This window comes from Daucus carota, chromosome 5, assembly GCF_001625215.2.
Source record: "Daucus carota subsp. sativus chromosome 5, DH1 v3.0, whole genome shotgun sequence".
NCBI lineage: Eukaryota > Viridiplantae > Streptophyta > Magnoliopsida > Apiales > Apiaceae > Daucus > Daucus carota.
In genome coordinates, this window is record NC_030385.2 from 13,497,366 (window position 1) to 13,560,201 (window position 62,836).

Consider the following 62,836-nt stretch of genomic DNA (forward strand, 5'->3'; position numbering starts at 1 on the left):
TAAAATTCACTGACTAGGATTCTATTCTCTTCTCACTTTTCTTCTTTTCTTTATTTCAGGTACTTGAGTAGCGTTTATGCTAACACGTTCTAAAGCTCGTAAGGAAGCAATTGATTCATCTTCTTCTTCGTCTGATTCTGAAACAATGACAGAACCTGAAGCACAACCAGACAGTAAGGCATTGAAGGATTTCTCTATGCCAAAGATCGATGATATCCAGTCAAGCATTGTCAGGCCTGCAATCGCAGCCAATGCCTTTGAAATCAAACCAGGAACTATTCAAATGGTCCAGAACTCGGTACAGTTTGGGGGTTCTCCTACTAAAGACCCTAATATGCATATACGTAATTTTATAGAGATATGTGACACTTTCAAATTTAATGGAGTTTCTGATGATGCTGTGAAGCTAAGGCTTTTCCCATTTTCACTGAGAGATAAGGCTAAGGGATGGTTGCATTCTTTACCATCTGGCTCTATTACTACATGGGAAGATCTAGCTCAGAAATTTCTCACTAAATTCTTCCCCATGGCAAAGACTGCTGCACTACGAAATGCTCTATCTCAATTCTCTCAACAATCAGGAGAAACATTCTGTGAAGCCTGGGAGCGATATAAGGAGATGCTAAGGAAGTGTCCCCATCATGGCATGCCGGATTGGATGCAAATAAACTGTTTCTATAATGGTCTTGGACCTCAATCCAGACCTATGCTTGATGCTGCTTCTGGAGGTGCGCTATGGGCTAAAAGCTATGAAGAAGCTTATGATCTTATTGAAATGATGGCTGCTAATGAATATCAGAACCCTACTCAAAGACTTACTCAAGGGAAGGTAGCCGGAGTTCTTGATCTTGACACGTCTACAGCTATTGCTGCTCAACTTAAGGCTCTCACGATGAAAGTCGATTCTCTGGCTCACCAAGGAATTCAACAGCCAATCTCAATTTGCGAATTATGTGCTGGTACTCACTCTACTGATCAGTGTGCCATTTCTAGTGAATCAGCACAATTTGTGAGCAACTTTCAGAGAGGTCAACAGCCTGCTCCAGCTACTTACCATCCTAACAACCGAAATCATCCGAATTTCAGCTGGAGTAATAATCAGGGTTATAATCAGCCTCAACAAGGATTTCAACAGGGACCTAAACATTATAGTCAGGCTGGAACTTCACAACAGTATGCACCTAAACAGCCTTATCACCCGCCGGGATTTCAGAATCATGGGCAATCAGCTAACGAAAGGTCTGACATGGAAGAACTAAGACTCATGTACAAGAGTCCGGCAGTAACTTTGAAAGCCTTGGAGACACAAGTCGGTCAGTTAGCTAATGCTTTATTAAGCAGACCACAGGGGAATCTCCCTAGTGATACAGAGGTACCAGGTAAGAGGGACCCTAAAGAGCAAGTCCAATCCATTACGCTGAGATCTGGAAAAACTACAACAGGGCCAACCTCAACATTAGTACAAAATCAGGATGATGAACAGCAAGAAATTCCAGCAGAACTTCCTTCGAATACAATTGGCATAAAACCTACTGTTGAAATGGATAGGGCTATCCCTGCAGCTGCTCCGGTGTCAAAGCCATTATATCCACCACCTCCGTTTCCTAGGAGGTTAAAAAAACAGCAGCTGGATAAGCAATTTGGTAAATTCCTTGAAGTTTTCAAAAAGCTTCACATCAACATTCCGTTTGCAGAAGCACTCGAGCAAATGCCTAGCTATGCCAAATTCATGAAGGGTATTCTTTCAAAAAAGCTAAAGCTCGAGGAGTTAGAGACAGTAGCTTTAACGGAGGAATGTAGTGCTGTGCTTCAACAAAAATTACCACCTAAGCTTAAAGACCCGGGAAGCTTTACTATCCCTTGCACTATTGGGAAGTTCTCTTTTGATAAGTGTCTGTGCGACTTGGAAGCTGGCATCAATCTGATGCCTCTATCAATCTTCACACAACTTGGCTTGCCAGAGCTCAAACCGACAAACATGTCTTTACAGCTGGCTGATCGTTCGATCACATATCCGAGGGGTATAATTGAAGATGTGCTGGTCAAGGTTGATAAATTAATATTTCCAGCCGACTTCGTGATTCTTGATTTTGAAGAAGATAAAAGAATTCCTATCATCTTGGGTAGACCCTTTTTAGCCACCGGGCAAACATTGATCGATGTCCAAAAAGGGGAACTTACAATGAGAATACAAGATCAGACGGTCACGTTCAACGTATTCAATGCAATGAAATTACCAACTGATGAGGAATCTTGTTTCAGTATGGATGTACTTGATACTACGGCAGAAGCTAATAGCCAGCGGGTTTTACAGAATGATGCATTGGAAGCAATCCTTACCAATGATGAGGAATTGGACAGTGAAGAAGAATTGGAAGAAATCCATCATCTTAACTCATCATCTTGGAGAAGGAATTTTGAACCACCTGTCGAATCTCTTGGCTTGGAAGAACAAAAGGAAGATCATAAACCACTACAACCATCAGTAATCGAAGCACCTAAACTTGAACTTAAACCGCTACCGGATCACTTGAGGTATGCTTTTCTTGGTGAAGGTTCTACTCTTCCTGTTATTATTGCAGCTAACTTGTCAGGTGAGGAAGAGGAAAAACTTTTGAGGGTGCTAAGGGAATTCAAAACAGCAATTGGTTGGACTATAGCTGATATTAAGGGAATCAGTCCATCCTTTTGTCAACACAAAATTCTCATTGAAGAAGGAAGCAAACCTTCAGTGGAACAACAGAGAAGGTTAAATCCTATCATGAAGGATGTTGTAAAGAAAGAGATTCTTAAATGGCTCGATGCAGGTATCATATATCCAATTTCAGATAGCTCATGGGTGAGTCCAGTACAATGTGTGCCTAAAAAAGGAGGCATGACAGTAGTAGCCAACGAAAAAGGGGAACTCATCTCAACTAGAACTGTCACTGGTTGGAGGATTTGCATGGACTACAGAAAGCTGAATAAAGCTACAAGGAAGGATCACTTCCCTCTGCCTTTTATTGATCAGATGCTTGACAGGTTGGCTGGTCATGAATTCTATTGCCTGTTGGATGGGTATTCTGGCTATAATCAGATTGCTATTTCTCCGGAGGATCAAGAAAAGACAACCTTTACATGCCCTTATGGTACATTTGCATTCCGAAGAGTACCTTTTGGCTTATGCGGTGCACCAGCCACTTTTCAAAGGTGCATGATGGCAATATTCTCAGAGATGATCGGCATCAATGTGGAGGTATTCATGGATGATTTTTCTGTATTCGGAACATCTTATGACGAATGCCTCACGAATCTGAGAATGGTTCTTAAGCGATGTGTGGAAACTAATCTGATTCTCAATTGGGAAAAATGCCATTTCATGGTGCAAGAAGGAATCATATTGGGACATAAAGTATCTGCCAAGGGACTGGAAGTTGATAAAGCGAAGGTGGAAACAATTAAATATCTTCCTCCACCACTCTCGGTTAAGGGCATCCGAAGCTTCCTTGGTCATGCAGGTTTCTATCGGAGGTTCATCAAGGACTTCTCAAAAATTTCCAAACCTCTTTGCAATCTGTTAGAGAAAGACATTCCATTCAAATTTGATGAGGAGTGCTTGGAAGCATTTGAATTTTTGAAAAAGAAGTTGACATCAGCACCTATTATCACTGCACCTGATTGGAGTAAACCATTCGAATTGATGTGTGATGCCGGTGATTATGCTGTAGGAGCTGTACTGGGCCAGCGTACAAGTAACGTGTTTCATGTTATCTACTACGCCAGCAAAACTTTAAATGATGCACAGTTGAATTACACTACTACTGAAAAAGAACTTCTAGCTATTGTCTTTAGCTTTGAGAAGTTCAGGTCTTACCTTCTTGGAACAAAAGTAGTGGTATACACTGATCATGCAGCCATTCGGTATCTCATTTCAAAGAAGGATTCTAAACCAAGACTAATTCGTTGGGTTCTATTACTCCAAGAATTTGATGTGGAAATTAAAGATCGGAAAGGCACGGAAAATCAGGTAGCAGATCATTTATCCCGACTAGAAGATCATAGCAAACAAACTACCGACAGTATTCTAATTAATGAATTCTTCCCAGATGAACAGTTGTTTGGGGCTGAGGCCGAAGAGCCATGGTTTGCTGACATCGTAAATTATCTGGTGAGTAAGGTCATTCCTCCAGAATTCTCTTATGCTCAACGCAAGAAATTCCTTCACGATGTGAAATGGTATATTTGGGATGAACCCTTTTTGTTTAAACAAGGAGTCGATCAAATTCTTAGACGGTGTATCCCTAATAATGAAGTTGAGGGGGTTTTGCGCGAGTGCCATTCCACTGGTTATGGAGGCCATTATAGCGGAGAGAAGACAGCAAAGAGGGTACTTCAAGCAGGTTTTTACTGGCCAACTCTGTTTAAAGATGCTCATCAGTTTGTGTTGGGTTGCGATCGATGTCAACGTACAGGTAATATTTCTAGGAGGAATGAAATGCCTCTTAAAATGCTTTTGGAAGTCGAAATATTTGATGTTTGGGGTATTGACTTTATGGGACCGTTCGTTTCGTCTTGCAACAACCAGTATATTCTATTAGCAGTTGATTACGTGTCTAAATGGGTGGAGGTGAAAGCCTTACCTACAAATGATGCTAAGGTGGTCTTGCAATTTCTTCAAAAACAAATCTTTACCCGTTTCGGAGTCCCTAGAGTCATTATCAGTGATGAAGGCTCTCATTTCTGCAATCGGAAATTCACAACCTTGATGACGAGGTATAATATCAATCACCGGGTTGCTACTGCTTATCATCCTCAAACGAATGGTCAAGCTGAAGTGTCTAACAGAGAGATCAAACGCATATTAGAGAAGGTAGTTAACCCTTCTAGGAAAGACTGGTCCTTGCGATTAGACGAGGCTGCTTGGGCTTATCGAACAGCTTACAAAACACCATTGGGTACTTCTCCATTTCAGTTAGTGTTTGGGAAAGCTTGTCACTTACCAGTAGAATTGGAACATAAAGCTTATTGGGCACTAAAGAAGTTGAATTTCGACTTACAATTAGCTGGAGAGAAACGCATGATGCAACTCAATGAGTTGGAGGAGTTCCGCCTCCGTGCTTATGAAAATAACAAACTCTACAAAGAGAAGGTGAAAAGATTGCATGATCAGCGGTTGATACAAAAATCTTTTGTAGTAGGACAATTGGTTCTATTGTATAACTCTCGGTTGAAGCTGTTTCCAGGGAAACTCAAGTCACGCTGGTCGGGGCCGTTTACAGTCAAGACGGTATTCCCCCACGGTGCGGTAGAAATCTATGCCAAAGCACCGGATGAATCATTTAAGGTTAATGGTCAACGGAAGCCTTACTTTGGCAGAAATGTGAATCGTGAGGTACAAACCACGATTCTTCAATCGGAATCTGATTAATTCTGGACTTCACGTCGAGCTAACGACGTTAAACAAGCGCTTCGTGGGAGGCAACCCACGCATTGGAACCATGTTGTACCGTTGTAAACCCCAAAACGCAAAAAACGAGAAATTTCGGCCCTGGGTGACAGACACTAGCGCGCCCGCGCTAGTGTCTAGCGCGCCCGCGCTAAGTTGCTCAGCGCGCCCGCGCTGCACTTAGCGCGCCCGCGCTACTGTCTGCCCAGAAGTCATTTTTCTCACAAAAAAAATATTTTCTTTTCGTTTTTTAAAGCCCACAATCCTAATTTTGCATGCCTAGCCCGAAATATATCCTCCATAACCCTAACTCAGCTCTCAAAATCCTATATAAACACAAAACCCATCTCCAATTCCTATTCTAATTCTATAAACCCTACATATATATACACATCCATACACACAACCACCATCAAATCTCTCAAACCCACCACACATAAACCTCTTGCAACTCTAAATCTCTATCAATGGCACCCAAAAGAGCCCGAAGATCACAAGGACCAAGCACCCAAGCCCCTACATCTAGCGATTCTTCCTCGATGGGTGAGGTTGAATTCACCTCCGATGGTGCACGAAACGAGTTTCAACGGCTTATGAATAAGTCGATAGTCAAGGAGAGGGGATTCTTACCCACGGCGGAAGATGGTGATCTCTTGAAGATGATTCAAGAAAGGGGATGGGAGTCTTTTTGCGAGGCTCCGGAGGCGGTTCCCTTGGCCATTATTCGCGAGTTCTATGCTAATGCCAAGGAGAATCGCGATGGGTTCACGGTGGTGCGAGGAATCCGTGTGGATTATAGTGCGGAGGCGATCCGTAGAGTGATTGGGGGGCGTGCCAAGCGCCGTAATGAAGAAGATTGGGTTGTTGAGAGGATCAGGCGTGCCAAACGCCGGTTTGACGATGATCCGGTTGATCTTGAGCGGTTGGTGTATGATATGTGTGTGCCGGATACGAATTGGAAGATGACAGCACCTCCTTTGCCGGCACATGTTTCTTTTCCGGCAGCCGCTTTGAACCGGTATGCGAAGGCGTGGAACGCCTTCATCTGTGCTAACATCATGCCATCTTCACATGGGCATGAGGTGACGGTGGATAGAGCTATTCTGCTCTTTGGGATTGTATCGGACAAGTATATTGATCTGGGACATGTTATTCATCAGGGGATTCTGAGGTTCTTACAGGAAGGAACCACTGGTGCCATTCCGTACGGCACAATTGTTACGAAGCTATGTCGAGCAAGCGGTGTTCGTTGGCCAGCCAACGAGCAATTACAGTTGCCAGCAGCACCTATTGATCATTCGGCGATCAGTCGGATGACGGAGTGGGATGGAGGAGTTCCCCACCCTCGAGGCCTCGGGTACATATATGATGAGATGCCAGGGGGACGTCCAGGATTTATTAGGAGGGAGCGTACTAGAGCTTCTGGAGCTGGTACTTCACAGACGGAGAGGAGCTCCGAGCCTATGGGAGATGTTCATTATCGCCGACTAGCGAGACGGATGGACACTATGCATGACATCCACCAGAGGTTTGCATTTGACTTGACACAAGCTCTTGGTAATGCTTTCCAGGCACAGGGGGTCACAGTTCAGTGGCCAGTATTCGGAGCGGGGATGCAGTATCCTCCACCTGATTCACCTCCAGCAGAGGAGGGGGAGGACTCGGACTCCGAGTAGGTATGTGGGTGCTCTAGCCTTTTTACCGCTTTCAATGGGGACATTGAAAATTTTAAGTTTGGGGGTGGTAATCTAAGGAAGAGCATATTATTATAATGTAGTTTATTATTGCATGTGTTAGTTAGTTCATGTAGTTCACGTTTATTTTATTTTGCTTTGATTATTTCTCACGTTTTTTTTATTTTTCTCATGTTTTTTCTATTTTTCTCATTTTTTTATTTTACATGTTTAGTGGTAATTGTTGTAGTTAGTATCACGAGCATTTGCATGAATTATGAAGTTAAGCCAAGTTAATTGCCTATGATGAGTTATGTGCGTAGTTCTTGATTAGTAGTTTCAATTGCAATGCTAGGTTAGTACTTGGAAATTGCTTGTGTTGGAAATTGTAATTCACATATGTTCTTGAGATAGGATTTAGACGAAATTCCATGAATTCTAGGATTGAATTGAGCATCCTTCAGCTTAGGTCTGTAATTCTTAAGTTTGGGGGAACTGAGGAGTAGATATACCTTTCTAAAAAAAAAAAGAAAAAAAAAATAGTAGTAAATAAATTCACAAAAAAAATAAGTGGTAGAATTAACTAGGTTGAGATCATTAGTACTCGAGTAATTAAGTCTGAGGGGACTTTGTGCCTAACAACCTAAGGCCCTTCGTGGTTTGGGATTGTTGACCCAACGCTCGCTACATGGGTACTAGTGCATAAATCTTTAGGGATCTCAACCATTGCACAGTTAAATAAACCACTAGAATAGAGTGAATAATTGGTGTGTGAAGTCTTGTGGTGTTCGTAACGCATTTACACTGCGAAGCGCTCTAACCTTAGACCAAGCAATTAATCACCAATAAAAAGAAAAAAAATAGTGAATAAAATAGAAGGGTGTGGACATTCTTTGGGACCTTGGCTTTTAGTTGGACTTGAGTGACGGGGTGTTAGTTTTAAACTTTTACGATTCTTGATGGGGATTCTGTGGGAGTAGTAGTTTTTGTCTTGTCTCAATAAAAGAGCATGCTTGCACACACTGGCACTCCACACTTGTAAATAGAAGAGTAATTGACTTAGTAGCGAGAGAAGTGAAATTCGAGAACATTAGCACAATCTGAGGTATTATAATTGGCAAGGCAATTACTTCATAGTTTACTCATTCATCACGTAGTTGCATTCATGCATTGCATTGTATTATTGTAAAGTGTCGTTGACGCTTGAGGACAAGCATCAGTTTAAGTTTGGGGGTGTGATAAGTGGTATTTATACACACTTATAGGCCTTCATTTCCACTTAAATTGGTTGGTTGTACTTAAGTGTTTAGTGTCTTTTGATGTGTTTTTAGTGTTTTTCTGTGCAGGTCACGAGTTGAGGTGATGAAGTGATTTTCTATCATTTTAGGTTGTTTTTGGTGCATTATTTGCAAGAATAGAGAATTGTGGATTCATCACGACTTGGGATTTTGTGGGTACATCTTCTACAAACCCTCACGAGAACACACTCGTCCACTAGAGCTATCTAGGGGTTTAAAGGGCTTGTTGCATGTGCTAAATGCAACCGTGATTACCTACGGAAGTGGTACTAGAGCGAGGAAGGGCATGCACGCGAGAACGAGCTAAAAAAACGAAGAAACGGGCTGCCAGTGGCAGACAGTAGCGCGCCCGCGCTAGCTACTGTCCCCACTAGCGCGCCTGCGCTAGTTTAGCGCGGCCGCGCCCAGCAGAAGTGTCCCGGGCCGATTTTTGAAGCTTTTCTGATGGATTTTAGCAGCGGTCGAGGCCCGGTTGACTTGGTCAATGTATTTTATTTTCTCCTGTGTAAAACCCTAGCCTCAATTGTATCGTAGAATATCGGATTATAGTTTTATCAGTTTTCTCTCTTGTAATCAAGCACATTATCAGTTTTGTATTGGATCGTTCTTCGCGAGGAAGTGACAGTTTCGAGCGAGATCGTGAACATCAAATCTGTAACGTTGTGTTCTTTATTATTAATTCAAGTACTTTTATTCCGTTTAATTCTCGTAGTTTATTTATCATGTTTTCATTAGAACCCATGATGTCGATTAGTTCGATTATGAACTAACCGCCTTCATGGGATTCTAATGGACTTATCGATGTAGTCTAGTAAAGAATATTAATTGCTGATTTTGCGACGTACATTGATTTCTTTGCATGAGCCGTACTTATTCTTCTTAGGAGCGTAACTAACTTCTAAGTTGTTTGTTAATTCTTTCTGAAGCGAGAGTGGATGATTGAATTTAGAACTATGCCATGTAAACATAGGATTATGTGAATGAATCATAATTTGTGGTAGACTTGAACTATTTTTATCACCCTGTGTAATCACGATAGACGACTTGCTATTAAACCTCTCTGCTTACACTACCGCTATAGAGATATAGGGTCTGAGCTTTGTTGGTGTCCATGAGATCTCTGTCTTAATTGCGGATTTTGATTGGTATGATATGTGTGCAACGAGAGTTGGCATGTATTACTTTCGTGTTGTCTGATTAGGATCAACAGTCGCATGCTTATCAGTAATTTCAATTCTAGATGAATTCGATAATGAAGTTAGAATCCCATGTGTTTCCTATTCTGATTTTGATTAGTAAATTTAGTTATTAGTATAAAAGAACACATCCTTGTTAATTGTCTTAGCAGTGAAAATTACTCATACATTGTTGCATAGGTGCGTATTCTTAATTCACCAGTCTCTGTGGGAACGAACAAATATATTACTTATGATCACGTACGCTTGCGTGTAGATTTTTGCGAACAGATGCCTGTGAAGGCACTTGGTTCAATAAAGAACCAGCAATTCCAGTGTCTATCCCTGATATGGACGACAAAGTTATTGCAACCGTCAATTACTTCAATATTTACCAACCACAGAAATATTCACAATATTAGTATTCAGTACATAGATACCAATAAGAAATACTTTACAAGCATGCAACAAAATAAAAATAAAAATAAAAATAAAACTATTTACAAGAGCTCATGTCATGTTTAACATTCCAAGTCCACAAACCAATCTTGAGAAAGTGGATTCATCAAGTGGTTTAGTGAAGATGTCAGCAATCTGATTAGCTGATAGTACAAACAGTAGCACCACAGTTTCATTCATGACATGTTCTCTAATAAAATGATACCTGATATAGATGTGCTTGGTTCTAGAATGTTGTACATGATTGATGGAAATGGCTATTGCACTTGTATTATCACAAAATATAGGAATTTTGTTTAATACAAGTCCATAGTCATTAAGCTGATTCCTAATCCACAAGATTTGAGCACAACAGCTACCTCCCGCAATATATTCTGCTTCGACTGTCGAGGTAGATACTGAGTGTTGTTTCTTACTATACTAGGAAACCAACCGTCGTCCTAGAAACTGATAGCTTCCAGAAGTGCTTTTCCTGTCTATCCTGCATCCTGCATAATCAGAATCTGTACAGCCTGTTAGGTCAAAACCAGTATTCTTAGGGTACCAGATACCTAAAATAGGTGCACCCTTAAGATATCTAAAAATTCTTTTAAAAGCTATAAGATGTGACTCTTTAGGATCACTCTGGAACCTTGCACATAAATATGTTGCAAACATTATATTAGGTCTACTAGCAGTGAGATAGAGTAATGAGCCAATCATACCTCTATAGCTTGAAATATCAACTTTCTTACCAGACTTATTCTGATCAAGCTTAGTGGCAGTGGCCATGGGTATCTTTGCCAGTGAAGAGTCTTCTAGATTGTATTTCCTCGGAAGATCTCTGACATATTTGGATTGGCAAATAAAGATTCCATCATCTTTCTGACTTACTTGAAGACCAAGAAAGAATGACAGTTCACCCATCATACTCATCACGTAGTTACTCTGCATCAACTTAGCAAATCTCTTGCACAAGTTTTCATTAGTAGAACCAAATATAATATCATCAACATATACTTGAACAAATGTCATATTATTTTCATGCAATTTATAAAAGAGAGAGTTTTGTCTATGACACCTCTAGCGAAACCATTTTCAAGTAAAAATTCAGATAGAGTGTCATACCAGGTTCTTCGGGACTGCTTGAGGGCATAAAAAGCTTTAAACAAGAAGTATCCAAAATCAGCAAACTCTGGATTTTCAAAGCCAGGGGGCTGTTTAAGATAAACTTCCTCTTCAAGCTTCCATTCAGAAATGCAATTTTCACATCCATTTCATAAACTTTAAAATTAGAGTGTGCACCAAATGCAAGAAAAATTCTGATGGCCTCAAGACGTGCAACTGGAGCATAGGTTTCATCATAATAAATTTCCTCATCCCGGGAGTAACCTTTAGCAACCAGTATGGCTTTGTTTCGTACAACAATGCCATCACCATCAAGTTTATACTGGTAGACCCATCTAGTTCCAATTATAGATTTATTCTTTGGTGGAACTAGGGTCCAGACATCTTGTCTCTCGAATTGATTAAGTTCCTCTTGCACGGAAAGAACCCAATTTGGATTGGCAAGTGCATCTTCAATTTTCTTCGATTCTTCTTGAGATAGAATAACCGAATGTAGACATACGTTTTGATTTGCACTCCTAGTCCTAACACCAACATTTGGATCACCAATGTTTAGTTCAAAGGGATGATCTGTACTCCAGATCCTCTCCCTTGGAAGATTCAATCTTGATGTTGTGTTTGACCAGTTGATCCACCATCTCCCCCTGAGCTGCTGCCAGGTCGACTAGATGATCCACCACTAGTATTAATAGAGTCCACAGTGTTTCCATTGTTTTCTCCACCATTACCTGGATCATTATCAACATTGTTATTGTCATTACCTGTTGCAGCATCAGGTTATTCATCGTCATCCGAGTCTGAGTCCGGATAATTATCAAACTTTAGTGACTCAGATGGATCTTCAATTTGGATACTTGGGAGTTTAGTGTCGTCAAAAGTAATGTTGACACTTTCTTTGACTTGTACTTGATCAATGATAAACACCTTATATGCTCGATGAGAATAACCAACAAAAAATTGCTTAAAGTGCTTTGGGTTCAAACTTGCCACGATGTTCATTTCCATCCTTAAGCACAAAGCTTTTAGCTCAAATACATGAAAGTACTTGACCGTTGGTTTCTTTACGTTCATACGCTCATAAGGAGTTTTCATGTGTTCCTTGTTCATCAGAGTTCGATTCTGGGTGTAACAAGAAGTATTCACAGCTTCAGCTCAAAAGTAGATGGGCAACCTTGATTCTCTTAGCATAGTTCTTGCAGCTTCAATCAAGGTACGATTCTTCCTTTCTACTACTCCATCCTGTTGTGGAATTCTTGGCGCTGAGTATTGTCTTGTTATGCCATTGTCAGAGCAAAATCTGTTGAGAGTTTCATTCTTAAACTCGGTTCCATTATTTGACCTTATTTCTCTGACATAAAGTTTATCATTCGAATCCAACTCGATCTCAAGATCAATTACCAATTGCAGAGTTTCATCCTTAAAATCTAGGAATAAAACCCATGTGAACTTAGAGAAGTCATCAACAATCACCAAGGCATATCTCTTTCTTGATAAAGACATAACATTGACTAGACCAAATAAATCCATATGTAATAGTTGTAGTGGTTCAGTAATGTTACTAGTGTCTGTGCCTTTGTATGATGTTATCTTAGCCTTCCCTTTCTGACATGCCTCACAAAGTCCTTGTTGAGTGAATTCCAAAGGAGGCAGTCCTCTCACCAAATCCCTCTTGACCAAAGAGTTTATGATTTTAAAATTAAGGTGAGACAGCTTCTTATGCCATAGCCAACTATCTTCAAGTGAAGCCTTTGAATAGAAACAATTATCTTCATCATTGTATCCTGAATTGAGATCAGCTACGTATAAGTTAGCTTTTCTTACTCCACAGAGAGCAAGACGGTCATCTTTAGTGTGAGATATCAAACACTTCTCCTTGAAAAAGTTTACTTGGAATCCCTTGTCACAGAAGATTGTGCTTGAGTCCTTCAACGAAAGAAACTTTTTCAATGATAACATTTCCAGCATGTAAATTGCCCTATCCCGTAGTACAACCTTTGTTGTAATCTCCAAAGGTGACAATCGGGCCAGCTCTCTCAATCACATTTGATAGCAGGGCTCTATCACCGGTCATATATCTAGAAGATCCACTATCGAGGATCCATACAACCTTTTCAACCTTGTTTGGCTCCCTGCACATATCAAACGAATTAAACCTTTTTCGGAACCCAAACTTGGTTGGGCCCGGCATACTTAAAGAATTGACCTTTGTTAGCTTTGACAATAGATCCTATTCGAATAACATCAGCATCCACCTTGACTGTACTTACTTTCCTACAAACAGCCTTGAACACTTTAGGTTTAGGCTTAGGAACATAAGTATCCTTCTTGATAGGAGAAGGACCAGCAGTCTTGGTTTTTGCAAACTTACTATCCATGTGCTTTCTAGGTGTTGTGTTTTCTTTGTTAGCATGCATACTTTTGAAATAAGCAGACATTACATTAAACGCACACAACATGCAATTATCAACACCACAAGGTTTATGGCACATATCAACTAAAGGAATAGTAGGCATGTTATTCAGAACAACATGGGGTTTAACAGTTTCTACATTAACATTTTCAGAAATTCTAATGTTATTAGTAGAAGAGCATGTATTGTTATCATTCCTGCATTTAACAAACTTATTAGGCTTGTTAAAATTATTCTTTAAACCATTGGCACCTATGCCAGCTTTGGGCGAACTGAATGTGCCCTCAACTTGCATTGGCTCTACAGATGCCAAAATCTCCCTCTCATTCTCAATATCCTGTAAATTCATTTCATATTGAATAATCACGGGCATATCAAGTAATGGTTCTGCGACAGGGGTTTTGAATAAAGGCTTGGGAGCATCCTTTAAAACATGTGGGATACCCCTCTCTTCAGCACTCTTAACAAAAAGAGTTATATTACTAGCCTTACCTACCGACTTGTTGTAATCGAAACCTATACCAACTTTCCTTTTAATCACTTGTTGGTCCACTAGGTTCTTAACAATATTAGTCGACTCCTTATAAGCAAGGCACCTAACCTTCTCTTCAGCTAACAGCTCATTCAACGTTTTCTCCCTAAATTCTAACACTTCGACTTTATTAGTCTGAGTCAATAACTGACTAGTTAGTTGTTCAATTTTAGGGGTGAGCACTAGTTTTTCTTTTAACTTTAACTCATGAACCTCCTGCTTTAAAGCTTTGTGTTCTAGAGTTAAAGCTTTGAGCTTATTAAGAGCATCATCACGTTCAAGTCCTAATTGCATAAATAGTTTAGGGCAAGTAGGATCGACCGGAAATCCGCCAGTGCGATGTGGAGGTTTAGAAGGTTCCATGAAAGCCATTAGAGCAACATTCCCCCGCTCTTCCTCCTCATCACTGTCTGTGTCATCCCAACTTTTCCCTTTTACCACATAGGACTTCCCTTGGCTGCTTTGGCCTTGATGCTTCTTTAGCAGAGCCTCGTACTTCTGCTTTAGCTCGTCATAGGATTCTTTCTTCTTTGCCAGCTGATTGGGCTTCTTGCACTCGGATGCAAAGTGACCAGGTTCATCACAGTTGAAGCATTTAAACTTGCTTCGATCAACCATCCCAGTCTTGTAAGCCCCTTTTGAAGTTGTGGACAAAGACCCCCCTTTTTGGAATTTACTACCAGAAGATTTAAATTTGTATGAGGGACTCCTCCTGAATCTCATGTTGCCAAATTTCCTGGCAAACATAGCAAGAGATTCGTCCTCAAGCTGATCCAACTCTTCCATAGAGTAGAATTCTTCATCACCCGTATTTGTTGACGTATGTCCTATTTCAGGAACCACATACTCCTGGGTGCATTTAGAAGGTACAACAACCTTCTGCTCTTTCACAACAGTTGATTCTATTACGAGGGCAGTAGAATTGCTGATAGATGTAGACGTGTTGATCGTCTTTCCCCATCCGTATCTCTGTTTCATCTAGACCTGTTCCAACTCATAGGTTTTCAGAACGCCATAGAGTTTTTCTAGTGAAATCTCTGACAGATCTCTGCTCTCTCTGATGGCAGTTATCCTATGTTCCAGATGCTCAGGGAGCGTCAGCAAAAACTTCAGGTTCACCTCTTTGTTGTCATAGTATTTCCCGTTCAGATTCAGATTGTTTATCAAATTGTTGAATCTGATGAATACTTCATAAATCCCTTCTCCGGGATTAGAACCAAATTGCTCGTATTGAGCCACAAGAATTTCCTTTTTGTTTTCCCGGACTTCCTCAGATCCCTCATTGATTATTTGCAAAGTATCCCATATCTGCTTTGCACTTGTACAATTAACAACATTATTGTACATGACACGATCCAAAGAATCAATCAGAATGAGCTGTAGATTCATGTCCAGTTGAATCAACTCATTATCCTCATCAGAAAACTCAGCAGGAGTTTTTAGATAAGTTCTGTGAGGAATCGTAACTCCATCTTCAGTATGTTCCAAGATAATATTCATTGGCGGCGAAAAACCCTTCGTCAAAATATTTATGTATTTTTTATTCGCCGCCCGGAGGAACAAAAGCATGTGTCTCGTCCATAGACCAAAATTAGCCTTGTCAAAAGGTGGAATTTTAATGCTGCTAATTTTTGCGGTAGACATGGTAGAAGATTGGATGTTTGAGTGTTTGGGAAAAGATTTGGATTTTGAAAGAAAAATAATTTTCAATCAAAAATAATTTTTGGAATAAAATTATCTCGAATTAAAAATTATTTGAAAAAAAAAAGTTTTGGAAGAAAAATAATTTTTGATCAGAAATAATTTTTGGAATAAACTTATTTCGAATTAAACATTATTTGGAAAAAGATTTGAAGGATAAATAATTTTTGATCAAAAATAATTTTTGGAATAAAATTATTTTGAATTAAAAATTATTTGGAAAAATATTTGAAAGAAAAATAATTTTCGATCGGAAATAATTTTTGGAATAAAATTATTTTGAATTAAAAATTATTTAGAAAAATATTTGAAAGAAAAATAATTTTCAATCAGAAATAATTTTTGGAATAAAACTATTTAGAATAAAAAATTATTTGCGAAAGAATTTGAAATAAAAATAATTTTCGATCAGAAATAATTTTTGGAATAAAATTATTTCGAATAAAAAATTATTTGCGAAAAGATTTGAAATAAAAATAATTTTTGATCAGAAATAATTTTTGGAATAAAATTATTTCGAATAAAAAATTATTTGCGAAAATATTTGAAATAAAAATAATTTTCGATCAAAAATAATTTTTGGAATAAAATTATTTCGAATAAAAAATTATTTGAGAAAAGATTGGATTTTTGAAGAAAAAAATAATTTTCGGTTAGACATAATTTTCTAGAATAAAATTATTTCAAATAAAAAAATATTTGGAATTTTTAGAAAGATTCAGAGTGAGTATAGGATCTGATAAGGTAAATTATATCAACCGCTCTGATACCAATTGTTAGGTCCCGATACGATTGTAGAAGGGGAGGTTGAATACAATCGTCACAAAATTCGCGCGGAATAAATCTGATTTGGATATAAATGGATAATCAGATTTTAATTAATTAAATAAACAAGGTTCAAGTAAAAAGTTATTTAAACTTGAAAGTCGTTATTAAATTAATATGGTTCAGTTTTAAAGTCCACTAAATATTTTAGAATAAATTTGACATGAAGTATTCTAATTTAGGGATTAAAACAAACGAGTGATCAAAGCACAGAAAACTGTGGATTTAACGAATAGCAAGTTTAGCACAACTTGAAAGCTTTACAATACTTTGAACACTTTGAAATGAAGAAAGTGAAGGCCTATTTATAGGCAAGCACTTTGAACTAGTATGACATTGCTAGGAATGACATTCTTGCCAGATATGACATTCCAAAGCTTAGGTATGACTTATACAAAGAAGGGTATGACATTATAAGACAAAGCCATGCTGAAACAAGGGAAGGAATGACATTCTTTGATAATGTCATGCTGAGAGTAGAGGGTATGACATTATTGAGCTTGGCCTCCAAGTTAAGCATGGCATGACATTCCCTGGAAATGTCATGAAGAAACACATGGTATGACATAGGAAAAGTCATGCAGAGGCACATGGTATGACATTCACTAAGAATGTCATGCCCACGGTTAATTCGGCAGTACGCTTGCTGTTATCAGTAATACGAAAGTTTATAAACTTTCGTCCTTTAGCCAGCTCCTTAGAAATGCTTTTAGTCCCGCACAGCTTATAATCTTTAATTAATAAATATTTAATTTAATCCAGAAATTATAAAAATAAATATCTAATATTATTAGACATTTATAAATATAATTTTTTAATTAATTAAAATATTTATTAATATAAATAAATCCTTACGGTACAAGCTGCGGTCTCTAGAGGGTCGGGAACCGGACTCCTTTTGCCTTGCAAATAATAAATCAATTCCATCCGGGGTTCCAGCTTTAAGATTATATCACTTTCCATAGCGTTGGTGATAATTCTTTTCCCTCATAGTCAGACAGGACTAAGATTCGGTCTACTGTGGGTCTAGAACCGGATCCCTTTTGCTTTGAAAATTATAAATCAATTCCAACCGGGTTTCCAGCATTAAGAATATATCACACTCCATTGCGTTGGTGATAATTCTTTTTTCCATAGCTAGACAGGTCTGAGCGGCGGTCTCCTTGTCCTTCCTTTTAGCCTTCTTTCTTTTGCTCTCTTTTTGTAAATTAATTCTAAATCAATTAACTTATTAATAAACTTAATTATCAAATTAATTCTAATTGAATTAATTTAACAACTAAATAAATTAATAGAGATTAATTATTTAACAAAGAATTAATTAAAAAGTGTATATTCCAGAAAACAAATGTCTTGAGCCTTCGTCTTGATCATCACTCGGCTTGAACGACCACCTTCCTTTGATGTTAAATATTCAATATAAATAGCTGACACACAAATGTACTGTCTGGTTCATCTGTGCCTAACTAAATTGAATATTCTCCATCAATTAAACATTTGAGCTGTGGTCGGGTCTTCGAATATTCGTCTTCTAGTCCAACTTCATTTCAGTACACATATGGAATCTCTGATGAAATAAATACTTGAATCTTCGTACCTTCTGAACTCCTTGAACTGCTACACAATTTATTTAGCACCGAGGCTTGATCATATGAAATGAACTTCTTCCAGTGGCTTGTAGCGGATATCTTGGAATTCTTCTGACATTCTGATTCTTCTATCCATTTTACTTTCTTGATCTGATTCCAGCTAAACTATCTACTATCATAACTTATCAGAGACTAATCCAGGTTGAGTTACAAGTGGAGTTACAAGTTGTCAGGTCATCAAACACAAGTTGAGTTATCACCGGTTGTACAAATAGGCTTAGACATGTACCTTGCAATAAGGCCTTTCAAGAAGAGTAATAGATCTCCATATGTCGTAGACTTCTAGTTATATAAAGAGAGTACTAAACCAAAAAGAACATGACCAAACCAAAAATTTGTACGACTACAAATTATACCATGTTGGCTTATTACAGTATAGATAGATAGTATATAGAGATATATAATATATTTTTTTATATGAATGATGCATGTGTTATTTAAATCAGTCTTTTGGTTAGGATTCTGAAAAAGATAATGTGTTTTAGTTAAAAAGGGTAATTACAATGTTGTCCAAAATTATTTTAGAAAATTGAGTTTTTTTAGTTAGAAAATATAAAAAAGATAATAGATTTAGTTAAAAAGATAGTTCATTATATAAGTAGGCTCATAAATTGGTCCAAGTACTGACCGACCAAATTTTTAATGTTTCCGCTTTAATAGTATAGCATAGATTACATGCACAAAAATTTGTACAAAATACACAAAATTCTGTAAAAATATTCAGTAACCAGTTTTGCTCATGTGTTAGTGTATACATGCAAGTTATCCTCGGAGCATCTTTGATATATTTATAAATCATTTTGTTTAAAAATGAATATTAGATATATGTCTATTTATAATAAGTTAATATATCGATTAAGATGATAATTATTTATATTTTATACTTATTTTTGTTTATATTGAAATATTATTTTATGAAAAATTTGGAGAAAAAATAAAGTGATGTGAATAAAATTGGAGAGAAATAAATAGTATATCTAATAATGATAAGTTAAGAGTATTTAGATACTCTTTGAAAATGAGAGGAGACTCCTATATATTTTTAACGGATTAATAGGCTAAAACTTCGTTGAACTAACTCAAAACTTGCAATTGGGTTACTGAATCGAACTAATATAAACCTGCAATTAATTAACTTAACTTATACTTATAATTAACTTTCAATCGAATAAGTGAACTGATCCTCAACTTATAATTGAATAATTTTACTCAGTTTAAATTAACATATTTAGTTTTAAGTATAAAAATTAACAATTGAAATCAACTTTATACTTATCAAATTCATAAAAAAAGATAACTATAGTACAATTATATTATAGTATTCAGGATAAAATTGTTAGATCGCGAGATATTGAAATATGAGTGAGATCGAGAGAGGATGGTGATTGAGAGAGATTGGGAGATATATAACAGAGAGGAGAGATATTAAGAGATGAGAGAGATTGAGGTTATTTTTGACATTGTTGTTGTATACGGCAGATCCACATACTTTTGGAGAAAACTGACTTTCAGTTTTTTCACGAAGTTGTCATAATAATTTAATATTAAAACTCATCAAAAACATTATTTTTAATATTATAATTCAAAACATGTAAATATCAAAAAGATTGAAAGATAAGAGGGAGGGGAATGGTTGAGATTGAGAAAGGAGATAGATCGAGAGAGATGAGACTGATTGCAAATTTATTTTTGTTGAGTATCGCATATGGAAGTTTATTATTTTTTCAGTGTACCTAGTAACAAGTTTTTATAAAGGCTTAATGACTTTTAGCCCTCGAAGTATGGGTGGAAGTTCTGATGCGGACTCGAAAATCATTGGAAGGGCTTTCAATGGCATGAAACCTATGTTTCCCTCAGATACCTGTTAAGGCACTTGATCCTTAGAAGAATCCTCTACCATAGTAGATTGCCTTTCACCTTCAAGGGTGAAAGATCCCTTAGGGGATCCGGAAATGTTCCTTCCGGGAGGGTAGACAAGGACGTTTTAGATGGCAACGTGTCCAAGTTTCCCTCGGATGCTGATAAGTGGTATTTATACACACTTATAGGCCTTCATTTCCACTTAAATTGGTTGGTTGTACTTAAGTGTTTAGTGTCTTTTGATGTGTTTTTAGTGTTTTTCTGTGCAGGTCACGAGTTGAGGTGATGAAGTGATTTTCTATCATTTTAGGTTGTTTTTGGTGCATTATTTGCAAGAATAGAGAATTGTGGATTCATCACGACTTGGGATTTTGTGGGTACATCTTCTACAAACCCTCACGAGAACACACTCGTCCACTAGAGCTATCTAGGGGTTTAAAGGGCTTGTTGCATGTGCTAAATGCAACCGTGATCACCTACGGAAGTGGTACTAGAGCGAGGAAGGGCATGCACGCGAGAACGAGCTAAAAAAACGAAGAAACGGGCTGCCAGTGGCAGACAGTAGCCCGCCCGCGCTAAAGCTTAGCGCGCCCGCGCTAGCTACTGTCCCCACTAGCGCGCCTGCGCTAGTTTAGCGCGGCCGCGCCCAGCAGAAGTGTCCCGGGCCGATTTTTGAAGCTTTTCTGATGGATTTTAGCAGCGGTCGAGGCCCGGTTGACTTGGTCAATGTATTTTATTTTCTCCTGTGTAAAACCCTAGCCTCAATTGTATCGTAGAATATCGGATTATAGTTTTATCAGTTTTCTCTCTTGTAATATAGCACATTATCAGTTTTGTATTGGATCGTTCTTCGCGAGGAAGTGACAGTTCTGTTATTTATGTTAACGATCGTCACCTAAATATAAGTTTCATTTTCATAAATTATGTAAACCAAATTTTTTGAGTTCAATAACTCAATTACAAATTTAGGGTTGATTATGTTTTAGCCTATTAATATTATTGAGTTAAGTTCCATGTAGTCCACATATTTACTGTAGTACCGTAGACCACGTATGTTCTGCAACTATAGAATGGCATAAAAATATTGCAAAATGTATGAAACTTGTTATTTTGTGAAATACATTCTATAAATATCACTATTTCATGAAAAATATTGAAAATCATTTATGTTCGACAAGTAGAACACATATGTTCTGCAAACTTAACATGTTTTGCAGAATAATGTGTTTTTCACTATTTAACTTGTAGAATGTTTAGGATTATCAAAATTTTTAACAAAATAATGATGTTTATAGAACATGATTTGCAAAATAACACATTTTGCAATGTTTTTATGGCATTCTATAGTTGCAGAACATACGTGGTCTACGGTATTACAGTAAATATGTGGATTACATAGAACTTTGTTCTAATATTATATTTAAAGAGCCACTTGAAATATTTTGAAACATTAATTTTTCCCCTTTTTTAAAATTAAAATTAAAAAGAGCATACGAAAAAGTTAAAGTTCATTTAATTAGCTAAACTAGCTAACAAGATCATCGATGAGTTACATCTGCTGATCTACATGCATGATATATATTCAAACTAGTTAAGCCTAGCTGAAATCGATGCTCGATGTTGGTTCACAATCAACAACTGAGACAGAGTTGGAATTCCTGGTAGTGCTAGTACCTGTAATATTACTATCAGCAAACATAGCATTCCAAATCTCAGCAAATGCATCAACAATAACCTTGTGATGACGCGGGGAATTCAGAGACAAGAAGCACTGAAGAAGCTGCTCCAAATCTCCTTCCTCGAACATTTGTTTCTCCCATATCATATCCATCATAGATCGCTTGAAATCCTCGTACGGATCCTCCGATTTCTTCACCACCGCGAAACTGTCCCTCACCTTCCCTTCCACCACCGTGGGTATCAGTTTCTTGAACACCGACAGTCTGGCCGGCGACGATGATATTGATAATCTACACAAGCCAGTCGTGACGCAGCCCTTTTTCTTTTTCTTTTTCTTTCGAGGCTTCTCGCGAATTGGGTGGAACTCGGCGGAAGAATCGGAGGAGAAGCTTCTAGAACTCTCGCCTCTCTCCTTTTTGTTACGTCTTATAATTTTCTTCTTCTTTGTAGGAGGCGACTTGTGGTAGACGAGCTGCCATTCTTCTTCTTTATTCTGCCACTGAAAGAGCTGCGGCTCAACGTGGCTCTTGGAGGAGAGGTGATCGGGTTTGACGGCGGAGGGAGGTGGTTGCGGCGGCGGTACGGCGAGGTTGGGGGAGAATCGGAAGAAAGAAGGGATGGGATTGGAGACGGAAGGGTCTTTGGAACGGCAGGAGTGGAAGGAAGATGTGATGGCTCTGGAGATGTGAAGCTTGAGTCGTTTTGCCATTGCGCAAGCAGTGAAATGAAAAATGAGAGGGGTGTATATAACATGGAGAGATGGATTTTCAGTGATCAAGTACGTCGTATTTATGTGTGTATACAATGTATGTTATGGGCGCAGATAAATGTGTACAAATCGGAAAGGACTTTTGAGGTATTCCCTCCGTCCCAATCAATTCTATACCGTTTTCTTTTTAGGACGTCCCATCGTTTCTATACATTCTCAAAATAGCAATTTTTTACAATATAAAATACTATTACACCCACTATTTTCTTCCACTATCTCCATTTTATAATAATAAAAACACTATTACACTCACTACTTTACTCCACTATCTCAAATCTATTATTAAAAATAAATAGGTCCCACCACTTTACCCACTTTTCACCTAACTTTACTCATTTTTTACACTTTTTCTTAGTCTCCGTGTCCAATCTCAATGTATATTATTCATTGGGACGGAAGGAGTACTTATTTAGTGTACGTGAAAAAATATGTCAAGGCACACACCTAGTGAGTAGGCTATAATTGAGAATCATTGCTCCTCACCTAAATCAATTCTTTACAATATAACCTCCAGACCTGATTTTACTTCGTCCACTGTATAGGCAAAGCCTAACTGCCGCGCTTAAATCCCGAATTTTAAGTCATTTTTGAAAATATTTGTTTGTATAATAAGTTAGAAATCGGATTAAAGTTAGGAATAAATCAGAAACTGATTTAAAACTAAAAATTAGTTTGAGGTAATTTTTTGATACTAATATTTTTTTATAAAAATTACTCGTAAATCATAAATTACTTTTATTTTTATCATTATAATTTTAATAATTTGTCATTAATAAATCAAAACTATCCCAATGAACATTTTAAACTCTCAGCTTATCAAATAAATTAGGTTGAATCATAAGTCACAAGTACATGTCTTTGTGGTGAATTCAAATCACCTGCCATCCAGCAGTGCTGGACAATATATCTAACGAGATCGATCACTTCATGCATCCGTCATGTCTCGTTCGCTCGTAAAATTGACATTAATGTAATAAAATCAAAAATGCAATCGGATTATCATCTTTGATACAGGAAAGAATATAGTGTTCGTGAAGGCTTTTTCCTCCTAACTTCTTGTTTATAATTCATAATAAGTCTATTTATATTATATGAATGAAAAACAATATGTGATCTTCCGATTCATAGTCACAATATAATAAATAAAAATACTAATTTCTTTCCATGATTTTTTGTTTTAGAAATTAAATAATATATTATTATCCAAAAATGAAATAATCTATGTAATGATATTTTATAGAAGATTTAAAATACGTGTTAGAGCAGTATATGCACTACAATAAAAAATTTAGGAAGACGGAATGAGTATATAGTAGGCTACGGGTGCTAGGAGTAGGGCTTAATAGGATTATATTCTAACATTCCCTCATTCGAAAGCCCATTTATTGGTGGGTCGAGGATGGATCACGAACATATTCGTAGGGGTTTAAGAGCTCAACCAGGTAGATCATTCCGGAGCACTATCTAGTATCATTTGATCACTTGAAGGTTAATATGTGTTGGATTCCATGTTTAGCTCAGAAGGCTAAATGACAAAGTGAAAAGGAGAGTTGGAAAATTCTAAAGAAAAATGGTGGGGATTCAAGAGAACAAAATCATATATACAGATGCCCTATGCACCCCCTTCTTTTCCCCTCTTTTCTTGGCGGGACAAGACCCCAATAACACCAAGAAGTTGTTAAAAGCTTCAACACTCAATTGGCCACACCTGCTTTCCATCATTTAACTTGTATCTCTTTTCATTTTTCAACAGTGAGCTGGGAGTAATACTTAAGAATCATGTTATGTTTTGGTGGAATTTCAGATCAGCTGCAGCACAGAATTCGACCTATCCTATGAATATTAGTTATAAGAAATTAAAGCAAAACTCGTAAATTATTCTATGTATTCTTTTGAGTTACACTTATACATAAAGTGAATAGTATTCTACCGACTACCGAGCCAACAGTTTTGCAATTCTTGATACTAACGACTTTACGGACATTGATTCCATAATTCCATAAATTTTGCAGGAATTTTTTTCGTTTTACTCAAATACGATTTTGCTGAATATTCTTACATAACGCTAAGATTGAGGGGCGTATTCAATTGCGTTTTTGATAGATTTCATATAGTCCAAAAATCTTTGTGTACTGACTTTTAATCGAATTGTTTGGAATTCATCTAGAATGCAATACGAGATAATAGTGATTAAATACGAGTACATCTCATTTTCCTATAATGAAAACTAGGTGTATAACCCGCGCTTCGCGCGGGTTTTGAAAATATTACGAAGTAAAATGTAGAAGAATGCAAGTGTTCCGCATTGTTATAAAAGAATGATCAAGGGATATCCAAATTTCATAGTCCCACATGTTTCTATTTGTCGTTTCCAAAAGTTGTGACATAGGTATCTCAACTTCCAATCTTTAAACTCAACCTAATTGACATGAATCCGCTTCTGTATAAATCCAAGCTACATATAATTACATATAGAATTGAAATGTAATAAAAGGCAAAATAAATTACAGGCTCAAACTAATTCAAATGTTAACCTTTTTCTTCATAACAAATTGTTAAATGTTGTGCACACCCAAAATCTACACACCACTAATGCTCATATAAACATCTTCATATTTGAGTGCTTGTTCTGGGAGTGTATGCTGTTCGCAGGACAGCGAGTAGAATTGAAATGTACATCTGGCGACATGTGCCAGCAACAATATTACGCCACTCCCTATGCTCACACAGTCATCACGTGGAAATACAGCAGTAGTAAGACTTGTTGCAATTATACAACACTGCAACATTACATAAATGATAACAGGGCTAGGGCAAGTTGAGCCTGAAATCTCATATGATTTTAAGTAACCAATTCTGTCAAAATATTTGTAGAAAGGCTTACCACGATAATTTTATATTCTAACATGAACCATTACAAAATGAGTTAAAGCTTTAAAATATATGTATTCATTAAACTTAAAAATCACAGAAACAAAAATCCAATCATAGGAAGCATAGATTGTTGGTTTGTTCTTTCAGTATTATTTGTATTTTAAACATCTCAAATATGCAAAGCTGACTGAGAACACATGGATAGTGCATAATATATCTCTAAAAACATCGCTTCATGTGCCTGGCATTGCTAATAAATTAAAGCAGACATGATAATCAAGAAATCAAATGAAACCACAATTTCATTTTGGCAAAATACATCGTAAATTAACGATCACATATTTGAGTAAATAGGTAGCAGAAGCATGTTATAATGAAAAAAAAAATACACAAGAAAGGAAAAGGAGAAGAGTTGAAAACGAACCGGAAAAGGCTTTGTGGAGTTGTTCGACATCCTGAGCTGGAGAAGGGACAGATGCAGGGAGTTTCAGGGTAGCCGCATGTTATCTTTGCAAACATGTTTGATATAGCCTACAAGTGTGCCACGAATATGGATGTGTATCCACTATAACTGCATGTGGTACCCTAAGTCCAGCTTCCCAAACTCTAGCGTTTTTCATGTCTAAATTTCAAGGTAATTAAGCAATTTGAAAATTGATAGCATGTGCAGAGATAAAAGCAATAATTTCCAAATGAATTGCAAGCGATCATGTGTTTAATTACAAGCATATACACAAGCATAAAGTTGAATGTACCTGTGAAGAGCGAGGGCTGTAGCAAAGCCGCATATTCCAGGACATTCCTCTTCACACTTCACTTCACCTTCTGCACCCATCAGTATCTTCTGCTACTTGCTCAAACCAACAGCTGTTTGACCAATCAATCTTTATAACCTGGAAAAAGGTAGAGGTACACATGATCTTTATAACCTAGAAAAAGGTAGAGGTACACATGATAATAGATGTAAAAAATAAAGGCCTGCAGAGCGGCAAACGAAAATCTTTTCTAGTGAAACCACCGAGTTATCATCATTAACAACCTCATCAAACACCAAAGATTCGCCGCCTTCCTGTGCTCTAGAATCCTTATTATCTTGAGATTCATAGGATTTTAGTGGCCCTCCAAAGATAAGGAAGGAACTTCATCTCTTGTGTTCAGTATCTTACTTCATTTTTTTTTTCAAGTAAGAAAGTAATTGTTTTAAACTTACAAGAATATAATACCTCAACACTGAAAACATCACAGAGCATAGAGCTTTTAAAGCAGAGAAGCTGTTTCGTGATTTATTTGGTTCCTCCTGAAGATCTTTCAGGCCTGGGGAATTTGCTGCAACATACTGAGAAAAATCCATGTGGTCTCGAAGATGTTCTGCACAATATAATGAGTAAAATGTCAAGATTTATAATTTGTATGCAGTATGCACGATTCTCTTTCGTCCATTATTAGTAAAAAGTTTACTTAACTTTATAAACAAATTCACAGAATTCGAGCAAGCCTGGAAAGCCTTTCAAATCTTTTGTCACTTTGATACAGCAGAAAAGATATTTTGCTTTGGAGCTTTAGAAAGCTGAAATAGATCATCATAATAACACAGCGCCTGAAATTGAAGATGCGATGGAATCGGCAAATGGAATTACATTCTAGCTACCAAATAAGTGGTGATTTATGCCTAGTATCAATCTTCCTATGGTGTGCTAAGAGCCTTAGTTAAACTTTATTAGCTAATTTCTCTTTTCATTAACAAAATTGCTTTTCAAATTAAACAGGCCCTTTTCAAATTCTTCCTTCTTTAACCTAAAAAAATCAACACAAACAATAAAGGTGCAATCTTTAAGGTAAAACACAATCAAGAAAGCACCGAACAATATGAAGACCCAAATTTTATATAAAGATTTTTATAGCAAAATTAGCAAGTAAAAGAGTGGTGACAAGTGGGATTCAAGCTAGGGCCAAGGGCACGAAGATTAGTGAGGTGATCTGACACAGTCGTCAAAATCAGACAAGTAAAATGGAGAGAGGAGGGGAGAGGGAGCAAGGGAGGGAGAGAGAGAGAAGGAGAGAGATATAGAGAGAGAGAGCCATACATTGGATACCGGAGGTTTCCTCATCATGATCCATTCCATCCCCTTGTAAATTCTGCTGCGAGGACGACAAATAAATACCGGGTTTTCTTTATCTACCAAGAAACTTACACAGCCATCATCATAATCAGACAAGTGAAATTGAGAGAGGAGAGGAGGGAGGGAGTTGTAAAATCGTAGTAAAGCAGAGATGAAGAGATGTGAAACTCCTGAGATCCTCACAATACCCAACCGATAAAGTAAATCTCAATAATTAATAATGAGACTTTACAAATTCTGGAATTCCAAGATTTAGAGAAACCAAACAATAAAATGTGAACTTTAGAAATTGAGGAAAAATAGAAGGGGAGATCAGGAAAGCGCCACGTCAGCCTCCCGAGATTTTCCTTAATATAGATATATAGATGGTAAAAAAATACGATGATGATGGAGATGAACAATCCTTCCAAAATATATTAATTAAATTTCTAATTCACATAATTTAAATTATAATGATTGTAAATATATATATATATATATATATATATATATATATATATATATATATATATATATATATAAAAGAGCTGATGTCAAATTTATATTACACATTTAAATTCATTTTCCGGGAGAAATGAGCATCATCAGTCTCAAATGAATTAGGTTAGTTTACGAAGCCCAAATGCGAAATGATAGAAAAGAATCCATAGTCTCCCCCCACCCGACCCGGCCCAAAGGAAAAGGGGCTCTTACTATCTTTGAAAACCCCTAAACCCTAGCAAAACCTCAGAGCTCTGTGACCAACAATTAACAATGGCGGATGAGCAAAAGCAGCACAAGAAGAACAAGAAGAGAAAGAATAGAAGCTCCGGTGTCGAATTTGAACAAGAACAATCGAAAGCTCCTCGCTTCGACGAACAAGAAGAAGAGCTCAAATTGGAGGCTCCTTGGACTAATTTACAGCTCATTCTATCTATTGAGAACCAAAAAATCGATACTCTAAGGTATTTTATTTACGGTTAAACCTTGATAAGTCAATTCACGAGAATTTATTTATTTGCAAAGATTATTTATTTATCGGGGTTAAAAAGTATTCATTTGACGAAGTTATTTATTTATCTGTATTCAGTCATCGAGGTTCTACTGTATACTGTGTGTTAAATTTGAGTAGAATAGAGCTTCTATTGCTATATGTATCTTTTTGATAATTTTAATTAGCTGAAAAGGAGAGAGGTTAAAGCAGTGATTTTTACAATGCAGGAAGGTTGAACTTGCATATGCTTATGTGAAGTCGAGAGTTAGTGAAGCGGAAAGTAGTGGCACTGAAGAAAGAGAGACTGTGAGAATTTCCCGGGTAGTAGTTTCTGTTAGCAATTGGATTCAGTCGTTGTTAATTTCTTCAGGGAAGAGAATTATTGCCAAACGCAAATTTGAGTCTGAGTTGTGTTTGGATTATAGATGCTGGGAAATCTTCAGGTTTTGCTTGGACGAGTCTGTAAAGCAGAAGGTTTCACTGGGACTTTCAAAGGACTTATTACAGGTTATTCAGTGCATTGCAGGGGATGTATCCTTTCGGCTCGGTGATGCATCCTTGCGTATTCAAGTCAGGGATTTGGAAAGTGGTGTATTGGAATTCTACAATACTGTACTTGGTTGCATTTCTAGTATTTTCATGTCCCATGGTGGTATTTCAAATGAAAATTTAAATTTATGGGTTTCGACAGTTGGCGTGGTGCTCAATCTAGTCAAAACAATTCTACAGGACAAACTTGATGATTCTAAGATTGGTGTTTTTGTCTTGAACTTTTCATGTGTTGTAATCAAGCCATTTGCCAAATTTTTGAAGCTCCATCCAACCAAAGATAATTTTAAATGTTTCGTAAAAGATCTTCTTGAGCCTCTGTTGTACATGCTAGATGTCTTGCATCCATTCACAAATGATCATGGATGGGAGGGTAATCTTTGGAAGTTAATTAAAGAAGTGTTGTCCCAAGGGTTGTTCCACCCAAATCACATTGATGGACTGATGAGTGTACAAAGTTTGAACAAGTATATGACGTCTTCTGATTATCAAAGCATCAAGGATTCAAAGATGCTTAACAAAAAAAATAAAAAGTGTTCAAAGATGGTAGCTGAAAGTTATCACAGACAGTTCTTCGATAAGATGGAAGAGATGATGACCGGGACAAATGCCTTAGCAGTCGGTAATGTAGGGGAGCTTTTTTGTTCGTATGTTGACTGTATAAAAAAGCAAAAGGGATTAAGTTCAGTTGGAGGGGGAGCTTCTGGGCAGTTGCCAGATGAACCTAGTGCTCAGACGGCGAAAGTGTCTTCTAGAAATGGCAACGTAGATATGGAGAACGGTCATCATGAAAGTCGTTTAGATTCAGAAACTAGAAAATTACTTTTTGATTTCTTTGTACAGTTGATGGAACCTTTTCTTGGAGAGATTCATAGTTATCTTCAAAATGAACCGGAAGTTGGGCCCATTTTGTCAACTGCTCATTGCACCATTAAATCAATAAATAAATTACTTGTTAGTTTTGTGCATGAAAATGTATATGTACGCACAGAGGATACCTCTGATGGAGCTTGTCTTAATTTCCTAAAAGCGGTTTATGACATGATCAGGTCATTGTCTGCCAGAGTTCAACACATATTTCCATCAATGATTGATTCAAATGAGAGGATACATAATGAGGTCATAGTCCTAATCTTTAAAGAGCTTATTTCTACCTTAAAGTGTTTATTAGAAATTGAATACGAGGTTTTTGGAGATGACTTGGAAAGCTTGTGGCGCATGATGATCTCGCTTGGGGCCTCAGCGCTCGTGTTAACTGATAATAATCCAGAACAGTCCGTGTTAACTCTAGAGATAATTCAATTTGGAATCCAGCTTATTAGCATTTTTGGTCAACTTCGCCAGGTTAGTTAATTTTATGTATTTTACTTATTTGATAGTTTACTTTTTGATGACTGAATGGTTACATAAAAAAAAATAAAAATTGGGATGACTGTACTATTAGCATATAAGTCGAGTGTTGAAACCTAGCATATTTTAACTGAATCTAGTACAAAACTTCAGTGCTATGGAGAATTCATGTGGTTGTTGTATTGGCGACACATTGTTGTATTTATTCCAGCTAGTCTTCCAATATATTTATGTTTTGGGTGGATGTCAGGAACTCTAGGTTTTTGAGTTTGAGTTTTTGAATGTTTTTGTGATTTTTAGTGTTTATATGAGATAATAATAGCAATAAGCAAGCAGAGAGCCAGAGACATGAAGACAAAAGGCAGAAATAAAGATATATTTCGAGCAATACAGAGTCGAGCAATACAGAGAGATAGAAATATAGCTTAGAGAGACAGATTTGAGAATGGAGAGAGATAATTTCTAACGAGAGAAACTATAGAGATTAGAGTGACTGGTGGAACAAGTTCCTTTGTCATATTTTCATAATGCATAAACTGAAATTACAACCACAAGTCCACAAGTACTATTTTTATTTCTTCTGGTAATCACCAACTCACTTAGAAAAGACTAAAATACTCGGTGTTCCTAATTGATAATACTACACTGCAACAGAATTGCTAAGATGCAGAGATCCTGACAGTGGACCATCTTATGGTGTATAGAAGGGAGAAACAATAATATTTCCTTCTAAGATGATAAAGCATGTGTTGGGTTAGAAAATTTATTTCAAGTAAAATACATCTAAAAGAGTTTAAGCATCAATATGACATCAGTATAGAAGATAAGTATTCAAATATATATACTTGGAATTTACTGTAGGACCTAAAACTTGTACAAATTAGCCTATAGGTTTTGTGCGGAAGTTGACCCACCCCCAACTATCCCGCTTCTTGGTAGTACCAATCTTATAAAAAGCATTTACTAGATTGATAATTAAATGTTTTGATCTTATCCTTTGAATTTGTATAGGTCAATAATGCAGTATTTACACTGTGTAAAGCAGTCAGACGGTTGTTATTATCTGTCGGAGATGGACAAGTGTGCTTTTCACATATTTGGAAACCTTCATTATATTGTGAATCATGTGTCAAATTTTTGGGGATGGTATTATGCTCACCTGACTTTAGAATTTCAATTTGTGATGCTATTATGTCTATACCGGAAGGGCAAGTGAGTGGATTTGTACAACTGTTTACAACAGATGTTTCTGAATCTCTTGTCTGGATGAAAGGTAATTGTTCAACAAATGCTAGAACTAAACATGGAGAGCTAGATCCAGATAATTGTAGTTCACCATGCTTCAAGCTAAAAGCAGAAGTCCTCGGAAGGAGTTTATCCGAATTGTATTCACTAATTCTAGATTCAGTTACTGCTACCACAGGCAATAGTACACTAGTCGGAGTTGCTGTAAAAGATCTAATTGCAAAAATCCGCCCTAATATGAGGTGCCTGGTTGAAAAGGAGTTGGACCTGGTTGATATACAGCTGGACAGTGTTTATGTCTTCTTGTCAACATTGACAGGAAGAACAATCGCTATGGGAGATGAATGCAAGCATGTTTATGTGTCAACTCACTGGGTTGTTTTGTTCTTCTTTCGTCTTTATATGTCTTCCAAAAGCCTATATCGGCAGGCAGTCAGCCTTGTGCCCCCAGATATATCAAGAAAGATGTCAAAAGGTATGGGTGACTCATTGACAGCTTATTCTGGATGCGATTTGCTGAAGAGGACTAATGGAACAGATGAAGGCTATTACTCTTGGATTGTCCAGCCTTCGGCTTCTCTTCTTTCTACAATAAATGCGGTTCTACACATTTGCATTCAAAATTCTGTTGCAGATCACTCCTCCCTGATTTACGTATTCATTAATATGACTATCCAGAGGCTTGTTGAATTGAACAGGCTGATTAAATCTTTTAAATATTTGAGACAACGAGTTTCTGCTTTAAAGCATGAGGCAAAAGAGTTAACCAATTTTCTGATGGAATACATCCCAGTATTCGACAAAATTCTGCTTCCTATCTCCTCAGCAAATGATGTCAATGACAGTGAAATGTCTGTTCAAAGATCACTCGGTAAGGATGGATGGGATTTCAGTGTAGGGGCTGTAAATAAGAAGTCATTGCCTACCGCTACCTGGTGGATTATTTGCCAGAATATTGATGTTTGGTGTGCTTATCCTGCCAAGGAGAAGCTGAAGATGTTTCTTTCGCTCTTGATTCAAAGTTCTCTTCCTAGTTCAGAGAACAATTTTAAAGTATTTGGAAAGCACACTACTGATAAACATGGCCACATAAAGGCCATCACAGCACATCAAATTTCATCTGAACTTCTCCGAAATGCTGTTCTATATGAACAAAAGGTAAGACAATTCGTATATTTGAAGGCCATGCATATACTTTTGTGTAATTGCTTATTTATCTGCAAAATGCAATCAGAATGGAGGTAAAGAGGGCTTCTAGGGGCCATGGACATCTCTAAATTATGCAACCCCTCTTGTTTATGGCTTTGAAGGCAACAAGATGGTGGAATACATTGCTTTTTATTATAATAACTAACCCCTTGCTTGTAATTCCTCAACACATTTAAACTTCTTATTGACTGAAGCTTTAAGTCACATATATATTGAAGGTATTGATATTATATAACTAGGAGTCCTAATCTAATACTAAAACATTTTCATACTATGTCAATTCCTTGTGAATTGGACAACTTGCTGAAAATTACTCCGATATTGTCTTCTGAAAAAAGTCTAAGTGCTTTTTACTCATGTTCCTACTTATATGCAATAAAATGCCCATGGTAATTAATTAGTGTTTTCCTGACTAGAACTTTCATATATCTTGACATCAGACCAACCCCCCCCCCCCCCCCCCCCCCCCCCACCCCCCCTCCGATACTTTATTAAAACGTCTATTGCCTTACAATCCCTTTTGTCGTATTTAGTTTTCCAGTATATGTTTTTTAGCTTCCAATATATTTTGATGAATAGCAGGACTAGACGACTAGTACAGATTTATAAACTCCTAGCAACACGGAATATTCATATATGTATACTGTAGTTTGTTCGCAGGCATATGGCATCAGGATTATGCGAAATTATGGAGGAGTTGGTATCATCAATATCGATAGTGGAGCCAAATTCCTGTTCATCTAATATGTCGCACGTACTTAAAGTCAAGATTAAAGATTGCCAAAGTCTGCTGAAGTTTTTATGTTGGATACCAAAAGGATTTATAAAGTCGAAAAGTTTATCAGATTATACAAGTTGTATTATCAACCTTGAAAGGTACTCACTACATACGTAGAACACACATACGCCTTCAGCTATCAGAAGAAATGACTACACATTATGATGTTTATTTCAAATTGTACTTGGGTATACATGGACAAACTACTTTGGATGTGTAACTAACTTAACTGTTTTCCAGGAGGCTACAGGGCAGTTTTATTGAGATTTCTAGCGCATTACAACCCTATGAATGTCACGAGCTCTTCAGATTGTTTATGTTATGTCGGAAGGCCCTTAATAAGCTTACAATGGCATCTGAGAAGAGAATGGAACCTTGTCATTTCATATCTACTCCCATTTATCATGATACTTTATTTCAAACTTCAGGGCTATCAATGTCACTATCAGCAGTGATAGGGCTTCAAGACATGTTTCCAGATTGTGTTTCCGAATCAAATAGAACGATCATTTCCTTGATGGATCACACATCTTATATGGTTTTAACATTTAGCAAAGATCAATTTATACATGCAATCAAACCTTTGATGAACTCAGTGAAGCCTTGTAAAGATATGAATAACGAGGATAGTTGCTTGGATTCTGCTTCAAATCTGGATGCATGGAAGACTATAGTCAGCTACACTGAATCTATAAAGGAGCAGGCACGTACAGCACTTATTTCTCTAAAGGAATTCCTTTCTGGTAGAGATGCAACAGGTTTTACTGCACAGGAAGTAAAACTATTCTCTCCCACCATTTCTTGCATCCAGGGAGTTTTGTGGGGTCTAGCATCTGCTTTGGATGAAATAGACGGGGAACGATGTCATCTAAAATCAAAGTTATCAAGATGGAAATGTGAACCTTTCTTCAAAATCAGGACTTGCATTGACACATTTGCAGAATTTATTAGTTCCTTTTTAAACTATATGTTTCTTGAAGATGGTAAGTTACCCCAGAGATCATTCGAAACCATTGATCTTTCCATATCAAAGGGTCATGGTGATTTTTTGTGTTTGAAGGAGCCTTCTAGTAAAGTTTGCGATGATGATGCTGACTATCATGAGAAGCAACAAATTTCCCGAAATGCAGAGGGTCATTCAGCATCTACGATAAATCAGAAGTCAAATACAAGAGCAAGAGTCCGACTAAAAAATGAAGATGTGGCCACTTTTTGGACCAAGATTGAATTATTTGAGCGACAATATCTGAAGAAATCTCTGTTATTGGGGTTTTTAAGAGGTGAAAATCTTGAAGCAGCAACTTTTCTCCGACAGTTATTTATCACTTATTCAGCAATTCTGAGGATTAATCTTCATATCAAAAACATCTTTTTCTCAGCAAGCCTGGTTCCAAGTTTGGTTAGCATTGCTGAAGTTTTGTTGCTGGAGTTTTCCAATATGGCTGAGTCACCTGATGCATTTTGTTTTGTTTGGCTGGATGGTATAGCCAAATTTCTGGAAGAGCTCGGAAGGCAGTTATACTCAGCTGATGCCACCTTGACCCAAAATTTGTATGTTAAGCTGATTAATATTCACCTGAGGGCAATAGGAAAATGCATTGCTTTACAAGGAAAAGGAGCCACTCTAGCATCTCATGAGACTGAGTCAAGTATCAAGACTCTGGATGATCAAACAAAATTAAGCAAGTCTGCACATGGCCAGCACTCCCTAAATGAATTGAAAGCAAGGTTGCGAATGTCATTCAGAGTTTTTGTTGAGATATCTTCAGAGTTACATTTGTCATCTGCAATTCAGGCAATTGAGAGAGCCGTAGTTGGATTAGAGGAAGGGTCCAAGTCAAATTATGAAATATGCGCTGGAAATTCAAAGGAAGGCAAAATTTCCTCAACTGTAGCAGCTGGTGTTGATTGCTTCGATTTGTTCCTGGAATATGTTAAAGGTAATAGCGTGCTAGTTCATTTGTTGCATTCTTCGTCACTTAATGACTTCCCTTAGCTACCATCTTCGTAAAACTTGTGATGTGTTCTTCATGCATAGATATTGAAATCTTGTTCCTTATGAATCTGTTTTTTTTTTCCAGTTTCTTAGATCTTGTTTTTGTTCACTGTGAATGATTACTTGTACCAATTATCGGTATAAAATTGATAGGCATACCATGCGACAAGCAGATTCAACATTTCCAGAGGCGTCTTCCTTTTGGTTTCTTTTTTTCAAGTGGGACTGTGTTACAGTATATTTTACATCAAAATGCATATATATTTTAAGTAGCATATGGCCTATGTTTCATCATTCTTAATCTTCTTGAAGTGTATAAATAACTTGGGTCATGATTTTTGTGAATTGGAAAAATATATTTAATGAGTGGAAAGCCTTCATATTACACAATGTCCCTGTATAGATATATCGCCATGAGTATAGGCATACACGGAACTCATGTTTTTGGAAACTAACTTCAGGCACTTGATAAGTCACAGTTCATGCCTGATCGATAAGTAATGATGGGTTACTATATTTGGTACATATTTCATCAATTGGAAAGGTTTTAAGGCTGATTTACAGATCAAATCTGATACTTTGTGAACTGCAAGGAGATCTTATTTTGTGGAATTCTAAAGATAACAGAGTCACTAAGGGTGAGGGATCATGTATTTGCTTTAGGAATTGGCATACAAAGAAGTCCATATGTAGAAGAGATGTATTTGCATTTACTAGGTAACTGATAACTCCTAATTACCAGGAAATAACCAAGGATAGTGCTTATCATGGTTTGTACTTTTCTTGACATTAATTGAATCTGAGACTTTGAAAATCTAAGCCATTGCAGTGAAGAAAAGTCATATGCCTCATTACAGCTAACTCTGCTTCCTGTAATTAGATATCAGAGTATACTATATACTGTATGCTTGTATCAGCTGAATTGGTCATTAAATTGTTTAAATAAAAGGGTCCAACTTTCTTACTTACCTATCTGCTTTGTAGGAAGCAAGCGTCTGCTCGTGGTTAAAGGACACATCCAGAACATAGTTTCTGCTCTATTCAACATAATTCTGCATCTGCACGGGCCAATATTGTTCTTTGCTAATACTAATCCTTGTAGTGCTGATGCCACTCCTGATTCAGGATCTGTAATTCTCATGATTATTGAAGTCCTGACCCGAGTTTTTGGAAAACATTCCCTGCCTCAAGTGGATGGCTGCTATGTCTCACAGTCGCTGCGCATATCTGGAGGACTTTTTCAAAATATACTTGAGCTTAAAGTTTTTAAAGCTAACGCTCAGTCTAATCATCTGCTCATCCCAGCTTCTGTTGGCAGTGAGATCTCAGAAAGCATGAAAGCTTGTGCCATAGATCGACAGTTTGTGATAGAACTTTATGCTGCATGTTGCCGACTCCTTTGTACTGTGCTTAAGCATTATAAAAGGCATGATTTCTTTTTAATTACTGTGCCATAGGTCCTGATGGGTTATCTTTATCTATAGATTTTGGCCATATATTGAAATGTTTTGCTAATCAGAAATGTAGCCTATATACCTCCTGTTTCTTAAACATTATAGTTTTCATTTTATCCCAAGATTATAATTATTAATCTTTTTTCTGTGTTAATCTTCATTGTAGTGAGAGCCAGCGTTGCAGTGCTTTGCTTGAAGATGCAGTACGTGTTCTACTTTGTTGCTTGGAGATGGTAGAGGTTGATCCAGGTACGACAAAAGACTATTTTGCATGGGAAGTGCAAGAAGGAATTAGATGCGCTTATTTCCTCAGAAGAATTTATGAAGAGGTATGTGCCCACTATATAACATGTATTAGTTTTATTTTATGAAATTTGTTCACATCAACAAGCTTTTTCATAGTGAGTTTTAGACTTACAGTAAATTTGTAAGAAGTTGCACATAGTCTAAAGAACATATGCTCAATTTTGGTGACACTTAAATGCAGCATGGAATATGGGTGCACATGAATAAGATATACTTGCAATTTCTATCATATACCATTGACTTCATTTCAAAAGAAAAATGTGTGTTTTAAGACACACACAAACGTGGTACATTTATGTGCTGTACTGTTAGTATTATTTTGTTTCTGTTTGTCATTTCTTTTATACTTTACTATTGTGTCATTTTGTTTCTAATTGTATCAGTGTAATCATCATGACTTAGCTATCTAATTTACTGAATTTGTGCAGGGACTTTGTAAAGATCACATAAATAGATGAATCCCCCTCCCCGCTCGCATGTCTGTAAATTAATATTTAATACGTCTCTAAATCCATGTATGCTGATCAATATTACCCCAAACTCTCTTGTCTCAAATGTGGGATCAGGTGTCCTAGGTAATACTTACTGTAAGAAGGTAGCCAAACAAGAAGCTATTGGATACCCACCAGATTAATAAACTTGTGTTTCGTATGGCTAGATAATACTTTTTGTTCAGGTCTCAATTTAGTCTTTAGAATGGTTGTTCTCTTAAAGTATTATTTTATGGCCATATACATCTAAGCTAATTCAGTCTCCTTGTCTATCAAGGTAATGCATGCTTTTGAATCAATGTTCCTGTGATTGTAATTAGAAACTATAATCACTGCATGTAACAAAGTTAATGAAAGGCAAAACACTAAATTTGCTTTAAAGGTTTTACTCAATCATGTCATCGCTAATTGTTGCTTACTTTACAGGTGCGCCAACAGAAGGATGTTCTTGGCTGCTGTTGTTTTCAGCTTTTATCCGGTTACATAAGAATATATTCAGGATATGGTCCCTTTAAATTGGGCATTAGAAGGTACACGCCAACATCACGCCACTATCTTCTTATGTTGTTATTAAATGTTCATCGAACATTTCTTTTCCCCTATAATCTTAGTAAGAAAGTTAATTTTCAGGGATATAGACGAAGCCCTGAGACCAGGTATTTATGCTTTAATAGATGCTTGCTCTGCGGATGATCTTCAGCGCATGCATACAGTGTTCGGAGGCAAGAAACCTTAAATTTTAAATTGAAATTTTGGTTCAGTTTCGGTTTCATATGGCCATATGAGCTACTTGTTTTATCAAGTTTATTGTTTATTCATTCCTTTTAAATTTTGTTGATGCGCAGAAGGTCCCTGCAGAAGCACTCTGGCTACTCTGCAACATGATTACAAACTCAATTTCCAGTATGAAGGAAAAGTTTGATACAATACATCATTAAGTTTCCTGGCATGTTAATTACCAAGACTGCTAGACTGCGATGGGGAGCTTGAGGAAAAGAGTCCCTGCAAAAAAAATGCAAGCCTCTGATGACATTCCCCTTTTCTGCTCTCGGTGATTATTCAGCAAAATCAAAGTTCGATTTACCAAGTCATCAGAAGACACGAAGAGCCCAAACGACACAAAGCTATATCCCTCATCCAGATTTTTTGGACAATCAATATTATATTTTTCCTGCTCATCTTTACAGGTAACATATTGGGTGTTTATAAACTGGTCTGAAGTGCTAGTGCATACTTTATAGGTGAAAAGAGTTGCCTGCTGAGATGTACAATTCAGATTAACGGGTCAACAATGTCTGTCACTTGGGCATAGTTAGGTGTCTTGAATACCCAATTCACCAGTCCAGGTTGATGGTAGAGTAGATATGCTAATAATTATAAATTGACATCTTGCCATACATGTATTTCTCCATGTAGTAAAAATTCTAATATTTTTTAAGTAGCAAACACAAATTGTGATCTTTTTCGATGCAAATATTTGTTCGGTATTTTTTAACATATATAATTTGAACAAGAATTACCGTATGATAAATTTCACCAGTCTACAATAACAAAAATATAATATATTCAAGAACGTGCAGAACTACTTAAAGTAGTCTGATTCTAAAATTGGAGATGCATGATCCTGTGAATCCCATGTTCCAATCTCCTAGTCCTAACGTCATTATAATTTAGTTAAAGACATGGCAAAGGAAAATTATGGAAAAACTAAGCTGCAGGGAAAGCTGTATATCTGCTGCAGTTCAATTCATTCGGATATAATAATGCAACGGAAAATATGCTAGAGCATTCAAATTTATCCTCAAAAAATATTTTAATAACACGTGTCATGATCTGATTGATTATGATTTTAATAAAAATCTTGCATATACGTTAGTTACACCAATTCAAATATTTAAAATTGAATTTCGGGAATTTTGGGTACTTAATTTAAATTGCCCGTCATTACTCCTAATACATTACTCCTGATAACAGAGAATCAATTACCCCAAACCGGGTTCAGTTAATGTGTAATTTCAGGTAAGCTCCACTTGAGAACCGAATTGTCTCTAATTAATTGTGTGACCTTGCTAATCCTACTGGTTTCTGGTATTTAAGAGACAACAAATTTCAAGTAGGCATAGTTAGGCAATAATGCTATATTTCAGTGTTCAGCAGATAGGTTGGCTCTGATATATAATGAAAATTCAACACCATCATCATCTTTACACTTATAATTCACACCCGTCGGTAATTTGGTGGTGATTATGGAACCATGCTTTTATGTCTTTTTGTAATAAAAAGAAACGCAGTCTTTTTACTTAGCAAACAGAAAATATAACTGTTGCCGGAGGATTTCGTGACATTTAGGGGCGGAGGAGGCACGGACACGTGTCCCCCTAATTATTCTTTTTACATTTTTTTTCATCATTTTAAATTTTGCAAAATTATAAAAGTGGTATCAAAAAATTTAAAATTATATAGATGTTTTTCGAAAATTTGTTTCATGCCTCCTAACATTTGTGTGCTGGATCCGTCCCTGGTGACCTTTACGAAATTTGAAGTTTGTTGGAATTTAAATATATGATGGTGGGTGATAACACTGATAAACTAGTGGCAGGACGGATCCAGCAAGGAGTTTCCGGGCTTAAATAGTAAATTTAAAATTATACATATATAAGCACTATCGATATTTGAATTTTTCCTGATAATGTATGCTGTGCTGTTACTTATTACTCCCTCTGTTTCTTTAAACGTTTCCCGTTTCATATGTCGGGACTGTTCATGACATGAGACAAATTACTTATTTACGTCTAATCTATAAGACGAAATATAGTCATGAGTGATCTTGTTGGATTCGTATTTACGAGTACTTTAATATGGTGAAATTTTTATATTTAATACTAATACGAAATTAAAGATATTAATGATAGAAAATGTGTGTTGGCAAACGTGATAAAGACAAACGGGAAAAGTATTTAGGGACGGAGGGAGTACTACTTTTCAGATATGAAACCCGAATTCGGAAGAAATAAATCGTAAAAGTTACTATTTGGTAAGTATAGATGGGCAGGCACTCGCAAGTCGCAACTCATTTGAATCTTGTGGACAGCATACATTTGACAGCAACGCTTACCGTCTTTTGTCTAAATTTCAGGTCATGATATTAATGTGTAATTGTGTAGCTAGCACTACTATTTAGCAGCTGAGAATATTTCACTGTTCGTAGGATTTTGTTCAAGCTATCTGAAAATGACAAATTTATTTTCCTATAAAAAATTTGAAGGTTGATGGAATTACTTATTCATTTTCCTTTAAAAAAATTGAAATTATTTTTATATATTTTAATTTGAAAAGAAAATCCAAATCCAATATAGTTTAGGATTATAATTAATTCATATATATAGATATAGAGAGTGAATTATACATATTATTAAAACGGTTTTCCTAGTGTGTGCTCATGGGTACACACTAAGCACTATATTTCTTTATAATGGTGGACCCCTCTACAAATTCGCCAACCACACCAATTAAAATTCACCAAACTTATAGAATTTGGTGCTTAACATATGCCCATGACACACACTAGACAAATCCTTATTAAAATGAGATCCCGACATAGGAAATCTTTAAAGAGTATTGCATGTAAATTATTATTTTTTATTTTTTTAGAAAAATGAAATGCATTCTCCAGAAAAAAATAACTTTGTACACACATAAAAAAATTGTAAAATAAACTCTCACAAAATTATTATAATTAGACTCATTTTTATGATATATGTAATGAGTTGGAATGATGTTAACGCTAATGAATCAGAATTTTTTTTCTAATACATAAAATTTTTAAGTATAAGTTAGCCCTCATAATTATAAATACTAGACATGTCAACGAATAACCTTCATAAAATACATCTTTTATTATCCTAAAATATAGATCATACAAAACAATCGCCTTTTATTATCTTAATATATTAATCATACACAACACCATCATCTACACGTACATTACCACTTATTCACCATCATCAATCATCTCAATCATCACATCATCATCTATCATTACCCGTTAAAAATTACAGATGTCGAATATAAATAAACTGGCTTATTCATTCTCAGATTGGATATTAAAATATATTAAAACTAATGATAAATATGTCATTTTTTTCTTTTATTATATATATATATATACACACACATATATTACAAAATATTTCAAAATATATTATTGTACAAAATATTTACAAGATTATCCTTCATATAACTTTTCATATATATAAATTCTAGTCAAAATCAAATCAACTTAATCGGTCAATAATCATAAGTAATCACGTGTTACTGGATAGAAAGAACAATATTTATATAAATTGCCACAAAATAATTAATTTACAAATAAAGTAGCAAACGACACCGCAGTTTCCAAACATGAATCCATAACTTGCCCTTTACCGATAGCAAATCTTTCCTATTCAATTGTTACTAATAAATACAAATACATTAACTTGGTGAAGAAATATTAAAAACTAGGGTAAGTGCATGGACGCAGGTGAGTAGTCCATGTCAAACGGAAGCTGATCCGGATAATTATATTGTAATTAAGCAGTCATCGATCCCTGCTTATCCCCTATTATTACGACTCTATTTACATTGTCTACGTACCCAACTCTCTCATCTTCCACTTATTTCCCCATACCATATATATCTGCTTTCGATCTCTACTTACTATATAGCCACAGACATTTCTTCGTTTCTTCGATATTAATGGAAGGGGGTAAGGAGTCGAGCAGCAGCAGCGATCCTCCTAAGATCAACAAGTATGCGTGCGCTTGTGCTATTGTTGGTTCTATTATATCCATTATTTTTGGATATGGTAATTCTTATAATCCCAGATGATTAATGCATATACCATGGTACCCAATTTTTTACATGCATTCGAGATTCTAGAACGAGAGCACCTTTTATCTCTACTATACTCACGCACACACATCTTCACTGGTTATAGTTACCTCAAATCTGAATATTATTGATTGTTGGATATGTTATACTACTCGTTTTTATATGTACATTTTAACTTTTCATATTTTGATTAAAATTTAAATATATGTATCATATAATGCAGACACCGGTGTGATGAGTGGAGCCATGATATTCATTAAAGAAGACCTCAAAATCAGTGACACACAGGTGGAAGTCATAGCCGGGATTCTCAACTTATGCGCTTTGGTGGGGTCTCTCTGTGCCGGAAGAACCTCCGATTACATTGGCCGTCGTTATACAATTGTTCTGGCCTCCATGCTCTTCTTGGTTGGTTCGGTTCTGATGGGCTATGGTCCTAATTACGCAGTCTTGTTCACCGGAAGGTGTGTCGCGGGCCTTGGTGTAGGCTTCGCGCTCATGATTGCTCCCGTGTATTCGACGGAGATTTCGTCTCCGTCGACGAGAGGCTTCCTCAGCTCTCTACCTGAGCTCTGCATCAGTATCGGCATTTTGACAGGATATGTTTCTAACTATTTTCTGTCGAAATTGACGCTCAAAGTTGGTTGGAGAGTGATGCTTGGGATTCCAACAGTACCTTCTATTTGTTTAGCCTTCGGCATTCTTGCAATGCCCGAGTCCCCGAGATGGCTCGTAATGCAAGGCCGTCTCGGGGATTCACAGAAAGTCATGTTGAAAATAACTAATACGGAGCAAGAAGCCTTGCTCCGTATAAAAGACATGAAAAGAGCGGCCGGGATTGATGAGAATTGCAAAGATGACATTGTCAAGTTACCCGAAGACACGAATGGGGGTGGAAAAGGGGTGTGGAAAGACCTCATTTTAAGGCCATCCCCGCCTGTTCGGTGGATGTTATTAGCTGCGCTTGGCATCCATTTCTTTCAGCACGCAACAGGAATAGAAGCGGTGGTTCTATACGGTCCACGAATATTCAAGAAAGCCGGCGTGACGAGCAAGAACAAGCTCTTGCTCGTCACTGTCGGAGTGGGAGTCACCAAGACAATTTTCATATTCATAGCGACTCTCTTACTCGACAAATTCGGGAGGAGGAAGCTTTTGTTAACGAGCGTGGGGGGTATGATTGTGGCACATTCAGCATTAGGCGCAGGCCTAACCGTGGTGAGACAATCCGACGAGAAAGTGACCTGGGCCTTGGTATTGTGCATTGCGGCTACATACATGTACATGATGTTTTACTCCCTCGGCCTTGCGCCTATAACTTGGGTTTACAGCTCGGAGATATTCCCCCTGAAATTGAGGGCTCAGGGGGCGAGCATTGGAGTCGCGGTGAATAGGCTAACCAATGCAGCGGTTTCCATGAGCTTTATATCCATCTATAAGGCCATCACTATAGGAGGAACTTTCTTTTTGTTTGCTGGTATCTCTGTAGTGGCTTGGCTTTTCTTCTTCTTCTGTTTGCCCGAGACGAAAGGGAAATCTCTCGAAGAAATGGAGCAGGTTTTTAGCAAGCGCAGCAGCAGGAAATCTCAGAATTCAAGCGTCGAAGTGCAACCAGAGTAGTGGTTTTAAGGTCTCTGTGTAGCGTTCTTGAGCTTTTCCTACATAGCCTATGTACTGCATTATTTATTACTTGGTGATGGCAAATTTGCAATGTACATCCTAGCTTTTAGTTCTGTCTCCACTGCTTTGCAGAACAAACAAGTTATAAGAAGCCTGGTAAATAGATCAGTGTTTAGATTATGCTTTCTGCTTACTGTGAAGAGTCAAGATTTCATCCTACAAAAAACAGCTTGGCCATGTTTTTGCTTGAAGAGATTACTTATTTATCCTAATTTTGAAGGATTAAAAGCCCATAAATTCATGCACCAATCATTCATAATACCTTGTGAATGGAGATATTATAATCTCATGAAAAAGAATCAAAAAACTGATCACAATACGATCTTTATAATCTCTTAATTTTTCTTAAAAATGTAATCATCCCACGATGATTGCAATAGGATTGCATTGTATTACAATCCCTCAAATTTTAAAAAAGTGTAACTATCCTGAAATTATAAACCTTTCAAACAAATACAGTGCCGGTTTGGGCAAGACGACTTCCGGCTTTTTTCGATAAGAAGCCGACTTCTAATTTTTTTTAACCCGTTTGTGTAAAAAGTCAATAACACTTATAAGAAACTGAAAATGCTAGCTTCTGTTTTAGAAATTCTTACTTCTTTCCCAAACAGTTTGATCCCTTATAAATTTTAATTTACATCTTTTTAAGTTTACTCAGGCCCCATAGCCCTGGTGTTTTAGTTTGTTACTGTATATGGTTATTCAGCCTGTCCTTGTACTCGCTCATAGTCCCGCTCTGGACAATGGTAACCATTCCAGAATCTCAGGTCCGAAACAGGCACTTGGAACACAAAATTAGCAGTTTCAAGTGACCTGTTACCAGATGCTGATTAACATGAGAGAACCAAGGTTTACGGGTCATGAATATATAATGCATGTCCCAACATGAAACCTAACTTGGCCAAACATGTTCCTGTATTTGCTTTCCTATGCAAATTACACATAAGACAACACAATAAGCTACAAACTCACATTTATGTCTGTGTTCATGAGAATCAATAGCAGCTGATGATTTTTTCTCATTCATACAGAATTCGGACATATATATCCACAGAATGTCATTTACATTATCAAAAGGAAATAAATCTTCACCAGACTCGGTATTTCTAAGATGACTAACAATTCAACTAACTCTAACAATCGAATATACTTGCTACGCTACAAACTCTGCTCAAAAATGATGTTGCAGTAACAAAGATGCAACAGTAGGAACCTAAAAGGATATATTTATTGTAAGCTGCAACTGGCGCAACATGAGAAGTTGTGTAGCGTAATTCTCACCCTACCTTTAACTTGAACTCGGTAGAACACAACACAAGCAATTTAATAGAATTCAACGTGTATGAAAGAACAGCATTTCTGTAGTAGATCCATGATGTTCATCAAGTCATAGCTTCCTGCGTGAAGGATTTTCAGCTTTATCCCTTTCTGATTGCTTCAAATCTGGTCGTTTTACACTCTGATGTGACAGAAATCAACAATGCATTGTTACCATCTCGAAAATATGTTGTATAATACATATATATCTCGTAAAGAAACCCAACAGAATGATGATGAACATTGATAAAGGCAGAAGTTTATTGCCACACATATATTTGTTCATCCCATTGAAACCACAATAACATCAATATGACAGTCAGCGCTCAAGATAGAGACCTATTAGCTTATAGAGAGAGACCTACTATTACTCTATATGGGCTCAATTTGGTGGGTGCAGTTTGGTTATTGACCCACAAAACATCAGTATGACAGTCAGCGCTATATTGACATGTGCACAACAAAGCTATAAATACTTGAACTCTGTCTTAATAACAAAACCAGCATAAGGTTGGCTGTTAATGTAAAACACCCCTCCATCTCTCCATTTTTAATCTTTTTAATATAACTATATAAGTATTACTAATCCGTATGATAAGTCGACTGAAATCCTGGAAAGATAACGACTAATTTATCCACAGACTATGATAAAAAAGGAACAAGTTGGTAATTACAAACCAAAGTGGCTGTCTGTATGTATATATAATTTACTCATATTTATCCTCAATCCAGGTGTAGTTAGTACATGCTATCAACCTCAACTCTCATGCATCTACTGGCACACTGGTGCAGATTTAAGTAACCAGAGACATGTGCAAAGATCGCACCACGTATCATAGCTTTATAAGAACACTTTTTTAATAGTATATAATAAAAATTTATAAGAAAGGACAAGGAAGCTGGTAAGGAGCAAAAAATGAACAAGGGTCACTACAGCCTGGGTTGGTCATGTAATTGGGGTGGACATTACAACAATTAAGATGCTGACCTCTACAATATTCAGTCAGTATATCAAAGGCAGGTTCTTGTCTTATAAATGAACGCATAACGCCACTCCCCTCTGGATGAGGCCATCTGTTATATGTCCACAAATATAATCTCCTATCCTTGCCTTAGAATTCCAAATAAGGACATCAAACAATAAAAATGACTTGTTGTGCAAGACTATGCATGGCACACTCGGTGGATTTTATCTTCTAGTCAAAATTGTAAACTGAAACAGAAACAGCCAATTACTCTATTTTGTAAAACAGAAGTTTACTCTAGATGTTTAGAGAGTGACCTAAGAGGATTTCCAGACCTAAAAACAGCCCTGCTAAAAGGAATAAACTCCAATACATGCAGTTGCAATTTTAATTTCGTGATGTACATTATAAAACAGACAAAACACTTACAAAACAAAAATAAAAGCAAGATGCAAACTTACTCAGGAGAATAATTATCTAATGACCACATCAAATTTAGCTCAGCCTTCATGATTCTGTGATTTCTAGTGAAGGCATAATCTCATTTTTTCCCAATCAAACACTTGTGTATCATATGTTTGTTTGTTGTTTGTGTATTTATTTAATTTTAGCTTATGTTATGAGGGTTTCGATTCCTTATATAAGTATTCTAATCCCCACATTTTTTTTAGACTTGATTACTGGAAATTTATTGAATCCCTTTTTAAGTTGTGATCCATGACTTTTCTCTCTTTTGTGGTTGGCAAAACCCTTGAGATAGCAGCTAATCCACCCAAGTTCGGATCAACTTTTCAAAATTCGTCCCGCATCATTCTAGTAGAACTATTCAATCATATCTATATAGGCTTGAGTTCTGTGGAGACCACATTTTTATTGGAGACTATAAATGTTCTGCAAGTAGAACGTTGCAAAATATATTGGTATGCAAAACATTTTCCGTTTACAGAACATACATGGTCTCCGTCTCTCCGAGATGGCGAGGCCTCGAATAAAATAGTGATCTCCATATAATTTTTCCATATATAACAATTAGCTAAGTCTGGCTTTAAATATGAACAAGTCTAATAATGTGTTTATTTCCTATACTTCTTTGTTTACTATGATTATAGAACAAGCAAGACTTTTAAACTTTGATCCCTGCAAAGAAGGTGTCTCCACATAACATTTAATTTCCCGTAGGTAGAACCACAATTCACATACCCAACTTTCAGCTATGATCCTTGACGCCATTTCAACAATGTAGCATGTTTAAACTTGTCAATTAGTTCAAACACTAATAAGGGGCCAATCACATAAACAAAAGCAGAAAAAGGAAAGTAACTAACCGAGGGCGGAGTTTCGAGATTAACAAAGTTCATAGACATATTAGCAATCTCGGAGATGGCAGCTTCTCTAACTTCAGCAATATCGCTAGTTAACTCCTCGTAAGCAGCTTCGAAAGCCTCTTGCCAAAACCTAGGTATTCTGATCCGCCGACTATTCGTATACACATCCCACATATGCTTCACCACTTTCTCCCTCTCCTCCATTTCCTAATTTCACCCCAAATTCAATACATAAACACACACATATATGTATATATATCCGTAATTTTAAAATATTAGGGGCAAAATATACAAAACTATATTCTCCCGTGTTCTCGCCCTAAAACTGTTCTAGTAATAAAATATTTAAAATGTCAGAAGAGACGAAACTTACGAGGACGTCGAGATCGTCGTGGACAGGAGTGGCAATGTCGTCGATGAATCGATTGAGCTTATCGGTGGATAGCCGGAGAGTGACGGTTCCGGTGAGCATAGACCAAAAAGCTAGAAGCAAAATAGCCGCCAATGCCCAAAATTTATAACGACCACGTCCAAACAGGCCGGAATTAATTAAATTACCATACTTTTTCGAAGATGACGATGTCGCCGGAGTTAATGACATGTGCGCCGTCGGAGTTGATACCGGGAGGACGTCATCATCCTTCATTTCGATTCACGGAATGTTTTTTATTGAGTTGAATTAAAAAAACGAGAGATTTGAAATTTGGTGGAATTTATTTTTGTGTGTTGAAACTTGACATTTGAGCTCTATTTTTCTGTTTCGGATTCAGGGTGCTGTTTTTACTCGCATGTGTTGTAAAGTTTGTTGCATTGTGGAACCCCATTATGTTTGGGGTCTATTGTTTGTTTTAGAAGACAATGATTAGGGAAACAGATCGTGCTTCCTTGACTCGATGAATAAAGTTCTCTAATGTAACTTTTTTAATTATTTTATAATTTTGATATGTACGAATGAAATTCTAGATGAAAAGGTTCGGTTCGACTTTGGGTGAAATCAAAATCGAAAATTCTTGGTTTTAAAAATTAAAAATAATAGCGGTAACCAAATCAGGAGTGACAATTTTGAGTAACGAGTCGTGTTCGTGTCAATAATCGGGTTGATTTCGGGTCAAGTTAAAATCACTTAAAATTGAATAAAATTGAAGATCGAAGTTATTACAAATGAAATTCTAATTTCGAGTCATTTCAGGTCCATTTCGGGTCAGTCGGGTGATTTTCGGGTCACTTTCGGGTTTCTGTCTCAATAAATCGGGTTTCAGGTTAGGTCGGGTTCGAGTCGGGTTTCGGATCGTGTCTGATATTGCCACCCCTAAACCAAATTATTAATTCTGATTTCGGCTCTAAAATTTCAGTTCGGTTGTGGTTTTAAACAGCAAAAAATAAAAGGGTTTTATATCCTGACCACTCGTTTCATCAAAATTTCTCACTTGACCCACCCATTTAATTTCGAACTCATTTAAGCTACAATATACCAAATATATATCATTTTACCCATATCACTATTCATATTTCTTTACTTAATCAATTATCAAAAATAAACTGTTTGTTTTTTTACCACAAAATCACTTCGAAAACTTTCATAATTGTCTCTAGTATCTATCAAAATAATTTGGGAATTTTTAAAACAACATAACTATGTAGTTTAAAAAATATAAAGTTATAAATATATAATTATATGATCACCCTAGCTATGTTGTTTTAAAAATTCCCAAATTATTTTGATAAATACTAGAGACAATTATGAAAATACTCGAAGTGGTTTTGTCGTAAAAAAACAAACTGTTGATTTTTGATAAATGATTAAGTGAAGAAATATGAATAGTGATGTGGGTAAAATGATATATATTTGGTTTATAGTGGCCTAAATGAGTCCGAAATTAAATGGTTGGGTCAAGTGAGAAATTTTGACAAAATAGGTGGTCAGTTTGATATAAAACCCAAAAATAAAATCAAGAAATATACTTTAAATTTAATAAATAAATTAATAACTAGATTAATGGTTAAAGATAAATTTTGAAATTTGGACAATTGCTCGTAGAAAAAACTATTTATTGTATGTTCAATTGTATTCAACGAAATGAAAATATAAACAAGGAACCTAATCATATAAATTCAGTCTATATATTTTTCATATAAATTAAATAAATAAATAATATTTATTAATTATTTAATAATCAGTTCAATTTTTTCGGTTTGATTTTCACTTAAAACCGGAACCGGGTCCATAGAATCAGTCCGATTTAAAAAAATTTGATTTCGGCTCAGTTTAATGCGGTTGATTTTTGTCGGTTTTTACCAATTTCGCTTTTGGTTTGAATTCAATTTTTTTTTCTCAGCCCTAATGTGTGGAGTTGTACTTCTAGTAATTTCTTACTCTAATATTTAATCTATGCAACATGTAATCTAGCTTCAATTTCAAAATTTGACGGAGAGGCAATATCATATATCTTGTATTATAATTATATTATAAACTAAAAATTGAAAGACATGATTTTAGAAACACGTCGAATCTTGTGTCAAAATATTATAATGTTATAAGTTAGTTAATTCGTGTTCAAAGTATTTGGAAGTTATTTATATTGAGACAAAATACCCAACCAATCATTACATATGATGTCTATTTTGTGGAACATTTGAAAGGCATATGTTCAGCCTATTTGTATTTAAAGAGGTACAACTCAACTCAGATAAGAAAGCTCAGTAAATAGCAAGTCATCGGAATCAGTACGAAGAACGTCAAATGATTTATGGAAATCATATGTCAGATAAGTTCCAGGATGCTGCTGCACGCCACTGAAAGAAGTTCATTAATATGTTCAAGCCTCAGTGCACAAATAATCTTTTGTGGCACGTCCAGGAATTCAGAAGACATAAAGTTTCTATACTTTATTTCATCAGAAGATTCCATTTAATGAAGATGTACGTACAAGACGAAGACTCGACGAACTAACCAAATTCTTATTGTTTATTTGACGAAGAATATTTGATTTAACTAGATACAGATGAACCAGACAGTACATCTATGTATCAGTTATCCAAATTAAATATTTGAAGTCAAGCAGAAGTGGTAGTTCGCTCGTTCGACAAATCAAGAAGAAATTATTCAAGTTTAAAGAAGACCGGAAGTTGTTCTACTGAAGATTGTGTGATTAAATATTTTAATAGACTATTATTTCACTTCTCAAATAATTATATTAATTATGTAATTTATTTATTAAATTAATTCACTCTCGAATTAATTTAATTTATGAATTTATATGATTAAATTAATTAAGTGAATAATTTTCTATTTTAATATACCATTTTATTTCTTTATTTAATCACAAAAATCACCTCAGCAAGACAATTCTGGATTGTCTTGCCGAGTGGATTCATCATGCTTTCAAGACAATTCTTCATTGTCTGCATTAGCCTTGATTGAATCAGCAAGACAATCTCTAATTGTCTTGCCGATTCATTTCAATGGTGTGCAAGACAATCCTTGAAGATTGTCTTGCCGAAGGCATGTGTAAGTCTGCAAGACAATCTGTTTGTCTTGTCTTGCCGAGAGACACACTTCCAGCAAGACAATCTGTTTGTCTTGTCTTGCCGAATGCTTAAGGTGTGCAAGACAATCCTCCATTGTCTTGCCGTTTGTAGTGTTTGTCTTTCTGACAAAGGAATTGTCTTCCCTTCCCTTTTGATTGTCTTACTGACTTGGTTGAAGCTTGGTAGACAATCTGAGATTGTCTTCCCTTGCCCCTTATTGTCTTGCCCAAGCCTAGATTGTCTTACCCTTCTTGTAATTGTCTTTGCTAGCTTGTAATTGTCTTGTCTAGTGATTGTCTTGCATGTACAAAGCCTTGCCTATAAATATGGCTTGGTTTCTTCATTTGAAAGTGTTCATTCACTTTGTATTCAAAGCATTTGTAAAGCTTTCAAGTTGTTAGTAACTTGCTTGTTCGTTATATCCACAGTTTTCTGTGCTTTGATAACCCGGTTGTTTTAATCACTAAATCTAGAATATACCCTGTCGAATTTATTCTACGAACTTTAGTGGACATTAAAACTGAACCATATTAATTATATAACGACTTCAAACATTGTTATATTAATTAATTATAATCTGATTAACAAATCATATTCAATCAGATTCACTTCCGCGACGATTTGGTACTGATTGTATTCAACCCCCCCCCTTCTACAATCATATCTGGACCTAACAATTGGCATCAGAGCGGTTGATACCATTTTTCCGTATCAGATCCTATACACACTCTGTAACGTCCAAATATTTTTTATTCGAATTAATTTTATTCCAAAAATTAATTTTGATTAAAAATATTTTTCTTTCAAAAATCTAAATCTCTCCAAACACTATTCACTTTAAATTCCTAAAAAATGAGTACGCAAAAGATCAGTAGCATTAAAATCCCACCGTTCAGCCAGGAACACTTTGGCCTATGGAAAAGGCATATGTTCTTATTCCTCCGAACTGCGAACAGAAAATACATCGGGATTTTAGACAAAGGTGTTACTACTCCGATGAAGGTCATATTAGCACACGAAGAGGATGGTGTGTTGATACCTCATCAGGTCATTCCGAAAGAACTTTCTGAGTACACAGACGAAGAGAGTGATCAGATGAACTTAGATGATGCTCTTCAACTAATCTTGGTTGAATCTCTAAACCCAGTAATGTACAATGCTGTTGTAAATTGTACGAACGCCAAGCAAATCTGGGATACATTAGAGATTATCAATGAAGGCTCAGAGGAAGTTAGGGAAAACAAGAAAGAGATACTGATGGCCCAGTATGAACAGTTTGGTTCTCATCCCGGTGAAGGGATTTCAGAAGTATTTATCAGACTTAATAATTTGATAAATAATTTAAATCTGAATGGGAAATTCTACGACAAGAAAGAGGTCAACATGAAGTTTCTCTTAACCCTTCCTGAACATCTGGAACACAGAATCACTGCCATCAGGGAAAGCAGAGACCTGAATGAGATTTCTCTGGAAAGACTCTACGGAGTTTTGAAAACTTATGAACTGGAGCAAGTTCAGAGTAAACAGAGATATGGCTGGGGTAAAACACAGAACCATTCGAGAGCTCTAGTTGTTGAGTCACCTGTACTGGAAGAAAAGAAGAAGGATGTTGTTGTTCCTTCTGAGACTACTCAGGAATTTGTTGTACCTGAGATGGGTCAGACTGCTTCTACCAGTGGTGATGAAGAGTTCTATACAATGGAAGAGCTGGAACAGTTAGAAGATCAATCTCTATCACTGTTTGCCAAGAAGTTTGGAAACATGAGATTCCGGAAGAACCCTTCCTATAAATACAAACCTACTGTTAGTAAGTTTCAGAAGGGAGGCTATTCATCTTCTACAAGTAAAGGAGGATATAAAACTGGGATGGTGGACAGAAGCAAGTTCAAATGCTTCAATTGTGGTGAACCTGGACACTTTGCAACTGAATGCAAACAGCCCAAGGTTCAAGGAAAAAGAAAAGATTCGTATGATGAGCTGAAGCAGAAGTATGATGCACTGGTTAGAAAGCATCATGGTACTTCTGGAAGTCAAGGTTTCAAAAGCAAGTCTTATCTGGCAGAAGGCAAAAGCTGGGATGATACAGATAGTGATGAAGAGGAGCAGCTAGGGAATGTTGCTTTCATGGCTACTACTGGATCATCTTCACCTCCTCCTGCTGGAAGCTTTCAGGTAGATCCTACATGCCCTAAACTGTTTATGCAATTAGGACTTGAAAGAGATGATGCTATTAAAAGGATGAAAGCTGCTAATCTTAAAATTGATACTTTAGTCTTAGAAATTCATGCTTATAAAATGAATGAGATGAAAGTATTAAAACCTAAAATAGAACAATTGACTATGGACTTAGGATTACAATGTGCTAAAGTCAAAGTTCTAGAGAAAGGTGAGATTGCTTTAAGACTTCAGCTAGACGAAGAGAAAGTGAAATGTAAAGCCTTTAAGGATGCCTCCTTGATAGTCAAAGAACTCAATGATAAACAAGAGATCAAGAGAACTGTTGGAATAGGCTTTGACTATAACAAATCTGTAGGTAAGGCTAGTAACATTACTCCTTTTAAGAAGAGTGCTGAAGAGAGAGGGATTCCTTTTGTTTTGAAAGATTCCCTTAAACCTTTGTTTAAAACCTCAGAAGCTGAACCTCTTTTAGAGACTCCTGTTGTCATTAGATATGAACTAAAACAGGAAGACCTTAAAATGAAAGAGAGTAATGAGATGAGAGATGAGATTCTGACAAACCTGAAACCAATTAAAGTGAAAGGCAATGTTAGGTTGCCTAAAGCTGGTTTAGGTGTCAACTCTGAGAGAACTAAATTCAACAAGCCCAATAATTTTGTTAATAGTAAGAACAAGAACAATAGATGTCATTCTACTGAGAACTTTAAATCTGATAATAAGGTTAGAGTAGAATCTATTGATGTTCCTACTACTGTGACTGATACTTCTGTTGCTCCTGCTTTTGATGCATGTCATAAATCTTGTAGTGTTGATAATTGTATGACTTGTGCTTTCAATTTGATGTCTGCTTATTTTAAAAATTTGCATGCTAAAAATGAAAACACATCACCTAGACAACACACAAACAACAAGCATGCTAGATCAAAGACTGCTAGTCCTTCTCACAAGAGAAAGGAGACTTATGTTCCAAAGCCTAAAACCAAGGTTTATAAGGCTGTTGTTAAGGAAGTAAGTTCAGTCAAATCTGAACCAAGTATCAGTCCAAGAGGCTCTGTTGTATTACCTGATAGAAATCAGTTCTTTAAGACTGCCGGACCCAATCAAGTGTGGGTCCCAAAGACTGTCTAATCAAGTTGTCTTTTGCAGGGTGCCAGTGGAGTTGTTCGTGTTACCTGGGTGCTTGACAGTGGAGCGTCAATGCACATGACTGGCAACAAATCCCTGCTGGAGGACATAAGAGAAGGAGCTGGCCCTACAGTCAGTTTTGCTGATAATAGCAAAGGTCGTACTGTGGGATATGGCAAGTACAAAATTGGGAGGATCATCATAGAAGATATTGCAATAGTTGAAGGACTTCGACATAATCTCCTGAGTGTCAGTCAATTCTGTGACAAAGGTTATTATGTTCATTTTGAAAAGGAGATATGTATCATCAAACATATCAAGGATAAGCGTCCTTCACTATGTGGCATAAGGAAAGGCAATATATTCGTAGCTGATTTGTCTTCAGGACCAGGAAACGAAGTTCACTGTTTCTACGCCAAAGCGTCTGCTGAAGATAGTTGGTTATGGCATAAGAAGCTCTCACACCTCAACTTCAAAACCATGAACTCTCTAGTCAAGAGAGATCTAGTGAGAGGGTTGCCTTCCCTGGAATTCTCAACTGATGATCTTTGTGAAGCTTGTCAGAAAGGAAAAGCGAAGAGAGCATCTCACAAAGGCAAAACCATCAATACCATTACAGATCCACTTCATTTGTTGCATATGGATTTGTTTGGCCCCGTGAATGTTGCATCTATTGATGGAGGAAGATATGCCTTAGTCATTGTGGATGACTTCTCGAAATTTACTTGGGTTTACTTCCTCTCTTCCAAGGATGAAACTCCCCTGACAGTAATTGATCATATCAAGTTGGTTGAGTTGGAAAAAGGTGTTCCTGTAAAAGCTGTAAGATCAGACAATGGAACTGAGTTTAAGAATCAAACTCTAATCAACTTTTACTCTGAAAAGGGAATTAGAAGGCAGTATTCAGCACCAAGGACTCCTCAGCAGAATGGAGTCGTCGAAAGAAAGAATCGTACACTGATTGAAGCTGCAAGGACTATGATTGCTGAATCAAAGCTTCCACTGTACTTTTGGGCTGAAGCTGTGGCCACTGCTTGTTATACCCAGAATAGGACTTTGATCAACAAGGATCATATGAAAACTCCATTTCATTTGTATAAAGACAAGAAACCATATGTTAAACATCTTCATGTCTTTGGAGCCAAGTGTTTTGTTCTCAAGGATGGTGAAGAGAACTTGAACAAGTTTGAACCAAAGGCTTCTGAAGCAATTTTTGTTGGTTATACAAATAATGCTTATAGAGTTTTTATAATTGATACTCTGTCAGTGAAAGTTAGTGTCAATGTTACATTTGATGACACTAAACTTCCAAGTATACAATCTGCTGATTCATCTGAATCTCTGAAGTTTGACAACTATCCAGATTCTGATTCAGATGATGATGTTCCACCTGAGGTTGCAACAGGAGATGACAACAATGATGATGATCCAGGCAATGGTGGAGGAAATAGCAATAATGCTGGAGATTCCACTGATGCCAGTGGTGGATCATCAAGTCAACCTGGCAACAACTCAGGGGGAGCTGATGGATCAACTAGTCACACATTTCAGCTTAATGATAATACTGCTGAATCATCAAGGACACAACTTCCAAGGGAAAGGATTTGGAGCAGAGATCATCCCTTTGATTTGATTATTGGTGATCCTGATGTTGGTGTAAGGACTAGAAGTGCTACGACAAATGAATGTCTATTCTCTGGGTTTCTATCTCAACTAGAACCAAAGAAAATAGAAGAAGCACTTGCTGATCCTGATTGGGTTCTTGCCATGCAAGAAGAACTCAATCAATTTGAGAGACAAGAAGTCTGGGCCCTGGTTCCAAGACCAAAAGGAAAATCTACCATTGGAGCTAGATGGGTCTTCCGTAACAAGTTAGATGGTGATGGCATTGTTGTAAGAAACAAAGCCAGACTGGTTGCAAAAGGTTATTCTCAGGAAGAAGGAATTGATTACGATGAAACCTATGCTCCAGTTGCTCGTCTTGAAGCCATCAGAATATTTCTTGCATTTGCTGCACACTCCAACTTCAAGGTATATCAAATGGATGTGAAAAGTGCATTTCTGAATGGAAAGCTAGAAGAAGAAGTATATCTGGAACAGCCCCCTGGCTTTGAAAATCCAGAGTTTGCTGATTTTGTATACTTCCTATTCAAAGCTGTCTATGGACTCAAGCAGTCACCAAGGACATGGTATGACACTCTCTCTGAGTTTTTAATAGAAAACAACTTTACTAGAGGTGTCATAGACAAAACTCTCTTTTACAAATTGCATGATAAAGATATGATATTTGTACAAATATATGTTGATGATATTATATTTGGTTCTACTAACGATAACTTGTGCAAGAGATTTGCTAAGTTGATGCAGAGTAACTATGAGATGAGTATGATGGGTGAGCTGTCCTACTTTCTTGGTCTTCAAGTAAGCCAAAAGGAAGATGGAATATTCATTTGCCAATCCAAGTATGTCAGAGATCTTCTTCGGAAGTTCAATCTAGAAGACTCTTCACCGGCAAAGACACCCATGGCCACTGCCACAAAGCTTGACCAGGATAAATCTGGTAAGAAAGTTGATATCACAAGCTATCGTGGTATGATTGGCTCTCTACTTTATCTTACTGCAAGTAGACCAGATATCATGTTTGCAACATGTTTGTGTGCTAGGTTCCAAGCTGATCCTAAAGAATCACATCTTATAGCCGTCAAAAGAATCTTTAGATATCTTAAGGGTACACCTGGTTTAGGTATTTGGTACCCTAAGAATACTGGTTTTGACTTAACCGGCTATACAGATTCTGATTATGCAGGATGCAGGATTGATAGGAAGAGTACGTCTGGAAGCTGTCAATTTCTAGGACGTCGGTTGGTTTCCTGGTATAGCAAGAAGCAGCACTCTGTGTCTACCTCTACTGCTGAAGCTGAGTATATAGCTGCTGGTAGCTGCTGTGCTCAGATCTTGTGGATCAAGAACCAACTGAATGATTATGGTGTTGTAGTAAACAAAATTCCTATATTTTGTGATAATACAAGTGCCATAGCCATTTCCAACAATCCGGTTCAACATTCAAGAACCAAGCACATTGATATCAGGTATCATTTCATTCGAGAACATGTCATAAATGGTACAGTGGTGTTACATTTTGTACCCACGACTGAGCAAATTGCTGACATCTTCACGAAACCACTGGATGAATCCACTTTCTCTAAGCTGGTTTGTGAGTTAGGGATGTTAAATATGACATAGTTCTCTTGTATATATTTTTCATATGCATTATATGTTTTTGTATATTTTTGTGAATTTTCTGTATAATTATATCTATTTTATTAGATTTTATATGATTTTCTGTATATTATCTGATATTATTCTAATTAATTATGCATGCCTGTAAATTAGTAAATGATTTTCTAAATGCTCATACACTCCCCTGTAATATTCTCTAGGCATTTAGATAATTATTTGTAATTATTTTGTATTTTTCAAAATTAATTAAGTATAAATATTTGATTTTAAGTTAATTCATTTTATTGAATTAAAGTTAAAGTCGTAAATAGTTATATTTAACTAAAGTTGAAATTTACAAAATATTCGTGTATTATATACTATTGTTTTTATTATAGTTTTTTTAGTTTAATTGCAAAATGTTTTATCTTTTAATATAATCAAAAATCCTATTATTTTTATTTGATTTTCGGCAAGACAATGGTTTTGTCTACAATTAGGCTCGGCAAGACAATTAGATTGTCTTGCTGAACCGGTTTTTCACCGATTTTCAAACAACTCGGCAAGACAATCCCATTGTCTTACCGAGTCTGTCTTAAGTCAGTTGTCGTATCAGTAAGACAATCAGATTGTCTTACTGACACAGCCTTTTGTCTGTTATACTTGGTCTCGGCAAGACAATTTTGAATTGTCTTATCGAGACTACTCTCCCGTTGTCTTACTGCGTACGTGTATATATATATCTACAAGACAATCGTGCAAGACAATTCGATTGTCTTGCTGATCCTACTTCATCTTCTCCATCTGCCCTCTCCTATACACGATTTCCGTTCATTGTTTTTCAAGTTTTATCATCAAAAACTTGCTGGGTTTGGTTTTTACAAGCTTTCACGCTTGCTGGTTACTCGATTTCGTCCTTGTTTAAACGAAACTCTGCCGGATTTTAGTCAGATTTTCGCCGAAGTTTAGTCGATTTTAAAGCTCTTCGACTGAGTTTGTACTGTGGATTGACTAGAGTTCGATTAATCTGTGTTATTCGTGTGACCTTCGAACTGATTTGAAAGGATTTGGAGTTAGGGTTCTTGGTTAATTTGGGGATTTCTCAATTAGGGACTGTTTGGCTGATTTTGTGAGTTTGTGGTGTTTGAACTTAAGGGAGTGTTTGGCTGAGTTGGATTATTTGACTAAGCTCCATTTTAATTAATTAACTTTTAATTCGAGATTATTCTAATATTTCGAATTAATAATTAATTAATCAAGTTTAATTATTAATTGAACTTTGCGAGATAATTGAAAATTAATCTTTTATTTGAAAATTTCTCGCTTAATTCAATTTTTAATTACTAAAAATGGCCGGAGAATTTGAGATTGCTGAGACCAATTATTGTGCTAACCTAAACTACGAGGATTGTTCTGATCGTTTCAAGAAATGGATTCGCTTTCTGACTCAACAAAGTCTTGTCAGTACTGCACTAACCGCTGATGTTCCTATTCAAGTGCAACCACTCTTCGACTTCTACTCTAATGCCGTCAACTCTACAACTCTCGAGAATTATAAGTTGATTGGTGATCTACCAAATAGACGAAGGATTGTTATAACTGTTGATGATGTGAACAGAATTCTAGGGTTTCCAAGGAATAACTTTCAAGTGGAACCAACCAGTGCTGAGTTAACTCAATTCTTCCAAGACATCCACTACCAGGGACAGATTTTTCTCCCTAGAATGTCTAAAAGCAAATTGAAGGCTGAATGGGATGTCTTCTTCGATACTTTGGCAAAGGTATTTGCTCCAACTACGAGGCAGAATTTTCACAATATATCTTCCATGCTACAAATCTTTGGATTCTCCGTGGCTTACAATCGTCGAATTAACTTCGGGAAGATATTACTAAAGGAGATTATCAGAAAAATGGGTTCTGTCTCTCAGAGATCCATTCATGAAAATGACAAAGTGGAGTGTCACTTTCCAAGGTTCTTAATGCTATTCTTAAGTGACAAGATGAATGATGCTGATAGAGCAATGTACGTTGATTCTGCAGTGGTGCCCATTCTAAGAACTTGCACCAAGATTCAATCAAGACTTGCTAATCAAAAGAAGCATGAGAATGTGCCTCTTGTTGTGACTCCTTACATGTTGGAACAGTTTAATGTTCCCCTTCAACCTGTCCAAGTTCCTCAGCCACTACAACAACAACAATATCAACCGGATCAACCTGAACTTCAAGATAACCAACCTCAGGAACAATCTCCTCCTCACAACTTCCAACCACTTCAACTTCTACAAGATTATCAATCATCCAGCCAATCCTCACATTACTCTCCCTACAACCCTCCTTATAATTCTTCACAACAATCACCTCACCAATCATCATACAATTCTCAACACCAATCTCCTCCACAATACAACTTCTTCCCAGACCAACAAGCCTCCATTCTTCCCTCTCAATCTGAACCAATACCTTCACCTACACATCCACATACCATTCCTCCACCACAATCCACCTCTCAGCCTCTGCCTGCTGATTCTGCTATCAATCCAGAGCTACAGGACTTCAGGACAGATTTACAGGTAGCTCAGGTACTTTCTAATCTCACTGATACCTTTAATATTGATATTGCAGATTTTGATTGTGATATTGGATTTGATTTCCAGACTCCCAGTCAAACCTTAAAACTAACCATTGGTGGTTTGTGTGATTGCAGGGCAAAAAGAAGACATCCTAGTTCTGGACAGTGGATGCTCAGGACAATGACAGGAAATACACGCCCTGCTATCAGAATTTGTGGGAAGGCTGGCCCAAATGTTTCTTATGGTGATGGAACATAGGAAAAATTTTGGGATATGGCAACATCAATCTTAGAAATGTCATCATTGAATCTGTAGTCTAGTCTCAGGACTTAAACACAATCTGCTAAGTATAAGTCAAATCTGTGACAGAGGATATCATGTCAACTTCTTTGAAGAACACTGTGAAGTTGTTAGCAAAAGCACTGGAAAGTTGTTCTGGAAAGGATACAGACATGGAATATCTATGAAGCCAAGCTGTCCTTAAACTCTGATAACTCTGCAATTTGTCTACTAGGCAGAGCTAGTATTGAAGTTTTTTGCGAGTGGTAAGAGCCAAACACTCTAGCCAAAGTGTCGAAGAAAATGTCCCACTCGGGCTTCAGATTGCCTTTCAACATCCTAGGCAAGTTGATTTCACCCCTGATATAAATCGTCTGAAAGAATTGGGTGATTTCATCTTCAGTGGGGAGTTCAGCAAAATTCTCCCTCGGGAAAACCCAGTATCCTATTCACTCATCAGAGTTGATATGAATGGTACGTCCTCCGTGTTATCTCCAGAAACCCGATAATATCCAATAAAGTAGTGTTCAGAGCTGTTAGTAGAAGTCCTGGATTGATTGTATCTGAAGATCTGCGTGAGTTGTAATAGCTGTGCTGACGAGCGACTGGCTTTAGAAAAACGGACCCAGGGTCTAAAACGTGCCAAACTTGCCTCGGGGTCGAAGAATCCATTCAAATTCGTCTCCTCAATTACAAAACGACGGCCATTTTTAAAATTCAAAATGAATTAAGTGAGAATTTTTCAAATAAATATTAATTTTCAATTTCTCACAAATTTCATTAATAATTAAATATCAATTAATTAATAATAATAATTCGATTTATATGTGTAAAATCGAATTAAAATTAATTAATCATTAAAATGGCTTATGTTAAGTCCCCAACAATGTCTTCATCTCCAATTAGTCCAAAAATCCCCAAATACCTCTTTAAAACCCTAATATTCGAAATCCAAGAACAAGGGTTTCAAAAGCTTTTGATCGCATCCACCCCACCATGATCAAAACTGATAATCCACGGCAAGAGAGTCACAGAACCGTAATAACTCGTGCAAACTCGTCTAAATCGCCCTGACTCAGTCGAACTCAGTGAACTGGGTTTTTAAAATTCAAAATTTCGGCAGTAATTCGACTAAAATCGTGATTAAATAGTACAAGCAAGCGTTTTGGCTTGATAGTAGTAACCATCAAGTTTTATCGCAAAAACTTGAAAAGATTCGAGCTCCAACAATGGCAGTTTGTGAGTGTGTGTATGTATGAGATGAAGATGAAGAAATGGTAGGTTGAGATAATTAGCTAAGTCATAAGAATTGTGAAGTCGGTACGATTTTTTCAAGTAAAAAACATACCGAAAAAATTGAGTATGACATATTTTAGGCTTCGGTATGACATTAAAGTATGTCCTATCGTGTTTTGACAAGGGGAAGGTGAAATTCGGTATGACTTTCTTTGGAAAGTCATACCGCAGCATGAAGGTATGGCATAAGCTACACGCCGGTATGACATTCTGTGGAAAAGTCATACTGAGCTAAATAACAGTTATTTAAAGAAAATAGAATATTATGATTTTTTGTATTTAAAAACAATAAAACCTTTTGCACATATATCAAAAATCTAATACACATAATATTAAATATATTACACCTATTTTGTAAAATTCAACTTTAATTAAATATAAATACTTATGAATTTAACTTTAATTCTTAAAAAGAATTAACTTAAAATCAAATATTTATGCTTAATTAATTTTGAAAACTACAAAATAATACATTAATTATCTAAATGCACAGGAGTTACGGGGAGTTGCAGCACTTAGAAAATTATAGAAACATATATGAGCATAATTACACAGAAAATTATCAGATAATTTA

General features: G+C 36.5%; 4 protein-coding genes, 1 long non-coding RNA gene and 1 other non-coding gene across 8 annotated transcripts; 2 read left to right on the forward strand and 4 right to left on the reverse strand.

The window, feature by feature from the left end:
- Positions 1-541: 541 nt before the first annotated feature.
- On the reverse strand, positions 542-648 carry LOC135146839 (small nucleolar RNA R71). Its single transcript, XR_010283936.1, has one exon. It is a non-coding gene; the product is annotated as a small nucleolar RNA R71 (small nucleolar RNA).
- A 20,957-nt stretch (positions 649-21,605) lies between these two features.
- On the reverse strand, positions 21,606-22,616 carry LOC135152570 (transcription repressor OFP7-like). The gene has a single exon (XM_064092910.1). The coding sequence runs from the start codon at positions 22,501-22,503 to the stop codon at positions 21,712-21,714; it is 792 nt and encodes a 263-aa protein (XP_063948980.1). The 5' UTR covers positions 22,504-22,616; the 3' UTR covers positions 21,606-21,711.
- Positions 22,617-25,001: 2,385 nt separating this feature from the next.
- On the reverse strand, positions 25,002-27,899 carry LOC108222225 (uncharacterized). Of its 2 annotated transcripts, XR_001806922.2 has the most exons (4): positions 27,522-27,899; positions 26,661-26,805; positions 26,193-26,330; positions 25,002-26,059 (listed from the first exon to the last, which is right to left on the reverse strand). It is a non-coding gene; the product is annotated as an uncharacterized LOC108222225 (long non-coding RNA). The 2 variants fall into 2 exon arrangements; XR_001806921.2 differs by having other exon boundaries at positions 25,002-26,330.
- Positions 27,900-28,196: 297 nt separating this feature from the next.
- On the forward strand, positions 28,197-39,382 carry LOC108223010 (uncharacterized). Its single transcript, XM_017397039.2, has 10 exons — positions 28,197-28,501; positions 28,758-30,423; positions 31,441-32,832; positions 33,533-33,759; positions 33,902-35,601; positions 36,642-37,083; positions 37,278-37,440; positions 38,335-38,438; positions 38,539-38,630; positions 38,754-39,382. The coding sequence occupies exons 1-10, from the start codon at positions 28,311-28,313 to the stop codon at positions 38,828-38,830; spliced, it is 6,054 nt and encodes a 2,017-aa protein (XP_017252528.1). The 5' UTR covers positions 28,197-28,310; the 3' UTR covers positions 38,831-39,382.
- Positions 39,383-42,437: 3,055 nt separating this feature from the next.
- On the forward strand, positions 42,438-44,678 carry LOC108220654 (probable polyol transporter 6). 2 transcript variants are annotated; one of them, XM_064093071.1, is made up of 2 exons: positions 42,438-42,698; positions 43,004-44,678. In XM_064093071.1, the coding sequence occupies exon 2, from the start codon at positions 43,015-43,017 to the stop codon at positions 44,398-44,400; it is 1,386 nt and encodes a 461-aa protein (XP_063949141.1). In that variant the 5' UTR covers positions 42,438-42,698; positions 43,004-43,014; the 3' UTR covers positions 44,401-44,678. The 2 variants fall into 2 exon arrangements, with proteins under 2 accessions (XP_063949141.1, XP_017249966.1); XM_017394477.2 differs by having other exon boundaries at positions 42,439-42,754.
- A 771-nt stretch (positions 44,679-45,449) lies between these two features.
- Positions 45,450-48,898, reverse strand: LOC108220655 (uncharacterized). The gene is made up of 3 exons (XM_017394478.2): positions 48,441-48,898; positions 48,068-48,274; positions 45,450-45,919 (listed from the first exon to the last, which is right to left on the reverse strand). The coding sequence occupies exons 1-3, from the start codon at positions 48,711-48,713 to the stop codon at positions 45,848-45,850; spliced, it is 552 nt and encodes a 183-aa protein (XP_017249967.1). The 5' UTR covers positions 48,714-48,898; the 3' UTR covers positions 45,450-45,847.
- Positions 48,899-62,836: the final 13,938 nt, after the last annotated feature.

Excerpts from the sequence above, each read along its gene's own strand:
- LOC108220655 (XM_017394478.2), bottom strand. The coding sequence starts at position 48,713 with ATGAAGGATGATGACGTCCTCCCGGTATCAACTCCGACGGCGCACATG. Across the intron at positions 48,275-48,440 it reads ACGACGATCTCGACGTCCTC|GAAATGGAGGAGAGGGAGAA; the intron begins GTAAGTTTCGTC and ends GGGTGAAATTAG. Across the intron at positions 45,920-48,067 it reads ATCTCGAAACTCCGCCCTCG|AGTGTAAAACGACCAGATTT; the intron begins GTTAGTTACTTT and ends CTGTCACATCAG.
- LOC135152570 (XM_064092910.1), bottom strand. The coding sequence starts at position 22,503 with ATGGCAAAACGACTCAAGCTTCACATCTCCAGAGCCATCACATCTTCC.
- LOC108223010 (XM_017397039.2), top strand. The coding sequence starts at position 28,311 with ATGGCGGATGAGCAAAAGCAGCACAAGAAGAACAAGAAGAGAAAGAAT. Across the intron at positions 28,502-28,757 it reads CAAAAAATCGATACTCTAAG|GAAGGTTGAACTTGCATATG; the intron begins GTATTTTATTTA and ends TTTACAATGCAG. Across the intron at positions 38,439-38,538 it reads TTTAAATTGGGCATTAGAAG|GGATATAGACGAAGCCCTGA; the intron begins GTACACGCCAAC and ends GTTAATTTTCAG.
- LOC108220654 (XM_017394477.2), top strand. The coding sequence starts at position 42,646 with ATGGAAGGGGGTAAGGAGTCGAGCAGCAGCAGCGATCCTCCTAAGATC. Across the intron at positions 42,755-43,003 it reads ATCCATTATTTTTGGATATG|ACACCGGTGTGATGAGTGGA; the intron begins GTAATTCTTATA and ends CATATAATGCAG.